The sequence below is a fragment of the Oncorhynchus tshawytscha genome, linkage group LG13 (genome assembly GCF_018296145.1).
Source record: "Oncorhynchus tshawytscha isolate Ot180627B linkage group LG13, Otsh_v2.0, whole genome shotgun sequence".
NCBI classification, from domain to species: domain Eukaryota; kingdom Metazoa; phylum Chordata; class Actinopteri; order Salmoniformes; family Salmonidae; genus Oncorhynchus; species Oncorhynchus tshawytscha.
In genome coordinates this window covers 86113385-86185473 of record NC_056441.1, presented here as the reverse complement: position 1 = coordinate 86185473, position 72089 = coordinate 86113385, and the positions used below count along the sequence as shown (strand labels likewise).

Below are 72089 nucleotides of genomic sequence, written 5' to 3'. Positions count from 1 at the left end.
GTGTTTGTGTGTGTGTGTGTGTGTGTGTGTGTGTGTGTGTGTGTGTGTGTGTGTGTGTGTGTGTGTGTTTTTGCACAAGTTCTTTGCCAGACATTTTCCTCTGTTTCTGCACATCAACAACAATCCCTTAAGAAAACTTGTTCCGAAATTGTTCCCATTTTATGGATGGTTAATGAAAGCAATGTGATTTGGAAAACACTTGATAAACTCCGGGATTTTCACAGAATGAATCATAGACAACCCTAAGCCAGTGTACTCACACACACACACACACACACACACACACACACACACACACACAAACACACAGGCCAGTGTATTGATTTTTACAGAGAGGAGAAAGATGGCCTTTGTCTGGAAAAAACTTGTCTGAGAAGGCTTTTGTCATGTGCAGTACACAATTATGCAGACAGTGCATTTTAATCACAGATAAAGACAGTAGGTTACTGAAGACAAACAATAGGGGTGAGGTTGGTCGGGGTGGTCACATGAAGTAACCGTCTAGCAGCCCAAACATTGTGTTGTTCGAATCACGTCATGGACAACTTTTGCATTTGAACAACTTAGCATCAACTTATTATGTTTGAACTACATTGCTATAATCCTAACCTTAAAACCCTTTATCAACTTACTTATTAGTATGTTAGATATTATGTTAAATCAAATCAAAGTTTATTTGTCACGTGCACCAAATACAACAGGTGAACCTTACAGTGACCTAACAGGCTCTAACCAATAGTGCGGAGAAAAAAAAGCATGTGTGTGTAGGTAAGTAAATAAATAAAACAACCTTAAAAAGACATTTGAAAAAAAGAGTAGCGAGGCTCTATACAGACACCTGTTAGTCCGGCTTATTGAGGTAGTATGTACATGTAGGTATCGTTAAAGTGACTATGCATATATGATGAGCAGAGAGTAGCAGCAGCGTAAAAAGAGGGATTGGTGGGTGGTGGGACACAATGCAGATAGCACGGTTAGCCAATGTGCGGGAGCACTGGTTGGTCGGGCCAATTGAAGTAGTATGTACATGAATGTATAGTTTAAAGTGACTATGCATATATGATAAACAGAGAGTATCAGCAGTGTAAAAGAGGGGATGGGGGGCCACACAATGCAAATAGTCCAGGTAACCATTTGGTTACCTGTTCAGGAGTCTTATGGCTTGGGGGTAAAAACTGTTGAGAAGCCTTTTTGTCCTATACTTGGCACTCTGGTACCGCTTGCCATGCGGTAGTAGAGAGAACGGTCTTTGACTGGGGTGGCTGGGGTCTTTGACAATTTTCAGGGCCTTCCTCTGACACCGCCTGGTGTAGAGGTCCTGGATGGCAGGCAGCTTTGCCCCAGTGATGTACTGGGCCGTATGCACTACCCTCTGAAGTGCCTTGCGGTCGGAGGCCGAGCAATTGCCGCACCAGGCAGTGATGCAAACGGTCAGGATGCTCTCGATGTTGCAGCTGTAGAACCTTTTGAGGATCTCAGGACCCATGACAAATCTTTTTAGAATCCTGAGGGGGAATAGGCTTTGTTCGTGCCCTCTTCATGACTGTCTTGGTGTGTTTGGACCATTCTAGTTTGTTGTTGATGTGGACACCAAGGAATTTGAAGCTCTCAACCTGCTCCACTACAGCCCCGTCGATGAGAATGGGGACGTGCTCGGTGCTCCTTTTCCTGTGGTCCACAATCATCTCCTTGATCTTAGTTACGTTGAGGGATAGGTTGTTATTCTGGCACCACCCGGCCAGGTCTCTGACCTCCTTCCTATAGGCTGTCTCGTCGTTGTTGGTGATCAGGCCTACCACTGTTGTGTCATCAGCAAATTTAATGATGGTGTTGGAGTCGTGCCTGGCCATGCAGTCGTGGGTGCACAGGGAGTAATGGAGGGGACTGAGCACGCACCCCTGGGGAGCTCCAGTGTTGAGGATCAGCGTGGCAGATGTGTTGTTGCCTACCCTCACCACCTGGGCCCGGCCCATCAGGAAGTCCAGGATCCAGTTTGAGAGGGAGGTCTTTAGTCCCAGGTTCCTTACCTAACCTTAGATATAACCTTAACCTCTAACCCCGAACCTAACAATAACCTTAACCCATAAGCCTAACCTTAACCTTTAGCCTAGCTATCTTTAGCCACCTAGCTCACCTAGCTAACTTTAGCCACCTAGCTCACCTAGCTAACTTTAGCCACCTAGCTCACCTAGCTAACTTTAGCCACCTAGCTCACCTAGCTAACTTTAGCCACCTAGCTCACCTAGCTAACATTAGCCACCTAGCTCACCTAGCTAACATTAGCCAAATTGGAATTTGTGTAATCTAGGTTCTGAAGAAAGAAAACCATGTAATACACACAAAATGAGAGAGCTTCAAGTTCCTGTGTGTCCACATCACTAAGGACCTACCATGGTCCAAACACACCAACACAGTCATGAAGAGGGAAGGACAATGCCTCTTGGAGGCTGAAAGAATTTGGACTGGGTCCTCAGATCCTCAAAAGGATTTATACAGCTGCACCATCGAGAGTATCTTGACTGGCTACATCATCGCTTGCTATGGCAAATGCTTGGCAGACTGTAAGGCGCTACAGAGGGTGGTGCGTTCAGCCCAGTACATCACTGGGGTTGAGCTACCTGCCATCCGGGTCCTCTATACCTGGCGGTGTCATTGACTGCCCATTTCTTCTTTCTTTTAAACTCTGCATTGTTGGAAAAGGGCTCACAAGTAAGAATTTCACTGTAAAGTCTACGCCTGTTGTATTCGGCGCATGTGACAAATTACATTTGATTTGATTGATTTGATTTGAAATGCATAATGAATACATTTATCTTTCGTGTGCCTGTCACTATTTTCAAATATATAGTTTGTTTCTACTGTATTTCATAATGAGCTGTGATAGTGTGTTGAGACGGGAACAGCTGAATAGGGAAACAGCTTGAGTCGTATAAAATAGAACATACAGGTTCATGAATTAAACGTTTTGAGCTTATGCCGCAAGTTATTGGTAGACGGTAACAGATGGTGGTAAATTGCGTCATTCTGTCATTGTGCCACATTATCCCAAGAGGGAGTTATAACGTTGATCTATCGGTAGTCTAAACTGTGGCACAAATTGGGGGATTTTTCACACCTAGCCCAGCTATTAGACTATCCATTTGTAAATTAATGGAGGTGTGAATGTTTCAGTCCCAGAGTCTCTTTCCTCTTGCACTAGAGTCCTACATCAGGCAACAACAACAAAAAATCAGCTGGCAGATTTTGAGAGAGAACTTGGTTAAATTCAATGGAGCAATGACACTTGACATGTGGACTGACCATTTTCAAAAAATAGGATACTTGTGCCTTGCAGTCCATTACATAAAGGAAGAGTGGGTGTTATCCACCACTGAGTGGGACAGTGCAGCTCAAAACTGCAGATAACATCAGGCCAGCTACTGTCTGTGATTTATTTAGAATTCAAGGCACACTAACCAGCATGGGTACCACAGCGATCTGCAGCAATACTCCATCCCGTCAGTTTTTTTCCTTAGTGCGACATTACATTGTTTTTCAACAGGACAATGACCCAACACACCTCCAGGCTGTGTAAGGGCTATTTGACCAAGCAGGAGAGTGATGGAGTTCTGCATCAGATGAACTGGCCTCCACAATCACCCGACTTCAACCTAATTGAGATGGTTTGGGATGAGTTGGACCGCAGAGTGAAGGAAAAGCAGCCAACATGTACTCAGCATATGTGGGAACTCCTTCAAGACTGTTGGAAAAGCATTACAGGTGAAGCTGGATGAGAGAATGCCAAGAGTGTGCAAATCTGTCATCAAGGCAAAGGGTGGCTACTTTGAAGAATCTCAAATGTAAAACATATTTTTTACTTGTTTAACAATTTTTGGGTTAATACATGAATCCCTATGTGTTATTTCATAGTTCAAACCCTCAAATTAGTAGGTGTGTCCAAAATGTTGACTTGTACTGTATATCACTGAATGACCAAAAATATTGGAATAAAGTAGGCTACTGAAATTGAAGGTATCCAAGTGTTGCTTACTGAAACACCCAAAGTCATCCAACTGTTATAATAGGATTTGAGACAAGCATTGGGACTGGTCTTTGCATTGGGACTGGTCTTTGCATTGGGACTGGTCTTTGCATTGGGACTGGTCTTTGTAAGTCAATGGGATTTTTATTTTCACTGGATCTCGTTTGGATATTGGTTAGACTACAATTAGGCTGTGGAACTGTTATGATTATTTTGCTCTTCACTTGCAGTCGCTTAGTAGCCTAGGTCTACTACCGACCGGTCACGTTGTACAGCGCCATATTTTCCTAATGGAAATCCTGAGGCCTAAATAGGATACTGTAAAATGCATTTGAGTTTTTCGTGGAATAGAAACACCATAATATTAATCAATTGAATTAAGCTCCATTTCTAACAGTACAAACAGCCCAACAAATACAATAATAATTTACAGACAAATTACTATAAATCCCATATAGTCTCTAGTACAGCTAATGTTAAAAACCATCAAATGCATTTGTGAATTCAATAGATTAGACTTACAGCTCCATGTCATTTCAATAACTTAATAACAAATAAACTTAATAAAAACCTTGAACCCACCTGTCCCTGACTTTTCCTAAATATATGTATTTTACACTCTAGCAGTAGGCCTACATGAAGATACATATCATAAAAGACACATATTTTCTTAGCATTTCATCCTCAAAGCACCATGTGCTATAATAGCTGAAGCTTTGGCTACACCATGAAAATAACTTGTTCATTAGCAGACATCACATGCTTATATTCCCCAGCCTTTTACAATATAAATATATGATGGAATATAACAGAATACAATGGAAAGGATATTTTTCCCCAGATGGCTATTTGTTTATTGTCGTTAGTAGACATGGAGTTGTGGTTATTCTAGGAAAACATATTTTGAAAGAGAGACCATATGTAAAATGTTTTCTGTCTGAAAGTATGTTAACTAAAAACCTTAGAATATGCTATTTTGGATAGGGTATAGCAATCAAAACGTCTGACCTGCATGGGCCTCTAGGATTATTTGGAAAAGTAAGCAAGCGCCAACATGCTTCATAAAGATGACCTCAAAGATGCCCTCTGGTGGTCAAAACTAGCATTAAATGCAACAATGGCTCACAGTAAAATACTATGACATCATGCACTCAAACATGCCATAACATTACACAGCATCTCGCAAGCTGTGCTGCAGTATGACTCTACTTTAAAATGACTCTACTTTAAAATGACTCTACTTTAAAATGACTCTACTTTAAATTACCCACTGTAATTTTGCCGATTAAGTTATAAATCACACAATTTCATGTGTATAACATCTTAAGGTCTGCATCACTATACTGAGAGCGTTTCTGTTTCTAAAAGGACGGGGTGTTTATGGAGCATTTTTTTTTTTTTTCAGAGCCCCCGTACTGTACAATGAGGATGAGGAAGTGAATAGAGATTTTGTTGAAAGAAAGCTAACTTTAAGATAGCTAGGTAAGACAACCATCACAGGCGGCCGGTGGCACCGTCACTGGGGAGGCCGGGCTCATAGTAATGGCTGGAACGGAATCAATGGAATTGTACCGAACACATCAAACGTATGTTTCCCATTAATTTCATACCATTCCATTTACTCCATTCCAGCCATTGTTATGAGCCATCCTCCCCTCAGCAGCCTCCTGTGACAGCCACATTTCAAAGTCAAAGTAAGTCCATTTTTTTCCTGACCCTGAGGAGGGGTTGAACAGGAAGATGGTGGATGGTCTGCTGAGATCACCATCAGGGCCAAGGAGACTGGTGACATACAGCAGACAGTGTAGGATAGTCCAATGGTTTTCAGAACTGTCTCTGGGGACCCTCAGATGTTTCAGACTTTTGAATTAGCTCACCTGATTCACCAATCACAGGCTTGATGATTAGTTGACAAGCTGAATCAGGTGTGCTATCTCAGGAAGAGTTCAAATACATGGAACGGCTAGGTGTCCCCGAGGAGATGGAATGGCCAGGTGTCCCCGAGGAGATGGAATGGCCAGGTGTCCCTGAGGAGATGGAACGGCCAGGTGTCCCTGAGGAGATGGAACGGCCAGGTGTCCCTGAGGAGATGGAACGGCTAGGTGTCCCCGAGGAGATGGAATGGCCAGGTGTCCCTGAGGAGATGGAACGGCCAGGTGTCCCTGAGGAGATGGAACGGCCAGGTGTCCCTGAGGAGATAGAACGGCCAGGTGTCCCTGAGGAGATGGAACGGCTAGGTGTCCCCGAGGAGATGGAATGGCCAGGTGTCCCTGAGGAGATGTAACGGCCAGGGGTCCCTGAGGAGATGGAACGGCCAGGTGTCCCTGAGGAGATGGAATGGCCAGGTGTCCCTGAGGAGATGGAATGGTCAGGTGTCCCTGAGGAGATGGAACGGCCAGGTGTCCCTGAGGAGATGGAACGGCCAGGTGTCCCTGAGGAGATGGAACGGCCAGGGGTCCCTGAGGAGATGGAACGGCTAGGTGTCCCCGAGGAGATGGAATGGCCAGGTGTCCCTGAGGAGATGGAACGGCCAGGTGTCCCTGAGGAGATGGAATGGCCAGGTGTCCCTGAGGAGATGGAATGGCCAGGTGTCCCTGAGGAGATGGAACGGCCAGGTGTCCCTGAGGAGATGGAACGGCCAGGGGTCCCTGAGGAGATGGAACGGCCAGGGGTCCCTGAGGAGATGGAACAGCCAGGTGTCCCTGAGGAGATGGAACGGCCAGGTGTCCCTGAGGAGATGGAACGGCCAGGGGTCCCTGAGGAGATGGAACGGCTAGGTGTCCCTGAGGAGATGGAATGGCCAGGTGTCCCTGAGGAGATGGAACGTCCCTGCCAGGTGTCCCTGAGGAGATGGAATGGCCAGGGGTCCCAGAGATGGAGATGGAATGGCCAGGGATCCCTGAGGTGATGGAACAGCCAGGGGTCCCTGAGGAGATGGAACGTCCAGGGGTCTCTGAGGAGATGGAACGGCCAGGGGTCCCTGAGGAGATGGAATGGCCAGGGTTCCCTGAGGAGAGGTTTTAAAGCCCTTGGGATAGGACAAGAATTCCACCTCAGGACCCATAGTTCTAACATGAGAGAGAGGATCCATGCTGGGTTCTGTCTCACTCTCCATCTCTCCCTCTGACTTTGATTATACCACCATAGCCAGAACCGACACAGTAACTGAACTCATCATGGGGTTTTGTCAACACAACACAGGAGTTCATCCTTCCACCTTGCTGGTGATGGAGGGCTGATCATTTGAAGCTAAATCATGATTAGACACGGTGTTGTTGTGAATGAAGATTGATTTGTCACGTCTGTGTGGGAGGATATTGGTACTGTTCTATAATCGACAGTTGTGTTGACAGTTGTTGGCAGGGCTGAGTGAATGTGTCAAGGGGGTCAGTATGCAATCAGAGAACATTATGATGCATTTATTTGGGCTAGGTAGTGAATTATAAAACCAGGGAGGGGTGACATTATGTCATGCACCTAGAATTGATTTGAAGTAAAAGATGAACTATAACAATGAACCCTACAGAATGTCTGTTTCTTAATCTTCTAAACCTTGTTTGCTTGCTTTGTTTGTTTGTTTGCTTTGTTTGTTTGTTAACGTTGTACTGCAGTGGGCTAAATCAGGGTCACACAGAGTGGTAGTATTAAACATATCTACTTTGAAACCAAAGTCTACACCTCACACACATGGTTATGGGCTTAAAAAAAGAAGACACCTGTAGCATTTCAGATATAGAGTTGAAATGTATGAGTATGAGTTTGCAATCCAATATTACACTTTATATACATCACAGAATACTGAAATATAACAAAATAATTTGACATAGAAACATTTTATTTGATTTTATTCAAATTACTAAAAATATGAATAACATTTAACTCATGAGGCCACTAGGGGGCGCTTTGGTCTTTCGTCTGCAGGAAAGCGGTATGAGCATTGCTTGCCAGCTACACTGTGAAGACATCATCCCAGTGATTGGTGTGTTTCACTGCACCATCATTTAGGACAACTGCATTTTCTCTCATGTGGAAATAGCCTGGAGAGGGCTGAAGTCAAGCAGGAATATTGGGCTGTGGGGGAATAGCCTGGAGAGGGCTGAAGCCAAGCAGGAATATTGGGCTGTGGGGGAATAGCCTGGAGAGGGCTGAAGCCAAGCAGGAATATTGGGCTGTGGGGAATAGCCTGGAGAGGGCTGAAGTCAAGCAGGAATATTGGGCTGTGGGGAATAGCCTGGAGAGGGCTGAAGTCAAGCAGGAATGCTGGGCTGTGGGGGAATAGCCTGGAGAGGGCTGAAGTCAAGCAGGAATATTGGGCTGTGGGGGAATAGCCTGGAGAGGGCTGAAGTCAAGCAGGAATGCTGGGCTGTGGGGAATAGCCTGGAGAGGGCTGAAGTCAAGCAGGAATATTGGGCTGTGGGGAATAGCCTGGAGAGGGCTGAAGTCAAGCAGGAATGCTGGGCTGTGGGGAATAGCCTGGAGAGGGCTGAAGCCAAGCAGGAATATTGGGCTGTGGGGAATAGCCTGGAGAGTGCTGAAGCCAAGCAGGAATATTGGGCTGTGGGGAATAGCCTGGAGAGGGCTGAAGTCAAGCAGGAATATTGGGCTGTGGGGAATAGCCTGGAGAGGGCTGAAGTCAAGCAGGAATATTGGGCTGTGGGGAATAGCCTGGAGAGGGCTGAAGCCAAGCAGGAATATTGGGCTGTGGGGAATAGCCTGGAGAGGGCTGAAGCCAAGCAGGAATATTGGGCTGTGGGGAATAGCCTGGAGAGGGCTGAAGTCAAGCAGGAATATTGGGCTGTGGGGAATAGCCTGGAGAGGGCTGAAGTCAAGCAGGAATATTGGGCTGTGGGGAATAGCCTGGAGAGGGCTGAAGCCAAGCAGGAATATTGGGCTGTGGGGAATAGCCTGGAGAGGGCTGAAGTCAAGCAGGAATATTGGGCTGTGGGGAATAGCCTGGAGAGGGCTGAAGTCAAGCAGGAATATTGGGCTGTGGGGAATAGCCTGGAGAGGGCTGAAGTCAAGCAGGAATATTGGGCTGTGGGGGAATAGCCTGGAGAGGGCTGAAGTCAAGCCTGGGCTGTGGGGAAATAGCCTGGAGGGGCTGAAGTCAAGCAGGAATATTGGGCTGTGGGGAATAGCCTGGAGAGGGCTGAAGCCAAGCAGGAATGCTGGGCTGTGGGGAATAGCCTGGAGAGGGCTGAAGTCAAGCAGGAATATTGGGCTGTGGGGAATAGCCTGGAGAGGGCTGAAGTCAAGCAGGAATATTGGGCTGTGGGGGAATAGCCTGGAGAGGGCTGAAGTCAAGCAGGAATGCTGGGCTGTGGGGAATAGCCTGGAGAGGGCTGAAGTCAAGCAGGAATATTGGGCTGTGGGGAATAGCCTGGAGAGGGCTGAAGTCAAGCAGGAATGCTGGGCTGTGGGGGAATAGCCTGGAGAGGGCTGAAGTCAAGCAGGAATATTGGGCTGTGGGGAATAGCCTGGAGAGGGCTGAAGTCAAGCAGGAATGCTGGGCTGTGGGGAATAGCCTGGAGAGGGCTGAAGTCAAGCAGGAATATTGGGCTGTGGGGAATAGCCTGGAGAGGGCTGAAGCCAAGCAGGAATATTGGGCTGTGGGGGAATAGCCTGGAGAGGGCTGAAGTCAAGCAGGAATGCTGGGCTGTGGGGAATAGCCTGGAGAGGGCTGAAGTCAAGCAGGAATATTGGGCTGTGGGGGAATAGCCTGGAGAGGGCTGAAGTCAAGCAGGAATATTGGGCTGTGGGGAATAGCCTGGAGAGGGCTGAAGTCAAGCAGGAATGCTGGGCTGTGGGGGAATAGCCTGGAGAGGGCTGAAGTCAAGCAGGAATATTGGGCTGTGGGGAATAGCCTGGAGAGGGCTGAAGTCAAGCAGGAATGCTGGGCTGTGGGGAATAGCCTGGAGAGGGCTGAAGTCAAGCAGGAATATTGGGCTGTGGGGAATAGCCTGGAGAGGGCTGAAGTCAAGCAGGAATGCTGGGCTGTGGGGAATAGCCTGGAGAGGGCTGAAGTCAAGCAGGAATATTGGGCTGTGGGGAATAGCCTGGAGAGGGCTGAAGCCAAGCAGGAATATTGGGCTGTGGGGAATAGCCTGGAGAGGGCTGAAGTCAAGCAGGAATGCTGGGCTGTGGGGGAATAGCCTGGAGAGGGCTGAAGTCAAGCAGGAATATTGGGCTGTGGGGAATAGCCTGGAGAGGGCTGAAGCCAAGCAGGAATATTGGGCTGTGGGGGAATAGCCTGGAGAGGGCTGAAGTCAAGCAGGAATATTGGGCTGTGGGGGAATAGCCTGGAGAGGGCTGAAGTCAAGCAGGAATATTGGGCTGTGGGGAATAGCCTGGAGGGCTGAGGCTGAATAGCCTGGAGAGGGCTGAAGCAAGCAGGAATATTGGGCTGTGGGGAATAGCCTGGAGAGGGCTGAAGTCAAGCAGGAATATTGGGCTGTGGGGAATAGCCTGGAGAGGGCTGAAGTCAAGCAGGAATATTGGGCTGTGGGGAATAGCCTGGAGAGGGCTGAAGTCAAGCAGGAATATTGGGCTGTGGGGAATAGCCTGGAGAGGGCTGAAGTCAAGCAGGAATATTGGGCTGTGGGGGAATAGCCTGGAGAGGGCTGAAGCCAAGCAGGAATATTGGGCTGTGGGGAATAGCCTGGAGAGGGCTGAAGTCAAGCAGGAATATTGGGCTGTGGGGAATAGCCTGGAGAGGGCTGAAGTCAAGCAGGAATATTGGGCTGTGGGGAATAGCCTGGAGAGGGCTGAAGTCAAGCAGGAATATTGGGCTGTGGGGAATAGCCTGGAGAGGGCTGAAGTATTGGGCAATAGCCTGGAGTGTGGGGGAATAGCCTGGAGAGGGCTGAAGCCAAGCAGGAATATTGGGCTGTGGGGAATAGCCTGGAGAGGGCTGAAGTCAAGCAGGAATATTGGGCTGTGGGGAAATAGCCTGGAGAGGGCTGAAGTCAAGCAGGAATATTGGGCTGTGGGGAATAGCCTGGAAGGGCTGAAGCCAAGCAGGAATGCTGGGCTGTGGGGAATAGCCTGGAGAGGGCTGAAGTCAAGCAGGAATATTGGGCTGTGGGGAATAGCCTGGAGAGGGCTGAAGTCAAGCAGGAATATTGGGCTGTGGGGAATAGCCTGGAGAGGGCTGAAGTCAAGCAGGAATGCTGGGCTGTGGGGAATAGCCTGGAGAGGGCTGAAGTCAAGCAGGAATATTGGGCTGTGGGGAATAGCCTGGAGAGGGCTGAAGTCAAGCAGGAATGCTGGGCTGTGGGGAATAGCCTGGAGAGGGCTGAAGTCAAGCAGGAATATTGGGCTGTGGGGAATAGCCTGGAGAGGGCTGAAGTCAAGCAGGAATGCTGGGCTGTGGGGAATAGCCTGGAGAGGGCTGAAGTCAAGCAGGAATATTGGGCTGTGGGGGAATAGCCTGGAGAGGGCTGAAGTCAAGCAGGAATATTGGGCTGTGGGGAATAGCCTGGAGAGGGCTGAAGTCAAGCAGGAATGCTGGGCTGTGGGGAATAGCCTGGAGAGGCTGAAGTCAAGCAGGAATATTGGGCTGTGGGGAATAGCCTGGAGAGGGCTGAAGTCAAGCAGGAATATTGGGCTGTGGGGAATAGCCTGGAGAGGGCTGAAGTCAAGCAGGAATGCTGGGCTGTGGGGAATAGCCTGGAGAGGGCTGAAGTCAAGCAGGAATATTGGGCTGTGGGGAATAGCCTGGAGAGGGCTGAAGTCAAGCAGGAATGCTGGGCTGTGGGGAATAGCCTGGAGAGGGCTGAAGTCAAGCAGGAATATTGGGCTGTGGGGAATAGCCTGGAGAGGGCTGAAGTCAAGCAGGAATGCTGGGCTGTGGGGAATAGCCTGGAGAGGGCTGAAGTCAAGCAGGAATATTGGGCTGTGGGGAATAGCCTGGAGAGGGCTGGGGGAATATTGGGCTGTGGGGAATAGCCTGGAGAGGGCTGAAGTCAAGCAGGAATGCTGGGCTGTGGGGGAATAGCCTGGAGAGGGCTGAAGCCAAGCAGGAATATTGGGCTGTGGGGGAATAGCCTGGAGAGGGCTGAAGTCAAGCAGGAATATTGGGCTGTGGGGAATAGCCTGGAGATGGCTGAAGTCAAGCAGGAATATTGGGCTGTGGGGAATAGCCTGGAGAGGGCTGAAGCCAAGCAGGAATATTGGGCTGTGGGGGAATAGCCTGGAGAGGGCTGAAGTCAAGCAGGAATGCTGGGCTGTGGGGGAATAGCCTGGAGAGGGCTGAAGTCAAGCAGGAATATTGGGCTGTGGGGAATAGCCTGGAGAGGGCTGGGGGAATATTGGGCTGTGGGGGAATAGCCTGGAGAGGGCTGAAGTCAAGCAGGAATATTGGGCTGTGGGGAATAGCCTGGAGAGGGCTGGCCAAGCAGGAATATTGGGCTGTGGGGAATAGCCTGGAGAGGGCTGAAGCCAAGCAGGAATATTGGGCTGTGGGGAATAGCCTGGAGAGGGCTGAAGTCAAGCAGGAATATTGGGCTGTGGGGAATAGCCTGGAGAGGGCTGAAGTCAAGCAGGAATATTGGGCTGTGGGGAATAGCCTAGCCTGGAGAGGGCTGAAGTCAAGCAGGAATATTGGGCTGTGGGGAATAGCCTGGAGAGGGCTGAAGCCAAGCAGGAATATTGGGCTGTGGGGAATAGCCTGGAGAGGGCTGAAGCCAAGCAGGAATATTGGGCTGTGGGGGAATAGCCTGGAGAGGGCTGAAGTCAAGCAGGAATATTGGGCTGTGGGGGAATAGCCTGGAGAGGGCTGAAGCCAAGCAGGAATATTGGGCTGTGGGGAATAGCCTGGAGAGGGCTGAAGCCAAGCAGGAATATTGGGCTGTGGGGAATAGCCTGGAGAGGGCTGAAGTCAAGCAGGAATATTGGGCTGTGGGGAATAGCCTGGAGAGGGCTGAAGCCAAGCAGGAATATTGGGCTGTGGGGAATAGCCTGGAGAGGGCTGAAGTCAAGCAGGAATATTGGGCTGTGGGGAAATAGCCTGGAGAGGGCTGAAGTCAAGCAGGAATATTGGGCTGTGGGGAATAGCCTGGAGAGGGCTGAAGCCAAGCAGGAATGCTGGGCTGTGGGGGAATAGCCTGGAGAGGGCTGAAGTCAAGCAGGAATATTGGGCTGTGGGGAATAGCCTGGAGAGGGCTGAAGTCAAGCAGGAATATTGGGCTGTGGGGAATAGCCTGGAGAGGGCTGAAGTCAAGCAGGAATGCTGGGCTGTGGGGAATAGCCTGGAGAGGGCTGAAGTCAAGCAGGAATATTGGGCTGTGGGGGAATAGCCTGGAGAGGGCTGAAGTCAAGCAGGAATGCTGGGCTGTGGGGAATAGCCTGGAGAGGGCTGAAGTCAAGCAGGAATATTGGGCTGTGGGGAATAGCCTGGAGAGGGCTGAAGTCAAGCAGGAATGCTGGGCTGTGGGGGAATAGCCTGGAGAGGGCTGAAGTCAAGCAGGAATATTGGGCTGTGGGGAATAGCCTGGAGAGGGCTGAAGTCAAGCAGGAATATTGGGCTGTGGGGGAATAGCCTGGAGAGGGCTGAAGTCAAGCAGGAATGCTGGGCTGTGGGGAATAGCCTGGAGAGGGCTGAAGTCAAGCAGGAATATTGGGCTGTGGGGAATAGCCTGGAGAGGGCTGAAGTCAAGCAGGAATATTGGGCTGTGGGGAATAGCCTGGAGAGGGCTGAAGTCAAGCAGGAATGCTGGGCTGTGGGGGAATAGCCTGGAGAGGGCTGAAGTCAAGCAGGAATATTGGGCTGTGGGGAATAGCCTGGAGAGGGCTGAAGTCAAGCAGGAATGCTGGGCTGTGGGGAATAGCCTGGAGAGGGCTGAAGTAAAGCAGGAATATTGGGCTGTGGGGAATAGCCTGGAGAGGGCTGAAGTCAAGCAGGAATGCTGGGCTGTGGGGAATAGCCTGGAGAGGGCTGAAGTCAAGCAGGAATGCTGGGCTGTGGGGAATAGCCTGGAGAGGGCTGAAGTCAAGCAGGAATGCTGGGCTGTGGGGAGAGAGGAAATTAATATTAATGCTATTAGCTGTCAGGATGGGCTTATGTTTCAATACCTTTCAAAACAGAAAACAGCGGAAAACAGAGCGATGAAGGACGCAATAAGTGTGTGTGTGTGTGTGTGTGTGTGTGTGTGTGTGTGTGTGTGTGTGTGTGTGTTGGAGTGTATGTGTGTGTGTGTGTGTGTTTGTGTCGATGTGTTTGTGTGGGTTTGTGTGAGTTTGTGTGTGTGAGTGTGCATGTTTGTGTGAGTGAGTGTGTGTGTGTGTGTGTGTTTATGTGAGTGTGTGTTTGTGTTTGTGTGTGAGTGTGCATGTTTGTGTGAGAAAATAACATGAGGGTTGCAATATGAGCCCTCTACTCTGCAATATTTACATCAACAAATTGGCCACTATTAGAGAAAAATCCTCAACCTCAAACCCTGGTGTTAGTCTCCACAATTCAGAGGTTAAATGCCTGCTCTTCGCAAATGCCCTATGCCTGCTGTCACCCACAGCACATTGCCTACAGCAGAGGATTTCGCCAAATGGGACAAACACCCTGTTATGTTTGTTCCTTATATAATGACAAAACGGGGCGCAAGTTTAACTACTTTTAATGAACATATACTTCAGCTAGAAAACTCCATGTTTAGCCATGCATGGCCTTCTTCAACTATCCGCATAGCCTGCTGGGTAACGTAGTCTAAATGTTATTAACACATAACAACAACAACACAACAACACAAAAGAAAACTACTTTTCTATGTAACTATACATCACATCACATTTGTTTACTCAACCTGCATAACATGCAATTTTCAATAACACATTTCTTTCCCCAATTTTTTTTTCCCTTAAAAATAAAATATTTTTTTCACCTAAATATAGTCTGTCCAACAATACTCTATTGTGGCTCTATTTCTTTTCACAATAACAAAACATTCAGTCCAGGTGCCCCTTTTTTGATATTTTCTTTTTTAGCAATTCTCTATAAGCATTTCAGGGGCTCTGACAGTTCTTTTTGGTAGTTCTGCTGAAGTGCTTCCTGAAACAGTTGGATAGCGTTTGTTGTCAGTCAGGGTGTTCTGACTGAATTGTCCATTTCTAAAGGCATTTGAGGCTTCAGCAGTATCCTCCTGATGATCCTCAGTCCCCTGAGTGAATGGCTGAAGCTTTAGATCCACTCTGTTTAGTCTCAGTTGTGATCCATGCTCCGTTTGGATCTCATAGGATCGCAGTGCAACTTCTCTCTGCACACACCCTTGCTCCATCCAGGTTCCTGTAGTGATGTCCCGGAGTCGTACATGATCTCCAGGTTTCAGTTCAGGTAAGTTTCTTGCACTTTAGTCGGGTCGCTGTTTTTGTTTGGCTTTCTGTTTTTCCTTTGCGAGTTTGACTTTGTGATCACCTCTGGGTGTTAGCATGTCCTCATGGATGGGTGGGTTGGTTCTGATGCGACGTCCCATCAACATTTCTGCAGGTGAAAGTCCGTTCTGCAGCGGTGAGCCGCGGTAGATCATCAGATTCTTTAGGAAATCCTCCTTTCCATAGTAGGGTCTGTTGGGTACTGGATGAGGCATTAGCGGCTCTGCTTGCTGCTTTGGCCTGTAGGTCAAACACAGTTCACATGAAGCAGTGGTCTGGCTGATTTCCTGGTTCACTCTTGGCCAGTACATTACTTCACGTACTTGTCGTTTGCATTTTTCCTCATCCAAGTGGCCCTCGTGTATTTTCTGTAGCATTTCTTTGCGTAGTGTCATGGGAATGACAATCTTGTTGCCTTTGAACACTATGTCATCCACAACGGTGAGCTCTGCTCTGCACATCCAGTAATCCTGTATTCTCATTGGACAGTTGTTTTTCTGTGCGGGCCATCCTATCAGTGTTGTTTCTTTCAACTCTGTCATTGTTTGGTCAGCTGCGGTCTCTCTTTTGATCTGCTCCATTCTCTCAGAAGACACAGGAAGTGATGCTACGATCATGTCGACGTAGGCCTGAATCTCAGTATTTTTCTGTGTTTCGAAGCTCTCCTTGTCGACTGCTCCAGAAAGAGTGTCGGCAGCGAACATGAACTTTCCTGGGGTATAGATTATCTTCACATCATACTTTTGCAGTATGATCAACATTCTCTGGATTCTCATTGGACAATCATTCAGTGGCTTAGACATGAGTGACACCAATGGTTACCTGCTGGGTAACATAGTATAAATGTTATTAACACATAACAAAACACACACCATTGAAACCCTGCATGCAGAGTTCTGTAAGATTCTCCTACATGTCAAGAGAAAACCTACAAACAATTTTTAAATTATTTTTTTATTTATTTCACCTTTATTTAACTTCTTAATGTATAGGGGGCAGCATTTTCACTTTTGGAGAAATTGCGTGCCCACTTTTGACTTCCTGCTACTCATGCCAGGAATATAAGATATGCATATTATTAGTAGATTTGGAAAGAAAACACTGAAGTTTCTAAAACTGTTTGAATCATGTCTGTGAGTATAACAGAACTTATGTAGCAGGCAAAACCCAGAGGACTAACCGTTTTTTTTGGTCTCTGTCTGTTCACTGAGTTGTCATTGGCAAATTATATTTCTTAGCAACCTGTTTTCAGTTCCTACCGCTTCCACTGGATGTCACCAGTCTTTGGAATTTGGTTGAGGTTATTCATTGGTGCAATGAAGAAGTAGGCCTGCCCCTGTGAAGAGACATGGGTTATAAACTATGAAACACACCCTTCTCTCCCTCCACTATGTAAGCCCTTGACGAAAATGTAACCTTCTGTTCTGAGGACGATAGGACAATGGTCCATACGTTATAAAGGACTAACATGTCAACTACAGAACTAAGCAAACCTCAGCGTGAGCTTTGGTTGTGAATGGTATGAACTTTGAACTCTTATTCACTACAGAAGTGAGACATCCTAGCCGTTAGCAACAGCAGCTGTAAACGTGGGCTAGGAAAGGATGGACGTATCCAGTCTAACACACAACGAAGATACTACAACGTATCCAATTTACCACCAGAGACATTCTTCCGAGGACATGAAGATCTCTGTTGGGCAACATAACCAGCATCTACGACCAACCGACCGATCCGAAGCTCAGAGTAAATATTTATTGCATTTTCCTTTTCCAAATGGGTGGTATTTTAGAATGCATAAAATACTGTATTTACGATAGCACAGCTTCTCCCTTTGTTCCTCAGTCTTCCTGCTCTTTCACTCAAACCCAACCCCCTCCCTTTGTGTAACCAGCCATCATGTCGGCTCCGTCCTCCAGGGACGTTTCCTGTATGACATAATTTGCATTCTGTGTATATGTAATTATGTGTGATTAGTTAGGTATTTAGTAAATAAATAATTAAACCCAATTTTGTATTGCTGATTCAACTTGTTAGCCAGGGTACGTGAAGATAACCAAGAATTTACAACTTTCAGATGAGACTGAAATAAGGTGATGATTAATATTGACTGCTAATGATGTAAAATATGACTAGGTCTTTAAGAGTTTATTCGGAAGATAACAGCTCTTTAAAAACTATTTTGTGGTGCCCCGACTTTCTAGTTAATTACATTTACATGATTAGCTCAATCAGGTAATATTAATTACAAGGAAAGGATTTTATAGAATAGCATGTCATATGCCATATGTCAATCCGGCATAGCCAAATACACGACAATAGAAGGAATGAAAGTCTATATACAGTGTGTGCAAATGGCATGAGGAGGTATAGCAATAAATAGGTCATAGTAGCAAATTAATTACATTTTAGCAGATTAAAACTGGAGTGATAGATGAGCAGATGATGATGAGCAGATGATGGTGTGCAAGTAGTGGTACTGGTGTGCAAAAGAGCAGCAAAGTCAATAAAAACAATACGGGGATGAGGTAGGTAGATTGGGTTGGCTATTTACAGATGGACTATGTACAGCTGCAGTGATCGGTGAGCTGCTCAGATAGCTGATGTTTAAAGTTAATGAGGGAAATGTAAGTCTGCAGCTTCAGCAATTTTTGCAATTCGTTCCTGTCACTGGCAGCAGAGAACTGGAAGGAAAGGCGGCCAAAGGAGGTGTTGGCTTTGGGGATAACCAGTGAGATATACCTGCTGAAGCGCATTCTACGGGTGGGTGTTGTTATCGTGATCAGTGAGCTGAGATAAGTCGGAGCTTTACCTAGCATAGACTTGTAGATGACCTGGAGCCTGCATGCAGGGCAGAATTGGGCCAATATCCATTATTTATAAAAACAAAAAAAAGAGCAACTCAGTTTTGGAAACATCTAAAAAAACTCTGACCCCCTCTCATATCATTACGAAGCCCTGCAATGCCAAGAGCTGAGCAAAGAAAAGAGCCCTCATCCAGCTGGTCCTGGGGCTGAATTCACAAACCTGTTCTATGAACACACTGAAGCCTCAGGACTAGAACATCCAATCAATCAGAATAAAACAAATTACAACAAAGTCAAAACAAAACTACATTGTTGTGAAACACAAGCACAAGCAAAATGCAGTGCTATCTGGCCCTAAATCAACAGTACACCGTGGCTAACTATTTGACCATGGTTACAGATCAAAACCTTAGAAGAGCCTTGATAAAGTACAGGCTCAGTGAAAACAGCCATGCCATTGAGAAAGGTAGACACAGGAAACCCTGGCTCCCTGTAGAGGAAAGGCTGTGCAGCCACTGCACCACAGCAGAACATGAGACAGAGCTGCATTTCCTAAAAAAAATCTGAAATATAAAACAATTAGAGAGTGTCATTTCCTCAAATTTGAAACCCTTATTCAAGGGTCAAAGATCTCTCTGATGAGAATAGGCTACCTGTCCTGTTGGGGGAGGACGCAGATAGCTGTGGGCTGGCTACTTTGTTGCCTGCCATAAGATGAAGGGCAGTGAATGACAGACCAACCAACCTGCACATGTCATCTATATTGTTATTGTTCAATGTTATTGTTGTTACTGTTGATTATTATTAGTTTAATATTGCAAGTATCCGAAGTAAGCTTTGGAAAAATGTACATTGTTAGGTCATGCCAATAGAGCAAATTGAATTGAGAGAGAGAGAAAGAGAGAGAGAGAGAAAGAGAGAGAGAGAGAGGGAGAGAGATAGAGAGAGAGAGAGAGAGAGAGAGAAGAGAGAAAGAGAGGGAGAGAGAAAGAAAGAGAGAGAGAGAGAGAGAGAAAGAGAGAGAGAGAGAGAGAGACAGAGAGAGGGAGACAGAGACAGAGAGACAGACAGAGAGAGAGAGAGAGAGAGAGACAGAGAGAGAGAGGGAGAGGGAGACAGAGACAGAGAGACAGACAGAGAGAGAGAGAGAGAGAGAGAGAGAGAGGGAGAGAGAGAGAGAGAGAAAGAGAGAGATAGAGAGAGAGAGAGAGAGAGACAGAGAGAGAGGGAGAGGGAGACAGAGACAGAGAGACAGACAGAGAGAGAGAGAGAGAGAGAACAGGAGAGATACATATATATAGACAGAGAGATTGAGAGAGATATATAAACTCAGCAAAAAATAAACGTCCTCTCACTGTCTACTGTGTTTATTTTCAGCAAACTTTAACGTGTAAATATTTGTATGAACATAACAAGATTCAAGAACTGAGACATAAACTGAACAAGTTCCACAGACATGTAACTAACAGGAATTGAATAATGTGTCCCTGAACAAAGGGGGGTCAAAATCAAAAGTAACAGTCAGTATCAGGTGTGGCCATCAGCTGCATTAAGTACTGCAGTACATCTCCTCCTCAAGGACTGTATCAGATTTGCCCAATCTTGATGTGAGATGTTACCCCACTCTTCCACCAAGGCACCTGCAAGTTCCCGGACATTTCTGGGGGGAATGGTCCTAGCCCTCACCCACCGATCCAACAGGTCCCAGAAGTGCTCAATGGGATTGAGATCCGGGCTCTGTGCTGGCCACAGCAGAACACTGACATTCCTGTCTTGCAGGAAATCACTCACAGGAAGAACAGTATGGCTGGTAGCATTGTCATGCTAGACGGTCATGTCAGGATGATCCTGCAGGAAGGGTACCAGATGAGGGAGTCTTCCCTGTAACGCTCACCATTGAGATTGCCTGCAATGACAACAAGCTCAGTCCGATGATGCTGTGACACACCGCCCCAGACCATGACGGACCCTCCACCTCCAAATCAATCCCTCTCCAGTGTGCAGGCCTCCTTGTAATGCTCATTCCTTTCAACGATAAACCCGAATCCGACCATCACCCTTGGTGAGACAAAACCGCGACTTGGCAGTGAAGAGCACTTTCTGCCAGTCCTGTCTGGGCCAGCGATGGTGGGTTTGTGCCCATAGGAGACGTTGTTGCCGGTGATGTCTGGTGAGGACCTGCCTTACAACAGGCCTATAAGCCCTCAGTCCAGCCTCTCTCAGCCTATTGCAGACAGTCTGAGCACTGATGGATGGATTGTACGTTCCTAGTGCAACCCGGGCAGTTGTTATTGCCATCCTGTACCTGTCCCACAGGTGTGATCTGATGTACCGATCCTGTGCAGGTGTTGCTACATGTGGCTTGCCACTACGAGGACGATAAGCTGCCCGTCCTGTCTCCCTGTAGCGCTGTCTTAGGCGTCTCACAGTACGGCAATCGCAATTTATTGCCCTGGCCCACTCTGCAGTCCTCATGCCTCCTTGCAGCATGCCTAAGGCACATTCACGCAGATGAGCAGGGACACTGGGCATCTTTCTTTTGGTGTTTTTCAGAGTCAGTAGAAAGGCCTCTTTAGATTCCTGAGTTTTCATAACTGTGACCTTAATTGCCTACTGTTTGTAAGCTGTTAGTGTCTTAAACCTCTCTGGGATAGGGGGCAGTATTTTCACGTCCTGATGAAAAGCGTGCCCAAAGTAAACTGCCTGCTACTCAAGCCCAGAGGGTAGGCTATGCATGTAATTAGTAGATCTGGATAGAAAACACTCTGAAGTTTCTAAAACTGTTAGAATAATGTCTGTGAGTATAACAGAACTGATCTGGCAGGCGAAAACCCGAGCACAATCCATCCAGGGAAAACATTTTTGGGGGTCACTGTGTTTTCCAATGGTGTCTATGGGAGACCTGATTTATAAGAGTCCAGATTGCAGTTCCTATTGCTTCCACTAGATGTCAACAGTCTTTAGAAATAGTTCTTTTGAGAAATGAAGAAGTAGGGCTGTTCTTTGTAGGTACTCTGAAGGGCTTGAGTCTTTTTGTTGCGCGTGAAGTGGAGCTCGCTCCACATTGTTTTTATCCGGTATTAGAAACAGTTTATTCCGTCTTAAATGTTATCATTTATTTACATTTTAGGATACCTGAGATTGGATTAGGAACGTTGATTGAAATGTTTGGACCAAGTTTACAGGTAACTTATTAGATACTCTGTAGTCATGTTGGGCGAGTTGGAACTGGTGTATTTCTGAATCAAACGCGCTAAATAAATTAACATTTTGGGGACATAAAGAAGGAATTTATCGAACAAAACAACCATTCATTGTGTCAATGAGACATTTGAGATTGAAAAAAGAAGAAGATCATCAAAAGTAAGGCATTTATTATATTTATATTTCTGGCTTTTGTGTCGCACTGGTTGAAAAATGATTTTCATGTGTTTGTATGCGGGGCGCTGTCCTCAGATAACCGCATGGTCTGCATGAAGCCTTTTTGAAATCTGACACAGCAGCTGGATTAACAAGAAGTTAAGCTTTATTTTAATGTATTACACTTATATTTTTGTGAGTGTTGAATATTGATATTCCTGTAGTTTGAATTTGGCGCCCTGCCATTTCACTGGATGTTGTCAAATCAATCCCGCTAAAGGGATTGGCGCGTGAAGGGATGCATAAGAGGTTTAAAATAGTGGATCCATATTAATATAAGGAATATAAAATTATTTATACTAGTACTTCTACTTATTTTAGCAATTACATTTACTTTTGATAATTTTGATAATATTTAAAACCAAAAACTTTTAGACTTTTACTCAAGTAGTATGTTACTGGGTGACTTTTACTTTTACTTGAGTCATTGTCTATTATTATCTTCTTTGGGATAGGGGGCGGTATTTTGACTTCCGGATGAAAAACGTGCCCAAAGTAAACTGCCTGCTACTCAGGCCCAGAAGCTAGGTAATGAAAAGTTTCTAAAACTGTTAAATGTTAATGTCTGTGAGTATAACAGAACTGAAATGGCAGGCGAAACCTCGAGGACAAACCACCCCCCCCCAAAAAAAATCATCCGACCACTGATTTCAATGGCTGGCACTTTTATAATAGGGCGAAATCGTGCCCGATTGCAGATCCTAGGGCTTCCACTAGATGTCAACAGTCTTTAGAAAGAGTTTCAGGCTGGTTTTAGGAAAAATTACCCAGAAATTGTAGTTCTTCTAGGTGGCTCCCATTTTGGCTGTAGTGTTTGGAATAGAACGCGTTCTTTGGTATTTTTTCCGGTAAAGACAATAACGATTCTCCGTCTTAAATTTTATGGTATATTTACATATTACGGTACCTAAGGTTTGATTATAAACGTTGTTTGACTTGTTTGGAAAAGTTTATTAGTAACGTTCGGGATTCATTTTGTATGCATTTTGATGGTGGATTATTGACTGAAGTGCGCCAGCTAAACTGAGTTTTTATGGATATAAAGAAGGACATTATCGAAAAATTATCGAAAAAAGGACCATTTGTGATGTAACTGGGACCTTTTGGAGTGCTATGAATAGCTATTTCTGACTTTCGTGTCGCACCTGCCTGGTTGAAATATGTTTTTCATGTGTTTGCATGCGGGGCGCTGTCCTCAGATAATCGCATGGTTTGCTTTCGTCTTACCTCTTGAAGCTAGGGGGCACTATTTTTATGCTTGGAAAAATAACGTACCCAAAGTAAACGACCTATTTCTCAGGACCAGGCACTAGAATGTGCATATAATTGACAGATTAGGATAGAAAACACTCTAAAGTTTCCAAAACTGTCAAAATATTGTCTATGGGTATAACAGAACTGATATTGCAGGCGAAACCCTGAGGAAAATTCAATCAGGAAGTGCCTATTATTTTGAAACCCTTCTGTTCCTATGCATGCCTATCCTCCATTTAAAGGGATATCAACCAGATTCCTTTTTCCCTGGCTTTCCTAAGGTGTCAACAGTGTTTAGACATAGTTTCAGGCTTTTATTTTGAAAAATTAGCGTGAAAGATCACATTGCGTAAGTGGATAGGTCGGGGCTTTCAGAGTGAGTTTTTACGCTACAGAGTAAAGCCGCCATTGTTCCTCCCACTGTTATTGAAAAACCTACACACTCGGTTGATTTATTATCGAATATATATTTTAAAAACTACCTGAGGAATGATTATAAAAAATGTTTGACATGTTTCTGTGGACATTATGAAGACTATTTGGAATTTCCATCTGCGTTGTCGTGACCGCTCTTTCCTGTGGATTTCTGAACATAACGCCACAAACAAACAGAGGTATTTTGGGTATAGAAATAATCTTTATGGAACAAAAGGAACATTTGTTGTGTAACTGGGAGTCTCGTGAGTGAAAACATCCGAAGATCATCAAAGGTAAACGGTTAATTTGATTGCTTTTCTGATTTTTATGACCTAGCTACTTAACAACAAGTTCATCTTTAAAATTGTGTAAAATACTTGTATGTTTGAGGAATTTTAATTATGAGATTTCTGTTGTTTGAATTTGGCGGCCTGCACTTTCACTGGCTGTTGTCATATCGACTCCGTTAACGGGATCTCAGCTGTAAGAAGTTAAACCCTCTTATGGCTGCATCCCTTTGTTCTCAATTTCCGCCTGAAGACATACCCTAATCTAACTGCCTGTAGCTCAGCCCCAGAGGCAAGGATATGCATATTCTTGGTATCATGTGAATGGAAACATTCTGAAGTTTGTGGAAATGTTAATTGAATGTAGGAGAATATAACACAGTAGATCTGATGGAAGAAAAGAGAAAGAAAGAGCATTTCTGTTTATTTATTGTTGTAGTATCATCTTTCACATGTACTAGAATAGCCACACAGTCAGATAGGATGCTGGCGATAATTTTGACGGATAACACAAGAGGGCAACTGTAGGTGTGCAAAGTTTCAGACTGATAACTTCAGGAATAGGTGAGCTACATGACATTTAGCATGAAGTCATATTAGAAAATAAATATTTAAAAAAAACAGTACACCCTTTGGAAGTCCTCTACACAATATTTTGCTGCCTGCCTGTGCCATGTCCCATAGCAGTCTCTTTCTGATGTAAAGCAGAGGCAAACTGAACAAGTGGTGCAGTTCATGCGACACAGAACACAACAACGCCTCCATGCTGTGCCCTTTTGGCCCTGAGGCACAGTCATGCCTGCAGTAATGAACTGTGGCATATGAACACCACTGGGGGCAGAGGTAGAGTGGGCAGCTTGGCACCGTCCAATGATGGTTTGCAGTTACACAAACCACTCCTTGGCCCCTACAATACAGAGAGGCTCATTTCTTTTCTGGAGGAACTGCATGATTGACTTGTGCCAGCGGACGAAAGGGGGAAAAGAAACTCCCCTAACTTCATTGTTGTGTGGGATAATGTGGCATTCCACCACTCTGCTGCAGTCACAGACTGGTTTGCTGCACATCCCAGGATGTCAGTACTATTCCTGCCTCCATACATCCCCTTCCTAAACCCCAAAGAGGAGTTTTTCTCTGCATGGAGGTGGAAGGTTAATGACCACCATCCATATGACCAGATGTCCTTACTGGATGCCATGAATGTGGGGTGTGGAGACACTTCTCCTGAAGTCTGACAGGGTTATTAGACATTCCAGAAGATACTTTGCAAGATGCATCGCCAGAGAACACATAGGTGTAATTTGAAGAGAACTTGTGGCCAAATGCAGAGGAGAGGGAGAACTAGAACCCTCGCACCACAGTATGAGTGATTATACTATACATGTGGTTCATGGTTTTTTGGTAATTATTTTTGCAACCCTGGAATGTCAGGAATTAGTTTTTGTTTCAACTGTTTATTATTCACAAGTAAATTACTACATGCAAAGATAGAGAAAATATAAAAGCTATTGTAGCAAATTGCTGCATTTCTGATTAATTCTTGTTACATATACTTCAGTACAGTCAAAGTGAAAAGATGTTATTCTAATTCTATAATGAAATACAGATTTATGTGAAATCATTCAAACTTCAAAGAAGAAAGTTCATAATTCATATAATGCTCCCTGTTAGTGTTTTTTTAGGTCAGTGTGTTATGAGTGACAATATATTCTTTCTGAGTGAGAATTGTTGCCAGTGTTATGTTCGAACAAGCTTAGTTTGAGACATGCATGAAGTGTTTTGGTGGTTTGACTGAGTTTGCGGTGAGATTAACTGTTTGGCCAAAATGCATGTTGGTAATGCAGAGTGTGTGAAGAGTTTTGAAAAAGTGGCTTCAGTATTGACCGATGCTTGTTAGCAATTGAAAAAAATATGAACAACTGCTCACACAGACTCTATTATTCTAAACAGAATATCAACCATTCACACAGATGGGGTTGAACCGCTCACACAGATTCTGACCCTGGCAACTCACACAGGCAACTGCCCTGTGTTAACACCTCTTTTTGTTTTAGGCCTTTCATATGCTTGCTATAAGAAATTCCAGTCTCACCTTTTTATTTCTCTATGTTCGGGATTCCTTGTCCATCCTCTGGATCCCATCCTCGTCAGCAGATTGTCATAAAAATAAAAAAAATTAAGTGAGAGAGACTTTGTTATTTTTTCAAACAATCAATATTTATTATCAATAATTGCAATAAAGGAGCTGGTCAAGGACCAATCGTAGGTGACTTGTTGTGAGCCCAATAATACAAGAAATGCTCAGGTCTTATATAGTAGACATAAAAATGCTTAGCGTGGCTGGTTCCACCCCTCCCCTGCAGATCGGGACATCACAACATTGGTTAAATATGCCTACTTGAATAATATTTCAAACATACCATGATATTTTCCCGGACACTGTGTGTGTTTGTTTGTGTGTGTGAGTGAGTGTTCAACAGGATCTCACATTGATGTCCCTGTCCTCTGTTCTAGCTGTCTCACCAGGACTCTGATCTTGGCCAATAGGAGCTCTCTGAACTTGTCTCCCATGAAGAAGTAGAACACAGGGTTAATAACACTATGGATGAATGCCACCGGCCTGGTCAGGATGTATGCACTCTGTATATATATCTTGTGGCAGTCAGACAGCCCTGCCCAGGGATGCCGCGACGCTATCCTCACATTCCTCATCAAATGATAGGGCAGATACAGTACCAGAAACATGGTCGCTACAGCAGAGACCACACGTACGGGCTTGCGGAACGATGTCCCCGTGCCCTGAATCACTTCCGCCTGGACACGGAGAAGCTGGTTGATGTGGAAGCTGAAGAAGCCAAGCCCCAGCAGAGGCAGCAGGTAGCCAGTCACCGTCAGGCCCAGGCTGTATCCCAGCAAGTTCTCCATAACCCCCAGGCTCCCAAAGTCCTTACATAAGCTCCAGTTCCCTTTCTGCATGTCCTGGATGATGTAGAATATTAGGGGGGCCACCTGCATGTTAACTGCCACCCAGGTCATGAGAGACAAGCAGAGGGCCGCCTTCTTGGTCAACAGGAAGTGAAGTCGTGACGGGTGTCGTACGAGCAGGAAGCGGTCCATGCTGACCCACACCATGAAAAGGATGGAGGAGTAGAGGTTGGTATGGAGGATATAGCGGTTGATGATGCAGCCGAAGCCGCTGTATTCTGAATTGGCTTTGGCGTACAGGTAGGAGAGGTGTGGCAGAGTGCACAGAAAGATGAGATCAGAGACAGCGAGGTTGAACAGGTAAACATTGGTGCTCTTCCACTCTGGCAGGCAGAACACGTAACCCAGGACCACCAGCAGGTTGCTGGGGAAACCCAGGGCAAACTCCAGGGCATAGGCGGGAGCCAGGTAGTACTGCAACAGGAAGTCATCTAGCATTGTACAGTTATACACCTGGAGAGGGGAGGAGAGGAGAGGAGAGGGGGGAGATGAGAGGAGAGGAGTGCTGGCACTAAAATTGCACTCAATGACCTGTATACCACCATAAGCAAACAGGTAAAAGCTCATCCAGAGGCGGCACTCCTAGTGGCAGGGGACTTTAATGCAGGGAAACTTAAATAGGTTTAACCTAATTTCTATCAGCATGTTAAATGTGCAACCAGAGGGTAAAAAAATTCAAGAACAACTTTACTCCACATACAAAGCTCTCCCTTGCCCACCATTTGGCAATCTGACCATAATTCTATCCTCCTGATTGCTGCTTACAAGCAAATATTTAAGCAGGAAGCAACAGTGACTCGGTCTATAAAAAAGTGGTCAGATGAAGCAGATGCTAAACTACAGGACTGTTAAGCTAGCACAAACTTGAATATGTTCCAGGATTCATCCAATGGCATTGAGGAGTACACCACCTCAGTCATCGGCTTCATCAATAATTTCATCGACGACGTCGTCCCCACAGTGACCGTACATACACTACAGTTCAAAAGTTTGGGGTCACATAGAAATGTAAAAAAGAAAAGCACCTTTTTCATCCATTAAAATAACATCAAATTGATCGGAAATACAGTGTAGATATTGCTAATGTTGTAAATGACTATTGTAGCTGGAAACAGCAGATTTTTTATGGAATATCTACATAGGCAACCAGAGGGCCATTATCAGCAACAGTCACTTCTGTGTTCCAATGGCACGTTATGTTAGCTAATCTCAGTTTATCATTTTAAAAGCTAATTGATCATTAGAAAACCATTTTGCAATTATGCTAGCACAGCTGAAAACTGTTGTTCTATAGGAGCTCTCTGAACTTGTCTCCCATGAAGAAGTAGAACACAGGGTTAATAACACTATGGACGAATGCCACCGGCCTGGTCAGGATGTATGCACTCTGTATATGTATCTTGTGGCAGTCAGACAGCCCTGCCCAGGGATGCCGGGATGCTATCCTCACATTCCTTATCAAATGATAGGGCAGATACAGTGCCAGAAACATGGTCGCTACAGCAGAGACCACACGTACAGGCTTGCGGAACAATGTCCCCGTGCCCTGAATCACTTCCGCCTGAAGCAGTAAAACTGTCTTTCTTTAGACTAGTTGAGTATCTGGAACATCAGCATTTGTGGGGTTGACAAGACCTTTCTTCTGAAACTCGTCCGTCTATTGTTGTTCTGAGAAATGGAGGCTATTCAATGTGAGAAAATGGCAAGAAACTGAAGATCTTGTATAACACTGTGTACTACTCCCTTCACAGAACAGCGCAAACAGGCTCTAACCAAAATAGAAAGAGGAGTGGTAGGTCCCGGTGCACAACTGAGCAAGAGGACAAGTACATTAGAGTATCTGGTTTGAGAAACAGACTTCTCTCAAGTCCTCAACTGGCAGGTTCATTAACTTCTTGGATATAGGGGGCGCTTATTTTAATTTTTGGATGAAAAACGTTCCTGTTTTAAACAAGATATTTTGTCACGAAAAGATGCTCGACTATGCATATAATTGACAGCTTTGGAAAGAAAGCACTCTGACGTTTCCAAAACTGCAAAGATATTGTCTGTGAGTGCCACAGAACTGATGTTACAGGCGAAACCCAGATAAGAATCCAATCAGGAAGTGGCGCATTTTTTGAAACCGCCTCATGCGAATGACTCCTTATATGGCTGTGAATGGGCCACAAATGAGCTTAGGCTTTCTGTCGCTTCCCCAAGGTGTCGACAGCATTGTGACGTATTTGTAGGCATATCATTGGAAGATTGACCATAAGAGACAACATCTACCAGGTGGTCGCTTGGTGTCCTCCGTTGTAATTATTGCGTAATCTCCAGCCGCAGTATTTTTCCGTTTGCTTCTGATGAGAAACCAACTGTCACGACTGATATATTATCGAATAGATATGTGAAAAACACCTTGAAGATTGATTCTAAACAACGTTTGCCATGTTTCTGTCGATATTATGGAGCTAATTTGGAAAAAGGTTTGGCGTTGTAGTGACTGCATTTTCCGGTCTTTTTCTTAGCCAAACGCGATGAACAAAACAGAGCTATTTCGCCAACACAAATAATCATAATAAAAAATGAACATTTGCTATCTAACTGAGAGTCTCGTCATTGAAATCATCCGAAGTTCTTCAAAGGTAAATTATTTTATTTGAATGCTTTTCTTGTTTTTGTGAAAATGTTGCCTGCTGAATGCTAGGCTTAATGCTATGCTAGGCTATCAATACTGTTACACAAATGCTTGTGTAGCTTTGGTTGAAAAGCATATTTTGAAAATCTGAGATGACAGTGTTGGCTAAGCTTGTGTTTCAATATATTTATTTCATTTCATTTGCGATTTTCATGAATAGAAAAAGTTACGTTATGCTAATGCGTTATAGTTGAAGTATTTTTCTGTCGATTTCTCAGCCATGCAGGATGAACAAACGTGACGTTTTTTTCGCCTACAAAAATATTATTTTTGGAAAAAAGGAACCTTTGCTATCTAACTGGGAGTCTCCTGAGTGAAACCATCTGAAGTTCTTCAAAGGTAAATTATTTAATTTGGTTGCTTTTCTTATTTTTGTGAAAATGTTGCCTGCTGCCAGCACAGCCTAGCATAGCATTATGCCATGCAAATTTACACAAATGGTTGTCTAGCGTTGGCTATAACGCATATTTTGAAAATCTGAGATGACAGTGTTGTTAACAAAAGGCTAAGCTTGTGTTTGAATATATTTATTTCATTTCATTTGCGATGTTCATGAATAGGAAACGTTGCATTATGGTAATGCGCTTGAGGCTATGATTACGCTCCTGGATACGGGATTGCTCGCGCTAGAGGTTAAATAGTAAACGCAAAACACTAGTCTCAACGTCAACAGTGAAGAGGCGCCTCCGGGATGCTGGCATTCTAGGCAGTGTTCCTCTGTCCAGTGTCTGTGTTATTTTGCCGTCTAAATCTTTTCTTTTTATTGGCAAGTCTGAGATGTGGCTTTTTCTTTGCAACTTTGCCTAGATGGCCAGCATCTCGGAGTCACCTCTTCACTGTTGACTTTGAGACTGGTGTTTTGCAGAAGTTTTTTCCATCTACGTAACATTGCAAAAATCAGAAACTGTCTGTTCCATATCTAGGAGACATAAGAAAGCTCAGGAAATATATATATACAGTATATACATTTTTTTACACATATTATTTAACCCCTAATTTTTGGCGGGACAAAGCTAGCTCCATACTTCAATTCATTTGTATGGGTTACCTTCAGATGGGGGTTTAATAATATCTATATACATCTCCATACTTACGATCATTTGTATGGGTTACTTTCAGATGAAGGTTTAATATCTATATATATATCTCCATACTTCCATTACTTTGTATGGGTTACCTTCAGATGGAGTTTCAATATCGATATATATCTCCATACTTCCTTTAATTTGTATGGGTTACCTTCAATTGAAGGTTTAATATCTATATATATCTCCATACTTCCTTTAATTTGTATGGGTTACCTTCAATTGAAGGTTTAATATCGATATACAGTGCCTTGCGAAAGTATTTGGCCCCCTTGAACTTTGCGACCTTTTGCCACATTTCAGGCTTCAAACATAAAGATATAAAACTGTATTTTTTTGTGAAGAATCAACAGCAAGTGGGACACAATCATGAAGTGGAACGACATTTATTGGATATTTCAAACTTTTTTAACAAATCAAAAATGTCACGCTCTGGTCTTAGTATTTTGTGTTTTCTTTATTTATTTGGTCAGGCCAGGGTGTGACATGGGTTTATTTTGTGTTGTGTTTATGTATGGGGTTTTTTCTTAGGTTTTGGGATTGTAGCTTAGTGGGGTGTTCTAGCAAAGTCTATGGTTGCCTGAGGCGGTTCTCAATCAGAGGCAGGTGATTCTCGTTGTCTCTGATTGGGAACCATATTTAGGCAGCCATATTCTTTGAGTGTTTCGTGGGTGATTGTTCCTGTCTCTGTGTTAGTGTTCACCAGATAGGCTGTATAGGTTTTCACGTTCCGTTTGTTGTTTTTGTATTGTCGTGTTTATTCATTTATTAAACATGTCTCGAATTAACCACGCTGCATTTTGGTCCGACTCTCCTTCGACGGAAGAAAACCGTAACAAAAAACTGAAAAATTGGGCGTGCAAAATTATTCAGCCCCCTTAAGTTAATACTTTGTAGCGCCACCTTTTGCTGCGATTACAGCTGTAAGTCGCTTGGGGTATGTCTATATCAGTTTTGCACATCGAGAGACTGAATTTTTTTTCCATTCCTCCTTGCAAAACAGCTCGAGCTCAGTGAGGTTGGATGGAGAGCATTTGTGAACAGCCGTTTTCAGTTCTTTCCACAGATTCTCGATTGGATTCAGGTCTGGACTTTGACTTGGCCATTCTAACACCTGGATATGTTTATTTTTGAACCATTCCATTGTAGATTTTGCTTTATGTTTTGGATCATTGTGTTGTTGGAAGACAAATCTCCGTCCCAGTCTCAGGTCTTTTGCAGACTCCATCAGGTTTTCTTCCAGAATGGTCCTGTATTTGGCTCCATCCATCTTCCCATCAATTTTAACCATCTTCCCTGTCCCTGCTGAAGAAAAGCAGGCCCAAACCATGATGCTGCCACCACCATGTTTGACAGTGGGGATGGTGTGTTCAGGGTGATGAGCTGTGTTGCTTTTACGCCAAACATAACGTTTTGCATTGTTGCCAAAAAGTTCAATTTTGATTTCATCTGACCAGAGCACCTTCTTCCACATGTTTGGTGTGTCTCCCAGGTGGCTTGTGGCAAACTTTAAACAACACTTTTTATGGATATCTTTAAGAAATGGCTTTCTTCTTGCCACTCTTCCATAAAGGCCAGATTTGTGCAATATACGACTGATTGTTGTCCTATGGACAGAGTCTCCCACCTCAGCTGTAAATCTCTGCAGTTCATCCAGAGTGATCATGGGCCTCTTGGCTGCATCTCTGATCAGTCTTCTCCTTGTATGAGCTGAAAGTTTAGAGGGACGGCCAGGTCTTGGTAGATTTGCAGTGGTCTGATACTCCTTCCATTTCAATATTATCGCTTGCACAGTGCTCCTTGGGATGTTTAAAGCTTGGGAAATCTTTTTGTATCCAAATTCGGCTTTAAACTTCTTCACAACATTATCTCGGACCTGCCTGGTGTGTTCCTTGTTCTTCATGATGCTCTCTGCGCTTTTAACGGACCTCTGAGACTATCACAGTGCAGGTGCATTTATACGGAGACTTGATTACACACAGGTGGATTGTATTTATCATCATTAGTCATTTAGGTCAACATTGGATTATTCAGGGATCCTCACTGAACTTCTGGAGAGAGTTTGCTGTACTGAAAGTAAAGGGGCTGAATAATTTTGCACACCCAATTTTTCAGTATTTGATATGTTAAAAAGGTTTGAAATATCCAATAAATGTCGTTCCACTTCATGATTGTGTCCCACTTGCTGTTGATTCTTCACAAAAAAATACAGTTTTATATCTTTATGTTTGAAGCCTGAAATGTGGCAAAAGGTCGCAAAGTTCAAGGGGGCTGAATACTTTCGCAAGGCACTGTATATCTCCATACTTCCTTTAATATGTATGGGTTACCTTCAGTCCCGTGAGACTTGTGGGGGTTGTAGAGCAAAAGGTTTCCCCTTAAAGGTTTCCCCCTACCAAAAGGTGGTTATTTAATGTTGTGTGCTACAGAAGTTCTCATGAGAAGACCTATTTTCGGGATGTCTCATGGTCTTGCAAACACCATTGTGGCTCGGCCACCTTCCACCACAGATGCAGAAGGCTGACATAAGGGGTCTACACAGTATACGTAAACAAGGCTGACGGATCGTAGCACAGCGTTGCAATGTTGTTTTACGTCACAAAAGGGGCAGTTTCTTGTAATACGCATTCTACGCATTTTTTTCTTACATGCAAATTGAGACCCGACTGGCAGCGTCAGTGATTTATAGGAGGGGACGGAGTCAAGCGTAGGAAACAGAACTGGGTAAAATAACGTACTTTACTCAGTAGAATAAATCCACGTAGGGATAACAAATCCTAACACGCAAGACTAAACATAACAGGAACAATCACACACCACACATACTGAGAACCAGAGGGAAATAAATAGGGAAATAAGAATAACTTAATGGGAACCAGGTGTGTTCACTCAAGACATAACAAATGGAAAACAGAAACATGGATCGGTGGAAGCTAGAAAGCCGGTGACAACGAGCGTCAAACGCCACCCGAAAACGAGCGCCAAACGCCACCCGAACAAGGAGAGGCACCAACTTCGGCGGAAGTTGTGACAGTACCGATAGTACCACCCCGTAGTGCCGGAAGACGTGTGTAAACAGGGCCTCCGCAGTCTGTAGGGCCATAGGGAGACCGGGCAAAGGAACTTAGAAAACCGATCCACAACAATCAGAATCGTGGTGTTCCCGTGTGGTGGAGGAAGATCTGTCACAATATCCACCGATAGGTGCGACCACGGCCGTTGTGGAACGGGTAGGGGTTGTATTTTCCCTCAGGGTAGGTGTCTAGGTGCCTTGCACTGAGCTCATACTGAGCAGGAGGAGACATACACCCTCAATTCCTTAGCTAAAGTGAGCCACCAGTACTTCACACTAAGACAGCGCAGTGTCCGATCGATGCCAGGATGACCAGAGGAAGGTGACATATGAGCCCAACAAATCAATCGATCACGAACATCAGACGGAAAGTACTTACGTCCAACTGGACACTGGGTAGATGTGGGCTCCGCACGTAACACCCGTTCAATGTCCGCGTCAACCTCCCATACCACCGGTGCCACTAGGCAAGAAGCCGGAAGTATGGGAGTAGGATCCGTGGACCGCTCCTCTGTGTCATACATCCGAGACAGTGCGTCTGCCTTAGCGTTCTGGGAACCTGGTCTGTATGATAGAGTGAACACAAAACAGGTGAAAAACATGGCCCACCTTGCCTAGCAAGGATTCAATCTCCTAGCTGCCCGGATGTACTCCAGATTGCTGTGGTGAGTCAAAATGAGAAAAGGGTGTTCAGCCCCCTCAAGCCAATGCCTCCACGCTTTCAGAGCCCCGACAATATCCAACAGCTCCCGATCCCCCACATCATAGTTTTGCTCCGCCGGGCTGAGCTTCTTCGAAAAGAAAGCACAGGGGCGGAGTTTAAGTGGTGTACCGGAGCGCTGAGACAGCACAGCCCCTATCCCAGCCTTGGACGCGTCCGCCTCAACTATGAACGCTAAGGAGGGATCAAGATGAGCCAACACAGGAGCCGAGGTAAACAGAGCCTTCAGTTGACAAAAAGCTCTGTTCGCCCATGACACCGATGATCCATGACACCGACGGATCATTCCTTGCGAAGACTGAGGAGCAGCAGTTAGTGAGTTTTGTAACGGAAGTCCCGCCCCTTTGTCTAAATCACATTTTTTCCAGTATCTCTTCTGGTATAAACACGGAAGAGAGGGACGTTCTGCAACTTCGATTCTACTACTTGCAAGCAATTCCCCCCCAAAAAAAATGTAGGCACTGAGCAAATTTCAGGTCTGCTGAGCACAAACTTGAAAATTGTGAATATTCTGTGCAACTTCACACACACATTTGCTGTGAAAACTGAGGATGTACCTGCTTTAGTTACAGTTTTAACAGTGGCCATATAGGCTAATGTGTCTATTGGATCATAATAAGGCCTACTGCATCAGAGTGGCCTACCACCAAAAACAATGGAGAAAATGCATCCCATAACATTTTAACATAGAAATAGCTGTTCTATCATTCAGCTTACAGTAGCAGCTAATGTGTGGTGTTCAATGTAAGCCTACATTCCATGAGACTTTTGAAAAAAAAAACATAGAAGGCTTGACATTACCCTGTTTATCGACATCAGACAAGGAGGTGACTGAACATGTAGTTGTGTTGTTTGATGCAAGACTAAATAATAAATATATTATTAATCCCATTCCATCATTACAGAGAATCAGACAAATGAAGCCACCCTCTGCCTATTGGCTACTTAATTTATTCAAGCCTGTGTCACGTCCTGACCTTAGTTCCTTTTTTATGTCTCAGTTTTAGTTTGGTCAGGGCGTGAGTTGGGGTGGGCATTCTATGTTGTGTATTCTAGGTTTTGTATTTCTGTGTTTGGCCTGGTATGGTTCCCAATCAGAGGCAGCTGTCGATCGTTGTCTCTGATTGATAACCATACTTAGGCAGCCTGTTTTCCCACTATGGGTGGTGGGTAGTTATTTTCTGTTTAGTGTTTTTGTTGCACCTTACAGAACTGTTTTGTTTTTGTCGTGTTTTCCCCTTTGTTATTTTTGTGTTCGGTTTAATAAATATAACATGAACACTTACCATGATGCGCATTGGTCTGATCCATCCTATTCCTCATCAGAAGAGGAAGACAATCGTTACAGAACTACCCACCACAAACGGACCAAGCAGCGTGGTAACCAGGAGCAGAGGGTTCTGGACTCCTGGACATGGGAGGAGATACTGGAAGGCAAGGGACCCTGGGCACAGGCAGGGAAATATCGCCGCCCCAAGGAAGAGCTGCAGGCAGTGAAAGCTGAGCGGCGGCGATATGAGGTAAGGCAGCGCAACAGGCAAGAGAGGCAGCCCCCAAAAAATGTTTTGGGGTGGCACACGGGAATATTGGCGGAGTCAGGCGATAGACCCGAGCCAATTCCCCGTGCTTACCGGAAGAAGTGCAGTACTGGTCAGGCACTGTGTTATGTGGTCAAGCGCATGGTGTCGCCAGTACGCGCTCATAGCCCGGTGCGCTATCGGCCAGCCCCCCGCAATTGCCATGCGAGAGTGGGCATCCAGCCAGGGCGTATTGTGCCGGCCCAGCGTGTTTGGTCTCCGGTACGCCGTTTCAGTCCAGTGTATCCTGCGCTGGCTCTGCGTGCTGTGTCTCCGGGGTGATGGGAGGGTGCAGTGCGTCCTGTGCCTGCGCTCCGCCCGTGCCGGGCGAATGTGGGTATTGAGCCTAAGGGAGAGGTGCGAGTGATATGCACCAGATCTCCAGTGCTCACCCACAGCCCAGTTCAACCTGTGCCTGCAATCTGGAGGGTCCGGGCTAACGGGATCATCCAGCCTGGAGGAGTGGTGCCAAGGCTGCGCACCAGAGCTCCAGTGCTCCTCCACAGCCCGGTCCATCCGTTGCTGTGCCTCTCTCCATCTCCACCCTCCAGGTTCTCCCGTCTGTCCGGAGCTGCCAGAGCCACCCGTCTGTCCGGAGCTGCCAGAGCTGCCCGTCTGTCAGGAGCTGCCAGAGCCGCCCGTCAGTCAGGAGCTGCCAGAGCCGCCTGTCAGTCAGGAGCTGCCAGAGCCGCCCGTCAGTCAGGAGATGCCAGAGTCGCCCTTCACTCCGACGCTGCCAGAGTCGCCATTCACTCCGGCGCTGCCAGAGCCGCCCTTCACTCAGGCGCTGCCAGAGCCGCCCGTCAGTCAGGAGCTGCCAGAGTCGCCCTTCACTCCAGCGCTGCCAGAGTCGCCCTTCACTCCGGCGCTGCCAGAGCCGCCCATCTGTCCGGAGCTGCCAGAGCCGCCCGTATGTCCGGAGCTGCCAGAGCCGCCCGTCTGTCCGGAGCTGCCAGAGCCGCCCATCAGTCAGGAGCTGCCAGAGCCGCCAGTCAGTCAGGAGCTGGCAGAGCCGCCCGTCAGTCAGGAGCTGCCAGAGCCGCCCGTCAGTCAGGAACTGCCAGAGCCGCCCTTCTCTCCGACGCTGCCAGAGTCGCCCTTCACTCCGCCGCTGCCAGAGTCGCCCTTCACTCCGGAGCTGCCAGAGTCGCCCTTCACTCCGGAGCTGCCAGAGTCGCGCTTCACTCCGGAGCTGCCAGAGACGCCCGTCTGTCAGGAGCTGCCAGAGCCGCCTGTCAGTCAGGAGCTGCCAGAGTCGCCCGTCAGTCAGGAGCTGCCAGAGCCGCCCGTCTGTCCGGAGCTGCCAGAGCCGCCCGTCTGTCAGGAGCTGCCAGAGCCGCCCGTCAGTCAGAAGCTGCCAGACCCGCTCTTCACTCCGGCGCTGCCAGAGTCGCCCTTCACTCTGCCGCTCCCAGAGTCGCCCTTCACTCCGGCGCTGCCATAGTCGCCCTTCACTCCGCCGCTGCCAGAGGTCTGTTTAATGCTGGTCCGACCAATCGGATTCCGGATAGCTTCAAGATTGCTTCGATCACGTGGACTGGGATATGTTCCGCGTGGCGTCAGACACTAACATTGATGAATACACTGATTCGGTGAGCAAGTTTACTAGCAAGTGCATTGGTGATGTTGTATCCACAGCGACTATTAAAACCTTCCCCAACCAGAAATCGTGGATTGATGGCAGCATTCGCACAAAACTGAAAGTGCGAACCACTGCTTTTATTTAGGGCAAGGTGACTGGAAACATGACCGAATACAAACAGTGTAGTTATTCCCTCCGCAAGGCAATCAAACAAGCTAAGCATCAGTATAGAGACAAAGTCTAGTCACAATTCAACGGCTCAGACACAAGAGGTATGTGGCAGGGTCTACAGTCAATCACAAACTACAAAAAGAAAACCAGCCCCGTTGCGGACCACGATGTCTTGCTCCCAGACAAACTAAACAACTTCTTTGCTTGCTTTGATACATTCACATGCAACAACATGGGCTAGAAAACAACATGCAACAACATGGGCTAGAAAAGGTTGTATACATTGGCCATTCTGTCAAGCCAGCACTTCTGCCGCGTTCAAAACAACTGGAAACTCGGATTTTGAACAGTCATCCAACTCAGAATTCCAAGTTGGGAACTAAGGCCTCTGTCACGCCTGCTCCCGCTCGCCTTCTCTGGCGCTTACACACTCCTGCCACCATCAGTACGCACACCTGCCTTTCCCCATCACACGCATCAGCGTATTCTTGTACTGACCTGGACTCAATCACCTGTTTATTACCTCCACTATATTTGTTAGTTCCACATCTCTGTTCCCAGCTACTGCAATGATCGTCAAATCTTGTTGTTTTGCCCCATGTGCTGACGCTGTGCCGGTCTTGTTTCATGGTTGTTCCTTATTAAATGTTGACTTCTCATACCTGCTTCTCATCTCCGGTGTCGGTTCTTACAGCCTCTTTATAGAGCTCTGACATCAAGATAACTGAAGTCATGATTCAACCTTGTTTATTTCCGAGTTCCCAGTTGTCTTGAAAGCACCATAAGTCCCGAGAATGCCAGACTTTGATGAGAAAATTTGATGTCCAAATTTTGCACCCCACCTTCCTGTTCAATTGTCATTAGAAACCACATTTGTTCAAGCAAGTCAGCCACATCAGCTATGTTTTTTTAAAAGGGCAGTAAATGAGGCTGAATGAACTGTTTTGCTGTCAGACAAGGCTCCGCTGATAGCCAGGTTTAGCGGTGGTACGGATTCATTACATGGTGCTGAAAAGCAACAGCTCTGCTGTTGGGACAGCTTTCTGTAGGAACTAATGTGGGCACCGTTTGTAATCGTTATAGTGCAATTAATGTATTGTTAATGTATTGTTTAGTGTTGTGTTGTGTAGTGCCTTTGCTGGCATGCATCAACAACAAAAATGTAGTTTCCACCACCAAGATTTACATGCTAAAATAACCAGTGAATATTACCTGGACTAGCCTGTACCCCCGCACATTGACTCGGTACCGGTACCCCCTGTATACAGCCTCGTTATTGTTACTTTATTATGTTTCATGTCATTTGGAGACTTACATTTCCCTCACTAACTTTAAACATCAGCTATCTGAGCAGCTAACCGATGGCTGCAGCTGTACATAGTCCATCTGTAAATAGCCCACCCAATCTACCTACCTCATCCCCATATTGTTTTTATTTACTTTGCTGCTCTTTTGCACACCAGTATCACTACTTACACACCAGTACCACTACTTACACACCATCATCTGCTCATCATCATCTGCTCATCTATCACTCCACTTTTAATCTGCTAAATTGTAATTACTTTGCTACTATGGTCTATTTATTTCCTTACCTCCTCATGCCATTTGCACACATTGTATATAGACTTTATTTTTATTTTTTTTTATTTTTTATATTGTGTTATTGACTGTACCCTTGTTTTACTCCATGTGTAACTGTGTTGTTGTCTGTGTCGCACTGCTTTGCTTTATCTTGGCCAGGTCGCAGTTGTAAATGATAGCTTGTTCTCAACTAGCCTACCTGGTTAAATACATGTGAAAAAAAACATGTTGTTTATTTGGGTAAATATTTGATTAACTCTATTTCTTGAACTGCATTGTTGGTTAAGGGCTTGTAAGTAAGCATTTCACGGTAAAGTCTACACCTGTTGTATTTGTGATGGTGGTGGATCACTTACTGGACTTTTTACATTGACTCATTTCCATGTTACTGCTGTTGACTTTGTGTCTCTTCTCTTCACCACTTGACCTGCGTATTACATTGTTTTACATTGACTCATTTCCTCATTTCCATGTTACTGGTGTTTACTTAGTCTTCTCTTCACCACTTGACCTGTGTATTACATTGTTTTACACTGCACTATTTTTTTGTATTAAAAAAAACAAAACAGTACCAGTCAAAAGTTTGGACACACCAACTCATTCAAGGGTTTTTCTTTATTTTTTACTTTTTTTTACATAAGAGAATGCCAAGAGTGTGCAAAGCTGTCATCATTGGCAAAGGGTGGCTACTTTGAAGAATCTTAATCTTAAATATATAACATATTTTGATTTGTTTAACACTTTTTTGGTTACATGACTCCATGTGTTATTTCATGTTTTTGATGTCTTCACTATAAGGAAAAATATGAGGGAAAACCCTTGAATGAGTAGGTGTGTCCAAACGTTTGACTGGTACTTGTGTATCTAAAAGGTCTGCAAATGTATTTGTCTGGTTATTCATAAAATATTGCTGTTTTGAATCAGTCACTCAGTAAACTTGTACTGCTTTGTGCATGAGCTATGTATACTGACCAAAACATAAACAAAACATACAACAATTTCTAAAATTTTACTGAGTTACAGTTCACATAACACTTCATATATTTTAACTGTCCCCAGCACAAGGTGCACCTCTGTAATGATCAGTCTGTTTAAGGACTGAATGTTATTTATTACTGAACAAAAATATAAACGACCAAGTGTTGGTCCCATGTTTCATGAGCTGAAATAATGCACAACAAGCTTATTTCTCTCAAATGTGTTTACGTCCCTGTTTGTGAGCATTTCTCCTTTGCCAAGATAATCCATCCACCTGACAGGTGTGGCATATCACGAAGCTGATTCACCTCAAGACTGTAGCTATTTCATTCGCTAACCTTGACTCACTCTTGCGTCTAGTACATCAATAATACAAGTACTGCATTCTATTTTGTGTTAGTAGATACATTAGTTGTTGGATACCATAGGCAGTGTACAAACATCAATAAATACAGCCAATCCAACCTTCAACTTTCACAAACTACTCTACCAATCAGTACAGCGGGTCTCATAGAGATGTTCTTTTTTTATATAAACGTGTGATTTCACAGTGAAACATGACATAACATATTGGCATACATTTGATAAATAATTTAAGATATCTCAATCATCTCTTCTTTATGACATATTACTTCATTAACAGGTGTGTCTTACCATTGTTCTGTCTTGTGTGGTAGGAGTCTTTTTTTAGGCAGTGAATGAAGCTACTGTTTTGACTGCAAACAGGCTGCAAACTAACCAATACTGGCTGGCTGAGGAAAGTGCTGACTGGTTCAACAGAGGACACCTTTACAAGCAGACATGGTTGAACATGCAAACCAGTTAGGCTCACATAAAACTTATTATAGATTAATATAGTAAATATGTTTCATATGTTGTGGTTTTGGCTTGCTAATGAATCAGGTTACATAAATATTTGCATTTGTCCTTGTGCCATTCATTCTGTATGAGGAGTTACCAAGATGGCCTCATTGGTTTTGTATTAAACCATAAAACTTGATATATGCTAGCACGCATCGAAGGATATGACACACATGGAAGTTGGTGTTAATTTGCAACCTACAGTGTTGCACTTGGAAGGCAAAGATTCCAAATCAATGACCCAACAGCCATCAATGACCCAACAGCCATCAATGACCCAGCAGTGTATGGTTTATTTTGGCAACAGAGATGTAGTACGGTGCACTAACCACATGGTCTACTTGGAAACAGAGAGAGAGCATGAAACATTTACGGATGCAGTCAAATATATTGATACAGTAGGTAGTGACTGATGCTGGAGAAGCAGGTACAGGGGGTCAACTTTTATTTGGGAACAGACAGGTAGAAGCTGAGTCAGCACACGGGTAGGCAACGACAAACGACAATTAACACTGGGGGGGCAGGTGTGCGTAATGATGGTGGTAATGTGCGTAATGATGGTGGTAAGAGTGAGTAATGCTGGGGAGCCTGGCACCTTGGAGCACCAAGGAGGGGGAGCGGGAGCAGGTATGCCAATATATGTATTTAGCTTTTTCTGCAGAGAGAGAGGGAGAGGACTGAAAATATGTGTCCTTAAAACAACCTGTTGTGGGAGTGGCAGTTGTTTATGTCAGAGTCTAAGCCTCTAGATGGTGATATCTACTAAGTTTACAGATGCATTTTTATTATTATAATAATGTACAACTGAGTGTACAAAACATTAAGAATACCTACTCTTTCCATGACATACTGACCAGGTGATTCCAGGTGAAATCTATCATTTCTGATTGATGACACTGGTCACTTGGATTGTGTGTGTGTGCCATTCAGAGGATGAATGGGCAGGACAAAATGTTTAAGTACCTTTGAACGGGGTATGGTAGTAGGTGCCAGGCACACCGGTTTGTGTAAAGGACTGCAATACTGCTGTTTTTTTTAATGCTCAACAGTTTCCTGTGTGTATCAAGAATGGTCTACCAAGCAAAGGACATCTAGCCAACTTGACACAACTGTGTGAAGCATTGGAGTCAACATGGGCCAGCATACCTGTGGAACGCCTTCGACACCTTGTAGAGTCCATGCACCCGACTAATTGAGGCTGTTCTAAAGGAAAAAGGAGAGGGTGCAACTGAATGTTAAGATGTTCTTAATGTTTTGTACACTCAGTGTATTCATGTACAAATGCTTGCCACGTAGGAACACACACACACACACAAGGGGCATCCACATGAAACCACCCTCCCAAAACCACTCTGGTTTAGCTTCAGTCAAGGCTGTTGCATTTCCTAAAGGCCAAGCTAAAAAACTAAGCCAAATGAGGAAGTTCAGTACCCCTTGAAGCCGTCTTCATAAATCTCTCACCGGCATTTGTTTACTTTACCAGTACACCTTGTTCAGTCATGTTACATCATTAGCTAGCTAGCTAACAACCTGGTTACTTTACCAGTACACCTTGTTCAGTCATGTTACATCATTAGCTAGCTAACCACCTGGTTACTTTACCAGTACACCTTGTTCAGTCATGTTACCTCATTAGCTAGCTAACAACCTGGTTACTTTACCAGTACACCTTGTTCAGTCATGTTACATCATTAGCTAGCTAGCTAACAACCTGGTTACTTTACCAGTACACCTTGTTCAGTCATGTTACATCATTAGCTAGCTAGCTAACAACCTGGTTACTTTACCAGTACACCTTGTTCAGTCATGTTACATCATTAGCTAGCTAGCTAACAACCTGGTTACTTTACCAGTACATTTAAATATTTGGGTTGCACAGAAAGAAATGAAAAAGGGAAAGCTTCTTTCGAAGAATAATGATCATATCAATGAATGACATACTGATCTCTTGCATGACATAGCTCACAAACTTGATGCTCTTAAAGAGACAGTGTAGATATTTTCAATGTAATACATCTCAATAGGGCTCGTGAGAGAAAGGTCACTGGTTCAAATCCTTGAGCTGACTAGGTGAAAAATCGGTGGATGTGCCCTTAACCCTAATTGCTCCTGTAAGTCACTCTGGATAACAGTGTCTGATAAATGACTAAAATGGAGCCCTTTTACACAATATAGAAACCTAATATCACACAAATGACTTTTGTATTTTCAATGACAGGTGTTTGTATCAACACTTAAGTTGGGAACACCGGTGCTACCAATGCCCTGGTCATAAGATGGACCATTAAGCTCTTTCATTTGAAGAATTTTTAAAACAATTATCTGATGAAACGTTGAATGTGGATTTTACTGCTATAATCCCATAAAAACACATTGACTAATACATTCATATACGGCAACAAAATAAATAAATTATAAGGAGATATGGTTTGAGGTGTCTGAAATGCATCTGACAGATATAGGAAAGTTGCATGTGTAAAATAAGTGTAGCCCTGGTGCGTTGAGCTAATAACTGAAATGTCACTGGTTCAAATCCCAGAGCCGATTAGTTGGAAAATCCATTCATGCACACTTGAACAAGGCACTTAATCCCAATTGAATGTGTAAAATGCACTGGATAAGAGTGTCTGCTAAATGGTTCCCAAAAAGTATATTCATTTTCATAAATGTTTTACTGCACAGTCAATGGTAAGCCTTCACACGAGTCCTGTGAAGCTTGTGGGCCTTGTAGAGCAAAACACGTTCCTGTTCATGAGGGTCTAAAGCTTTCCATATTAGTTTGTAGCTCAAACCGGTCAGACTTTACTGATTTTTGGGGGGATTTCTATTGGTCAGACAAACAGCGCTATTCCTCAGCCACCTTCCAACACAGATGCAAAATGCTGCCATTGATGGACGCGGTTGATTGAGACTCAGCTCATACAAAAACCAGGAAGTCTAACTTAATCAGATGGATTTTTATTAATAAACAGTGATTAAAATATGAAAAAAATGGTGATTGTGCCCGTGCGAGGACATTGACTCTAGGGGGGAATACATGAGGGGGTTGGCTATAAAAACCAATAACAAATAACTTTTCTAGGAAACTTGTTCTGTTATCACTTTCTGTCTGGGAACCTTGGTCTGTTATCACTTGCTATCTAGGATCCTTGGTCTGTTATCACTTTCTCTCTAGGAACCTTGGTCTGTTATCACTTTCTGTCTATGAACCTTGGTCTGTTATCACTTTCTGTCGAGGAACCTTGGTCTGTTATCACTTTCTATCTAGGAACCTTGGTCTGTTATCACTTTCTATCTAGGATCCATGCTCTGTTATCACTTCCTGTCTAGGATCCTTGGTCTGTTGTCACTTCCTGTCCAGTGTTGTATTGGGTTGACTCGGGTGGCTTTCCCTTATCATCCTTAATCAACTTTTTCTTGAAACAAACCAATCGAGCTTCCCAGGAATTGAGCTTGAGCTTAATTTGAGCTTCCTGGGAAAATGTTGACCTTGGTAGAAACAATAACCGATGGGGTGGGGCTTAGCAAAGGTTGAATTACAGAACATGCATTTATTAGCTTGTCTGGTGCAACCACGTCCAATCACATTTAACTATTGTAGGCCGATACAGAGAGATGAGCACCAACGTGTAGTAGCTGTGAGTATGTAGACTATCCTTGTATTGTACCACAGTGCTCTCTGGTGGCAGGACACAGCAGATACCATGAGGATATAATGCACTAGGAGCTGTTATAAGTGCTTATAGAACATGTTATAATGCACTATAAGGTAGCCTGCTATGAATGCAGTCATACTGCAATATATATGTTTACCTCATAGGAAGCTGGAGAACAATGAGGTCCTGTAAGCAAATCAGACACTAGTAAACAGTAAGTGGTGAAACATTAAGACAGAGAGATAATATAAGGAACTAAGACAGAGAGATAGTATAGGGAACTAAGACAGAGAGATACTATAGGGAACTAAGACAGAGAGATAATATAGGGAACTAAGACAGAGAGATAATATAGGGAACTAAGACAGAGAGATAATATAAGGAACTAAGACAGATAGATAATATAGGGAACTAAGACAGATAGATAATATAGGGAACTAAGACAGAGAGATAATATAGGGAACTAAGACAGAGAGATACTATAGGGAACTAAGACAGAGAGATAATATAGGGAACTAAGACAGAGAGATAATATAAGGAACTAAGACAGATAGATAATATAGGGAACTAAGACAGAGAGATAATATAGGGAACTAAGACAGAGAGATACTATAGGGAACTAAGACAAAGAGATACTATGGGGAATTAAGACAGAGAGATAATATAGGGAACTAAGACAGATAGATACTATAGGGAACTAAGACAAAGAGATACTATAGGGAATGAAAACAGATATATAATATAGGGAACTAAGACAGATAGATACTATAGGGAACTAAGACAAAGAGATACTATAGGGAATGAAAACAGATATATAATATAGGGAACTAAGACAGATAGATAATTTACGGAACTAAAACAGATAGATACTATAGGGAACTAAGACAGCCAGGGCGTATTGTGCCGGCCCAGCGTGTTTCGTCTCCGGTACGCCGTTTCAGTCCAGTGTATCCTGCGCCGGCTCTGCGTGCTGTGTCTCCGGGGTGCTGGGAGGGTGCAGTGCATCCTGTGCCTGCGCTCCGCCCGTGCCGGGCGAATGTGGGTATTGAGCCTAAGGGAGAGGTGCGAGTGAGTGATATGCACCAGATCTCCAGTGCTCACCCACAGCCCAGTTCAACCTGTGCCTGCAATCTGGAGGGTCCGGGCTAACGGGGTCATCCAGCCTGGAGGAGTGGTGCCACGGCTGCGCAACCAGAGCTCCAGTGCTCCTCCACAGCCCGGTCCATCCGGTGCTGTGCCTCTCTCCATCTCCACCCTCCAGGTTCTCCCGTCTGTCGGGAGCTGCCAGAGCCACCCATCTGTCCGGAGCTGCCAGAGCCGCCCGCCAGTCAGGAGCTGCCAGAGCCGCCCGTCAGTCAGGAGCTGCCAGAGTCGCCCTTCACTCGGGCGCTGCCAGAGCCGCCCTTCACTCCGGCGCTGCCAGAGCCGCCCTTCACTCCGGCGCTGCCAGAGCCGCCCGTCAGTCAGGAGCTGCCAGAGCCGCCCTTCACTCCGGCGCTGCCAGAGCCGCCCTTCACTCCGGCGCTGCCAGAGCCGCCCGTCTGTCCGGAGCTGCCAGAGCCGCCCGTCTGTCCGGAGCTGCCAGAGCCGCCCGTCTGTCCGGAGCTGCCAGAGCCGCCCGTCTGTCCGGAGCTGCCAGAGCCGCCCGTCTGTCCGGAGCTGCCAGAGCCGCCCGTCTGTCAGGAGCTGCCAGAGCCGCCCGTATGTCAGGAGCTGCCAGAGCCGCCCGTCAGTCAGGAGCTGCCAGAGCCACCCGTCAGTCAGGAGCTGCCAGAGGCGCCCGTCAGTCAGGAACTGCCAGAGCCGCCCGTCTGTCAGGAGCTGCCAGAGCCGCCCGTCTGTCCGGCGCTGCCTGAGCCGCCCGTCAGTCAGGAGCTGCCAGAGGTCTGTTTAATGCTGGTCCGACCAATCGGATTCCACGCTTCAAGATTGCTTCGATCACGTGGACTGGGATATGTTCCGCGTGGCGTCAGACACTAACATTGATGAATACACTGATTCGGTGAGCAAGTTTACTAGCAAGTGCATTGGTGATGTTGTACCCACAGCGACTATTAAAACCTTCCCCAACCAGAAATCGTGGATTGATGGCAGCATTCGCACAAAACTGAAAGTGCGAACCACTGCTTTTAATTAGGGCAAGGTGACCGGAAACATGACCGAATACAAACAGTGTAGTTATTCCCCCCGCAAGGCAATCAAACAAGCTAAGCATCAGTATAGAGACAAAGTCTAGTCACAATTCAACAGCTCAGACACAAGAGGTATGTGGCAGGGTCTACAGTCAATCACAAACTACAAAAAGAAAACCAGCTCCATCGCGGACCACGATGTCTTGCTCCCAGACAAACTAAACAACTTCTTTGCTTGCTTTGAAACATTCACATGCAACAACATGGGCTAGAAAAGGTTGTATACATTGGCCATGCTGTCAAGCCAGCATGACTTCTGCTGCGTTCAAAACAACTGGAAACTCGGATCTCATAAATCTCAGACTTCAGTGAGTTCAAGACAACCCGGAACTCTGAAAAAAAACATTTCCGACTGGGAAAATACCTTTTGAACAGTCATCCAACTCAGAATTCCAAGTTGGGAACTCAGGCCTCTGTCACGCCTGCTCCCGCTCGCCTTCTCTGGTGCTTACACACTCCTGCCACCATCTGTACGCACACCTGCCTTTCCCCATCACACACATCAGCGTATTATTGGACTGACCTGGACTCAATCACCTGTTTATTACCTCCACTATATTTGTTAGTTCCACATCTCTGTTCCCCGCTACTGCAATGATTGTCGAATCTTGTTGTTTTGCCCCATGTGCTGACGCTGTGCCGGTCTTGTTTCATGGTTGTTCCTTATTAAATGTTGACTTCTCGTACCTGCTTCTCATCTCCGGTGTCTGTTCTTACAGCCTCTTTATAGATAACTGAAGTCATGATTCAACGTTGTTTATTTCCGAGTTCCCAGTTGTCTTGAAAGCACCATAAGTCCCGAGAATGCCAGACTTTGATGAGTAAGTTTGATGTCCAAATTTTGCACACCACCTTCCTGTTGAATTTTCATTAGAAACCACATTTGTTCAAGCAAGTCAGCCATATAAGCTATGTTTTTTTTAAAGGGCAGTAAATGAGGCTGAATGAACTGTTTTGCTGTCAGACAAGGCTCCGCCGATAGCCAGGTTTAGCGGTGGTACGGATTCATTACATGGTGCTGAAAAGAAACAGCTCTGCTGTTGGGACAGCTTTCTGTAGGCCCTAATGTGGGCACCGTTTATAACCGTTATAGTGCAATTAATGTATTGTTTAGTGTTGTGTAGTGCCTTTGCTGGCATGCATCAACAACAAAAATGTAGTTTCCACCACCAAGATTTACATGCTAAAATAGCCAGTGAATATTACCTGGACTAGCCTGTACCCCGCACATTGACTCGGTACCGGTACCCCTGTATACAGCCTCGTTATTGTTACTTTATTATGTTTCATGTCATTTGGAGACTTACATTTCCCTCACTAACTTTAAACATCAGCTATCTGAGCAGCTAACCGATGGCTGCAGCTGTACATAGTCCATCTGTAAATAGCCCACCCAATCTACCTACCTCATCCCCATATTGTTTTTATTTACTTTGCTGCTCTTTTGCACAACAGTATCACTACTTACACACCATCATCTGCTCATCATCATCTGCTCATCTATCACTCCACTTTTAATCTGCTAAATTGTAATTACTTTGCTACTATGGTCTATTTATTTCCTTACCTCCTCATGCCATTTGCACACATTGTATATAGACTTTATTTTTTATATTGTGTTATTGACTGTACCCTTGTTTTACTCCATGTGTAACTGTGTTGTTGTCTGTGTCGCACTGCTTTGCTTTATCTTGGCCAGGTCGCAGTTGTAAATGATAGCTTGTTCTCAACTAGCCTACCTGGTTAAATACATGTGAAAAAAAACATGTTGTTTATTTGGGTAAATATTTGATTAACTCTATTTCTTGAACTGCATTGTTGGTTAAGGGCTTGTAAGTAAGCATTTCACGGTAAAGTCTACACCTGTTGTATTTGTGACGGTGGTGGATCACTTACTGGACTTTTTACATTGACTCATTTCCTCATTTCCATGTTACTGGTGTTTACTTAGTCTCAAATCAAATCAAATCAAATCAAATTTTATTTGTCACATACACATGGTTAGCAGATGTTAATGCGAGTGTAGCGAAATGCTTGTGCTTCTAGTTCCGACAATGCAGTAATAACGAGCAAGTAATCTAACTAACAATTCCAAAAAAAACTACTGTCATACACAATGTAAGGGGATAAAGAATATGTACATAAGGATATATGAATGAGTGATGGTACAGAGCAGCATAGGCAAGATACAGTAGATGATATCGAGTACAGTATATACATATGAGATAAGTATGTAAACCAAGTGGCATAGTTAAGGTGGCTAGTGATACATGTATTACATAAGGATGCAGTCGATGATATAGAGTACAGTATCAACGTATGCATATGAGATGAACAATGTAGGGTAAGTAACATTATATAAGGTAGCATTGTTTAAAGTGGCTAGTGATATATTTACATCATTTCCCATCAATTCCCATGATTAAAGTGGCTGGAGTAGAGTCAGTGTCATTGACAGTGTGTTGGCAGTAGCCACTCAATGTTAGTGGTGGCTGTTTAACAGTCTGATGGCCTTGAGATAGAAGCTGTTTTTCAGTCTCTCGGTCCCAGCTTTGATGCACCTGTACTGACCTCGCCTTCTGGATGGCAGCGGGGTGAACAGGCAGTGGCTCGGGTGGTTGATGTCCTTGATGATCTTTATGGCCTTCCTGTAGCATCGGGTGGTGTAGGTGTCCTGGAGGGCAGGTAGTTTGCCCCCGGTGATGCGTTGTGCAGACCTCACTACCCTCTGGAGAGCCTTACGGTTGAGGGCGGTGCAGTTGCCATACCAGGCGGTGATACAGCCCGCCAGGATGCTCTCGATTGTGCATCTGTAGAAGTTTGTGAGTGCTTTTGGTGACAAGCCGAATTTCTTCAGCCTCCTGAGGTTGAAGAGGCGCTGCTGCGCCTTCCTCACGATGCTGTCTGTGTGAGTGGACCAATTCAGTTTGTCTGTGATGTGTATGCCGAGGAACTTAAAACTTGCTACCCTCTCCACTACTGTTCCATCGATGTGGATGGGGGTGTTCCCTCTGCTGTTTCCTGAAGTCCACAATCATCTCCTTAGTTTTGTTGACGTTGAGTGTGAGGTTATTTTCCTGACACCACACTCCGAGGGCCCTCACCTCCTCCCTGTAGGCCGTCTCGTCGTTGTTGGTAATCAAGCCTACCACTGTTGTGTCGTCCGCAAACTTGATGATTGAGTTGGAGGCGTGCATGGCCACGCAGTCGTGGGTGAACAGGGAGTACAGGAGAGGGCTCAGAACGCACCCTTGTGGGGCCCCAGTGTTGAGGATCAGCGGGGAGGAGATGTTGTTGCCTACCCTCACCACCTGGGGGCGGCCCGTCAGGAAGTCCAGTACCCAGTTGCACAGGGCGGGGTCGAGACCCAGGGTCTCGAGCTTGATGACGAGCTTGGAGGGTACTATGGTGTTGAATGCCGAGCTGTAGTCGATGAACAGCATTCTCACATAGGTATTCCTCTTGTCCAGATGGGTTAGGGCAGTGTGCAGTGTGGTTGAGATTGCATCGTCTGTGGACCTATTTGGGCGGTAAGCAAATTGGAGTGGGTCAAGGGTGTCAGGTAGGGTGGAGGTGATATGGTCCTTGACTAGTCTCTCAAAGCACTTCATGATGACGGATGTGAGTGCTACAGGGCGGTAGTCGTTTAGCTCAGTTACCTTAGCTTTCTTGGGAACAGGAACAATGGTGGCCCTCTTGAAGCATGTGGGAACAGCAGACTGGTATAGGGATTGATTGAATATGTCCGTAAACACACCGGCCAGCTGGTCTGCGCATGCTCTGAGGGCGCGGCTGGGGATGCCGTCTGGGCCTGCAGCCTTGCGAGGGTTAACACGTTTAAATGTCTTACTCACTTCGGCTGCAGTGAAGGAGAGACCGCATGTTTCCGTTGCAGGCCGTGTCAGTGGCACTGTATTGTCCTCAAAGCGGGCAAAAAGTTATTTAGTCTGCCTGGGAGCAAGACATCCTGGTCCGTGACTGGGCTGGGTTTCTTCCTGTAGTCCGTGATTGACTGTAGACCCTGCCACATACCTCTTGTGTCTGAGCCGTTGAATTGAGATTCTACTTTGTCTCTGTACTGGCGCTTAGCTTGTTTGATAGCCTTGCGGAGGGAATAGCTGCACTGTTTGTATTCAGTCATGTTACCAGACACCTTGCCCTGATTAAAAGCAGTGGTTCGTGCCTTCAGTTTCACACGAATGCTGCCATCAATCCACGGTTTCTGGTTAGGGAATGTTTTAATCGTTGCTATGGGAACGACATCTTCAACGCACGTTCTAATGAACTCGCACACCGTATCAGCGTATTCGTCAATGTTGTTGTCTGACGCAATACGAAACATCTCCCAGTCCACGTGATGGAAGCAGTCTTGGAGTGTGGAGTCAGCTTGGTCGGACCAGCGTTGGACAGACCTCAGCGTGGGAGCTTCTTGTTTTAGTTTCTGTCTGTAGGCAGGGATCAACAAAATGGAGTCGTGGTCAGCTTTTCCGAAAGGGGGCGGGGCAGGGCCTTATATGCGTCGCGGAAGTTAGAGTAACAATGATCCAGGGTCTTTCCACCCCTGGTTGCGCAATCGATATGCTGATAAAATTTAGGGAGTCTTGTTTTCAGATTAGCCTTGTTAAAATCCCCAGCTACAATGAATGCAGCCTCCGGATAAATCGTTTCCAGTTTGCAGAGAGTTAAATAAAGTTAGTTCAGAGCCATCGATGTGTCTACTTGGGGGGATATATACGGCTGTGATTATAATCGAAGAGAATTCTCTTGGTAGATAATGCGGTCTACATTTGATTGTGAGGAATTCTAAATCAGGTGAACAGAAGGATTTGAGTTCCTGTATGTTTCTTTCATCACACCATGTCACGTTAGTCATAAGGCATACGCCCCCGCCCCTCTTCTTACCAGAAAGATGTTTGTTTCTGTCGGCGCGATGCGTGGAGAAACCCGTTGGCTGCACCGCTTCGGATTGCGTCTCTCCAGTTAGCCATGTTTCCGTGAAGCAAAGAACGTTACAGTCTCTGATGTCCCTCTGGAATGCTACCCTTGCTCGGATTTCATCAACCTTGTTGTCAAGAGACTGGACATTGGCAAGAAGAATGCTAGGGAGTGGTGCACGATGTGCCCGTCTCCGGAGTCTGACCAGAAGACCGCTTCGTTTCCCTCTTTTTCCCTTTTTTTTTTTTTTTTTGGTCGCTGCCTGTGATCCACTCGGTTACACTGGTTGTAAGGCAGAACACAGGATCCGCATCGCGAAAAACATATTCTTGGTCGTACTGATGGTGAGTTGACGCTGATCTTATATTCAGTAGTTCTTCTCGGCTGTATGTAAAGAAACCTAAGATGACCTGGGGTACTAGTGTAAGAAATAACACGTAAAAAAACAAAAAACTGCATAGTTTCCTAGGAACGCGAAGCGAGGCGGCCATCTCTGTCGGCGCCGGAAGTACTAGGTGCTAGTCTTAGTACTAGTACTAGTCTTCTCTTCACCACTTGACCTGTGTAGTACATTGTTTTACACTGCACTATTTTTTTGTATTTAAAAAAAAAAAAAACAGTACCAGTCAAAAGTTTGGACACACCAACTCATTCAAGGGTTTTTCTTTTTTACATAAGAGAATGCCAAGAGTGTGCAAAGCTGTCATCATTGGCAAAGGGTGGCTACTTTGAAGAATCTTAATCTTAAATATATAACATATTTTGATTTGTTTAACACTTTTTTGGTTACATGACTCCATGTGTTATTTCATGTTTTTGATGTCTTCACTATAAGGAAAAATATGAGGGAAAACCCTTGAATGAGTAGGTGTGTCCAAACGTTTGACTGGTACTTGTGTATCTAAAAGGTCTGCAAATGTATTTGTCTGGTTATTCATAAAATATTGCTGTTTTGAATCAGTCACTCAGTAAACTTGTAAACTTGCACAACAAGCTTATTTCTCTCAAATGTGTTTACGTCCCTGTTTGTGAGCATTTCTCCTTTGCCAAGATAATCCATCCACCTGACAGGTGTGGCATATCACGAAGCTGATTCACCTCAAGACTGTAGCTATTTCATTCGCTAACCTTGACTCACTCTTGCGTCTAGTACATCAATAATACAAGTACTGCATTCTATTATGTGTTAGTAGATACATTAGTTGTTGGATACCATAGGCAGTGTACAAACATCAATAAATACAGCCAATCCAACCTTCAACTTTCACAAACTACTCTACCAATCAGTACAGCGGGTCTCATAGAGATGTTCTTTTTTTATATAAACGTGTGATTTCACAGTGAAACATGACATAACATATTGGCATACATTTGATAAATAATTTAAGATATCTCAATCATCTCTTCTTTATGACATATTACTGAATTAACAGGTGTGTCTTACCATTGTTCTGTCTTGTGTGGTAGGAGTCTTTTTTTAGGCAGTGAATGAAGCTACTGTTTTGACTGCAAACAGGCTGCAAACTAACCAATACTGGCTGGCTGAGGAAAGTGCTGACTGGTTCAACAGAGGACACCTTTACAAGCAGACATGGTTGAACATGCAAACCAGTTAGGCTCACATAAAACGTATTATAGATTAATATAGTAAATATGTTTCATATGTTGTGGTTTTGGCTTGCTAATGAATCAGGTTACATAAATATTTGCATTTGTCCTTGTGCCATTCATTCTGTATGAGGAGTTATCAAGATGGCCTCATTGGTTTTGTATTAAACCATAAAACTTGATATATGCTAGCACGCATCGAAGGATATGACACACATGGAAGTTGGTGTTATCTTGCAGCCTACAGTGTTGCACTTGGAAGGCAAAGATTCCAAATCAATGACCCAACAGCCATCAATGACCCAACAGCCATCAATGACCCAGCAGTGTATGGTTTATTTTGGCAACAGAGATGTAGTACGGTGCACTAACCACATGGTCTACTTGGAAACAGAGAGAGAGCATGAAACATTTACGGATGCAGTCAAATATATTGATACAGTAGGTAGTGACTGATGCTGGAGAAGCAGGTACAGGGGGGTCAACTTTTATTTGGGAACAGACAGGTAGAAGCTGAGTCAGCACACGGGTAGGCAACGACAAACGACAATTAACACTGGGGGGCAGGTGTGCGTAATGATGGTGGTAATGTGCGTAATGATGGTGGTAAGAGTGAGTAATGCTGGGGAGCCTGGCACCTTGGAGCACCAAGGAGGGGGAGCGGGAGCAGGTATGCCAATATATGTATTTAGCTTTTTCTGCAGAGAGAGAGGGAGAGGACTGAAAATATGTGTCCTTAAAACAACCTGTTGTGGGAGTGGCAGTTGTTTATGTCAGAGTCTAAGCCTCTAGATGGTGATATCTACTAAGTTTACAGATGCATTTTTATTATTATAATAATGTACAACTGAGTGTACAAAACATTAAGAATACCTACTCTTTCCATGACATACTGACCAGGTGATTCCAGGTGAAATCTATCATTTCTGATTGATGACACTGGTCACTTGGATTGTGTGTGTGTGCCATTCAGAGGATGAATGGGCAGGACAAAATGTTTAAGTACCTTTGAACGGGGTATGGTAGTAGGTGCCAGGCACACCAGGTTTGTGTAAAGGACTGCAATACTGCTGTTTTTTTTAAAGCTCAACAGTATCCTGTGTGTATCAAGAATGGTCTACCAAGCAAAGGACATCTAGCCAACTTGACACAACTGTGGGAAGCATTGGAGTCAACATGGGCCAGCATACCTGTGGAACGCCTTCGACACCTTGTAGAGTCCATGCACCCGACTAATTGAGGCTGTTCTAAAGGAAAAAGGAGAGGGTGCAACTGAATGTTAAGATGTTCTTAATGTTTTGTACACTCAGTGTATTCATGTACAAATGCTTGCCACGTAGGAACACACACACACACACACACACACACAAGGGGCATCCACATGAAACCACCCTCCCAAAACCACTCTGGTTTAGCTTCAGTCAAGGCTGTTGCATTTCCTAAAGGCCAAGCTAAAAAACTAAGCCAAATGAGGAAGTTCAGTACCCCTTGAAGCCGTCTTCATAAATCTCTCACCGGCATTTGTTTACTTTCCCAGTATACCTTGTTCAGTCATGTCACCTCATCAGCTAACCACCTGGTTACTTTCCCAGTACACCTTGTTCAGTCATGTTACCTCATTAGCTAGCTAACAACCTGTTTACTTTACCAGTACACCTTGTTCAGTCATGTCACCTCATCAGCTAACCACCTGGTTACTTTACCAGTACACCTTGTTCAGTCATGTTACCTCATTAGCTAACCACCTGGTTACTTTACCAGTACACCTTGTTCAGTCATATCACCTCATCAGCTCGCTAGCTAACCACCTGGTTACTTTACCAGTGCACCTTGTTCAGTCCTGTCCTGACCCCTCCTGTCTCAGCCTCCAGTATTGTGTCGGGGGCTAGGGTCAGTTTGTTATATCTGGAGTACTTCTCCTGTCCTATTCGGTGTACTGTGTGAATTTATGTGGGCTCTCTCTAATTCTCTCTTTCTCTCTTTCTTTCTCTCTCTCGGGGACCTGAGCCCTAGGACCATGCCTCAGGACTACCTGACATGATGACTCCTTGCTGTCCCCAGTCCACCTGGCCGTGCTGCTGCTCCAGTTTCAACTGTTCTGCCTTATTATTATTGGACCATGCTGGTCATTTATGAACATTTGAACATCTTGGCCATGTTCTGTTATAATCTCCACCCGGCACATCCAGAAGAGGACTGGCCACCCCTCATAGCCTGGTTCCTCTCTAGGTTTCTTCCTAGGTTTTGGCCTTTCTAGGGAATTTTTCCTAGCCACCGTGCTTCTACAGCTGCATTGCTTGCTGTTTGGGGTTTTAGGCTGGGTTTCTGTACAGCACTTTGAGATATCAGGTGATGTACGAAGGGCTATATAAATACATTTTATTTTATTTGATATTACCTCATTAGCTAGCTAGCTAACCACCTGGTTACTTTACCAGTACACCTTGTTCAGTCATGTTACATCATTAGCTAGCTAGCTAAACACCTGGTTACTTTACCAGTACACCTTGTTCAGTCATGTTACATCATTAGCTAGCTAGCTAACAACCTGGTTACTTTACCAGTACACCTTGTTCAGTCATGTTACATCATTAGCTAGCTAGCTAACAACCTGGTTACTTTACCAGTACATTTAAATATTTGGGTTGCACAGAAAGAAATGAAAAAGGGAAAGCTTCTTTCGAAGAATAATGATCATATCAATGAATGACAGACTGATCTCTTGCATGACATAGCTCACAAACTTGATGCTCTTAAAGAGACAGTGTAGATATTTTCAATGTAATACATCTCAATAGGGCTCGTGAGAGAAAGGTCACTGGTTCAAATCCTTGAGCTGACTAGGTGAAAAATCGGTGGATGCGCCCTTAACCCTAATTGCTCCTGTAAGTCACTCTGGATAACAGTGTCTGATAAATGACTAAAATGGAGCCCTTTTACACAATATAGAAACCTAATGTCACACAAATGACTTTTGTATTTTCAATGACAGGTGTTTGTATCAACACTTAAGTTGGGAACACCGGTGCTACCAATGCCCTGGTCATAAGATGGACCATTAAGCTCTTTCATTTGAAGAATTTTTAAAACAATTATCTGATGAAACGTTGAATGTGGATTTTACTGCTATAATCCCATAAAAACACATTGACTAATACATTCATATACGGCAACAAAATAAATAAATTATAAGGAGATATGGTTTGAGGTGTCTGAAATGCATCTGACAGATATAGGAAAGTTGCATGTGTAAAATAAGTGTAGCCCTGGTGCGTTGAGCTAATAACTGAAATGTCACTGGTTCAAATCCCAGAGCCGATTAGTTGGAAAATCCATTCATGCTCAAACCGGTCAGACTTTACTGATTTTTGGGGGGATTTCTATTGGTCAGACAAACAGCGCTATTCCTCAGCCACCTTCCAACACAGATGCAGAATGCTGCCATTGATGGACGCGGTGGATTGAGACTCAGCTCATACAAAAACCAGGAAGTCTAACTTAATCAGATGGATTTTTATTAATAAACAGTGATTAAAATATGAAAAAAATGGTGATTGTGCCCGTGCGAGGACATTGACTCTAGGGGGGAATACATGAGGGGGTTGGCTATAAAAACCAATAACAAATAACTTTTCTAGGAAACTTGTTCTGTTATCACTTTCTGTCTAGGAACCTTGTTCTGTTATCACTTTCTGTCTAGGAACCTTGTTCTGTTATCACTTTCTGTCTAGGAACCTTGTTCTGTTATCACTTCCTGTCTAGGAACCTTGGTCTGTTATCACTTTCTGTCTGGGAACCTTGGTCTGTTATCACTTCCTGTCTAGGATCCATGCTCTGTTATCACTTCCTGTCTAGGATCCTTGGTCTGTTGTCACTTCCTGTCCAGTGTTGTATTGGGTTGACTCGGGTGGCTTTCCCTTGTCATCCTTAATCAAACTTTTTCTTGAAACAAACCAATCAAGCTTCCCAGGAATTGAGCTTGAGCTTAATTTGAGCTTCCTGCGAAAATGTTGACCTTGGTAGAAACAATAACCGATGGAGTGGGGCTTAGCAAAGGTTGAATTACAGAACATGCATTTATTAGCTTGTCTGGTGCAACAACGTCCAATCACATTTAACTATTGTAGGCCGATACAGAGAGATGGGCACCAACGTGTAGTAGCTGTGAGTATGTAGACTATCCTTGTATTGTACCACAGTGCTCTCTGGTGGCAGGACACAGCAGATACCATGAGGATATAATGCACTAGGAGCTGTTATAAGTGCTTATAGAACATGTTATAATGCACCATAAGGTAGCCTGCTATCAATGCAGTCATACTGCAATATATATGTTTACCTCATAGGAAGCTGGAGAACAATGAGGTCCTGTAAGCAAATCAGACACTAGTAAACAGTAAGTGGTGAAACATTACTGGTAAAACAAACACATTCTATCATTCACAGTGTTTGTTAAAGCTGGAGGTTAATGGTGTTTTTTTCCCACGAGGTCTAGTTTCTAATGCATTATGATTGACTACAACATTATTCATGTAGATGATTCTATCCTCAGATCAACTCTCCAATTATGTGTCGTGGTGAGTAGGCAGAAGCTTTAGCGCTCACATCAACAAAACATCTCTCTTTCTATTAGATAGTCACAACACGTTACTTTACCCCTCTCCAACCCTCCCGACCCCCTGCCCTCCCCCTCTACGTCTCCCGTGGGCCAGGTTCAACACACGCACACACGCAAACACACACACAGACGCACGCGCAAAGACGCACGCGCAAACACACACACACACACGCGCAAACACACACACACGCACGCGCAAAGACACACGCGCAAACACACACACACACACACACGCGCAAATACACACACACACACACACACACACACACACACACTCTGTGAGTTGGTGTCATTCCTAGATGGGTGCAAATCTCACACCCGACTTGTAACATTGTAAGTGCTCCCTTAATCCAGAAGAGGGAGGCATAAGCCTCCTGCTGCAGGTTGATATTGTGAACTAAGACAGAGGAATGATATAGGAAATTAAAACAGATAGATACCATAGAGAACTAAGACAGAGAGATAATATAGGGAACTAAGACAGAGAGATAATATAGGGAACTAAGACAGAGAGATACTATAGGGAACTAAGACAGAGAGATAATATAGGGAACTAAGACAGAGAGATAATATAGGGAACTAAGACAGAGAGATACTATAGGGAACTAAGACAGAGAGATAATATAGGGAACTAAGACAGATAGATGATATAGGGAACTAAGACAGAGAGATAATATAGGGAACTAAGACAGAGAGATACTATAGGGAACTAAGACAAAGAGATACTATGGGGAATTAAGACAGAGAGATAATATAGGGAACTAAGACAGATAGATACTATAGGGAACTAAGACAAAGAGATACTATAGGGAATGAAAACAGATAGATAATATAGGGAACTAAGACAGATAGATAATATAGGGAACTAAGACAGAGAGATAATATAGGGAACTAAAACAGATAGATACTATAGGGAACTAAGACAGATAGATACTATAGGAACTAAGACAGAGAGATAATATAGGGAACTAAGACAGATAGATACTATAGGAACTAAGACAAAGAGATAATATAGGGAACTAAGACAGATAGATAATATAGGGAACTAAGACAGAGAGATAATATAGGGAACTAAGACAGAGAGATAATATAGGGAACTAAGACAGATAGATGAAATAGTTAACTAAGACAGATAGATACTATAGGGAACTAAGACAGATAGATAATATAGGGAACTAAGACAGATAGATAATATAGGGAACTAAGACAGATAGATAATATAGGGAACTAAGACAGATAGATACTATAGGGAACTAAGACAGATAGATGAAATAGTTAACTAAGACAGATAGATACTATAGGGAACTAAGACAGATAGATAATATAGGGAACTAAGACAGATAGATACTATAGGGAACTAAGACAGATAGATACTATAGGGAACTAAGACAGATAGATGAAATAGTTAACTAAGACAGATAGATACTATAGGGAACTAAGACAGATAGATAATATAGGGAACTAAGACAAAGAGATACTATAGGGAATGAAAACAGATAGATAATATAGGGAACTAAGACAGATAGATAATATAGGGAACTAAGACAGAGAGATAATATAGGGAACTAAGACAGAGAGATAATATTGGGAACTAAGACAGAGAGATAATATGGGGAACTAAGACAGAGAGATAAAATGAGATAATATAGGGAACTAAGACAGAGATAGAATATAGTGAACTAAACCAGAGAGAAAATCCATCCCCTTTGTGTGAGTCTGTATGTGTGCTGTTCCATGTTCAATAGCATACCTGCCAATAAAGGTGAAATGTGAGACTTTCATCCTTCCTTTACATGACTAAGCATGACTACTCCTTTTGGCCTTGTCCAGCTGATACGAGGGGAGATGTGAGACTACTCCTTTTGGCCTTGTCCAGCTGATACGAGGGGAGATGTGAGACTACTCCCTTTGGCCTTGTCCAGCTGATAAGAGTGGAGATGTGAGACTACTCATTGTGGCCTTGTCCAGCTGATAAGAGGAGAGATGTGAGACTACTCCTTTTGGCCTTGTCCAGCTGATAAGAGGGGAGATGTGAGACTACTCCTTTTGGCCTTGTCCAGCTGATAAGAGTGGAGATGTGAGACTACTCATTTTGGCCTTGTCCAGCTGATAAGAGGGGAGATGTGAGACTACTCCTTTTGGCCTTGTCCAGCTGATAAGAGGGGAGATGTGAGACTACTCCTTTTGGCCTTGTCCAGCTGATAAGAGGGGAGATGTGAGGCCCTGACAACTGAAGCATCACACCTTGTGTTGGGCTCCAGGAGATGAGGCCAGGGCGTATTACTACATACAGCCTGTTTCGAATCTAGGCTGCATCACTAATGGCCGTGATTGGGAGTCCCATAGGGCGCTGCACAATTGGCCCAGTGTCGTCCGGGTTTGACCGGTGTAGGCCGTCATTGTAAATAAGAATTTGCCAAGTTAAATAAAGGATATAATAAAGAAGTTCTTACGGCTGTCTCGACAACATTCCGCTGTGTCAGATTTCAAAAAAGCTTTACGGAAAAAGCAAACCATCATGTGTCTGAGTACGGCGCTCAGACACAAAAACAAGCCATGCAGATACCCACCATGTTGTGGAGTCAGTAAAAGTCAGAAATAGAGTTATAAGTATTCACTTACCTTTGATGATCTTCATCAGAATGCACTCCCAGGAATCCCAGTTCCACAATAAATGTTGTTTTGTTCGATAAAGTCCATAATTTATGTCCAAATACCTCCTTTTGTTAGCACGTTTGGTAAACAAATCAAAACTCACAAGGCGCGGGCAAGTCCAGGCAAAAGTTCAGGCGGAAAGTTCCAAAAAGTTATATTACAGTTTGTAGAAACATGTCAAACGATGTATATAATCAATCTTTAGCATGTTTTTAAAATAAATCTTCAATAATGTTCCAACCGGAGAATTCATTTGTCTTTAGAATTGCAATGGAACGCAGGTCGCTCTTACGTGTGCACGCGTGATCAGCTCATGGCACCCTGGCAGGCCTCTGGTTGAATCAGCTCTCATTTGCCCCCACCTCACAGTAGAAGCCTCAAACAACATTATAAAGACTGTTGACACCTAGTGGAAGCCTTAGGAAGTGCAATATGACCCCATAGACACTGTATATTCGATAGGCAATGAGTTGAAAAACTACAATCCTCAGATTTCCCACTTCCTGGTTGGATTTTTGTTAAAGGAATTTGATCCCTATATGTTTATTAACCAGTTCAATTAAAAACACTCTGCCCATTTCTAAGAATTTGTAAGATACTTTATGTGCATAAAATAGACAGAGACCAGTCTCAAAATCAATCAATAGCGTTTATTCTCTAGAGTACTGATCATGGTTCAATTTACAACAGGTTATAAACTAAAAATGACGTCAAGAGGTTAAAAACTGTCCTTCCTCCACTCCGATACAATGGCAGTATAGTTCACAAGCCTTCCCACATTGTCCACCACCTGTTAAATAATCTACTACTAGCCCAAGGTCTCTCCTCTCCCTGTGTAGAGACAGGATGACTTGTAAGGAACACATCATTCCAGCCAGTCTGACGATAGCTCCATTAGTTTCTAACAAGGAACAGACAGTCCTTGTACTAATTCTTGATTATAATTACACTCATTATATTCAGTACTATGATTATAATAAGATTCATACATCCATACAGTAACATAGTAGTATTCTGTTTAGTTGTAGTTTTAAGCTAAATAATGTATACCTAATTTAGTCATTATTCATCAAAATCTCGTAACAATTTTTCTCAGGTTTTCGCCTGCCATATGAGTTATGTTATACTCACAGACATCATTCAAACAGTTTTAGAAACTTTAGTGTTTTCTATCCAATACTACTAATCATGTGCATATATTAGCTTCTGGGCCTGAGTAGCTGGAAGTTTACTCTGGGCACTCTTTTCATCCGAACGTGAAAATGCTGCCCCCTATCCCAAACAGGTTAAATAAAAATAAATAGTCTAGTGCCTTGTTGTAAACAGGATGCATGTTTTTGGAATATTTTTTAATCTGTACAGGCTTCCTTCTTTTTTCTCTGTCAATTAGGTTATTATTGTGGAGTAACTAAAATGTTTTCTCCCATCACAGCCATTCAACTCCAACTGTTTTAAAGTCACCATTGGCATCATGGTGAAATCCCTGAGCAGTTTCCTTCCTCTCTGGCAACTGAGTTACACGATCTAAAGTGAATTAATAACATCACCATCCTCAAAGGGATATTTGTCACACCCTGACCGTAGAGAGCTTTATATGTCTCTATTTTGGTTTGGTCAGGGTGTGATTTGGGTGGGTATTCTATGTCCCTTTTTCTATGATTTGTATTTCTATGTCTTGGCCTGGTGTGGTTCTCAATCAGAGGCAGCTGTCTATCATTGTCTCTGATTGAGAACCATACTTAGGTAGCCTTTTTCCCCACCTGTATTTGTGTGTAGTTGTTCATGTATAGTTGCCTGTGAGCACTACGTTGGCTTCATGGTTTCGGTTTGATGTTTATTGTTTTGTTGGCGACATCTTATAATAAAGAATTATGTACGCTCACCTTGCTGCGCTATGGTCTGCTGTTTGCACCTTAGATGAGCGTGACAATATTCAAAGTCTGTTTTTGTTTTGTTTTACCCATCTACCAATAGGTCAAATCAAACCAAATGCATTTATATAGCCCATCTTACATCAGCTGATATCTCAAAGTGCTGTACAGAAACCCAGCCTAAAACCCCAAACAGCAAGCAATGCAGGTGTAGAAGCACGGTGGATAGGAAAAACTCCCTAGAAAGGCCAAAACCTAGGAAGAAACCTAGAGAGGAACCAGGCTATGAGGGGTGGCCAGTCCTCTTCTGGCTGTGCCGGGTGGAGATTATAACAGAACATGGCCAAGATGTTCAAATGTTCAGAAATGACCAGCATGGTCAAATAATAATAATCACAGTAGTTGTCGAGGGTGCAACAAGTCAGCACCTCAGGAGTAAATGTCAGTTGGCTTTTCATAGCCGATCATTAAGAGTATCTCTACCGCTCCTGCTGTCTCTAGAGAGTTGAAAATAGCAGGTCTGGGACAAGTAGGTTGTCCGTTGAACAGGTCAAGGTTCCATAGCCACAGGCAGAACAGCTGAAACGAGCAGCAGCACGGCCAGGTGGACTGGGGACAGCAAGGAGTCATCATGCCAGGTAGTCCTATGGCATGGTCCTAGTGGTCTGGTCCTCCGAGAGAGAGAAAGAAAGAGAGAGAATTAGAGAGAGCATACTTAAATTCACACAGGACACCGGATAAGACAGGAGAAGTACTCCAGATATAACAGACTTACCCTATCCCCCGACACATAAACTACTGCAGCATAAATACTGGAGGCTGAGACAGGAGGGGTCAGGAGACACTGTGGCCCCATCCGATGATACACCCGGACAGGGCCAAAGGCAGGATATAACCCCACCCACTTTGCCAAAGCAAAGCCCGCACACCACTAGAGGGATATCTTCAACCATCAATTTACCATCCTGAGATAAGGCCGAGTATAGCCCACAAAGATCTCCGCCACGACACAACCCAAGGGGGGGCGCCAACCCAGACAGGAAGATCACGTCAGTGACTCAACCCACTCAAGTGACGCACCCCTCCTTGGGACGGCATGGAAGAGCACCAGTAAGCCAGTGACTCAGCCCCTATAATAGGGTTAGAGGCAGAGAATCCCAGTGGAGAGAGGGTAACCGGCCAGGCAGAGACAGCAAGGGCGTTTCGTTGCTCCAGAGCCTTTCCGTTCACTGAGTCTTCCGTAAAGATTGAAAGGTTGAGACCGAGTCTGCGTCTCTCACATGGGTAGGCAGACCATTCCATAGAAATTGAGCTCTATATGAGAAAGCCCTGCCTCCAGCTGTTTGCTTAGAAATTCTATGGACAATTAGGAGGCCTACATCTTGTGACCATAGCGTATGTGTAGGTATGTACGGCAGGACCAAATCGGAAAGATAGGTAGGAGCAAGCCCATGTAATGCTATGTAGGTTAGCAGTAAGACCTTGAAATCAGCCCTTGCCTTAACAGGAAGCCAGTGTAGGGAGGCTAGCACTGGAGTAATATGATCAAGTTTTTTGGTTCTAGTCAGGATTCTAGCAGCCGTATTTAGCAGTGACTGAAGGTTTTTTTGTGCTTTATCCGGGTAGCCGGAAAGTAGAGCATTACAGTAGTCTAACCTAGATGTAACAAAAGCATGGATTCATTTTTCTGCATCATTTTTGGACAGAAAGTTTCTGATTTTTGCAATGTTACGTAGATGAAAAAAAGCTGTCCTTGAAACAGTCTTGATATGTTCGTCAAAAGAGAGATCAGGGTCCAGAGTAACGCCGAGGTCCTTCAGTTTTATTTGAGACGACTGTACAACCATTAAGATTAATTGTCAGATTCAACAGAATATCTCTTTGTTTCTTGCGACCTAGAACAAGCATTTTTGTGTTGTCCGAGTTAAAGTAGAAAGTTTGCAGCCATTATGTCTGAAACACAGGCTTCTAGCGAGGGCAATTTTGGGGCTTCATCATGTTTCATTTAAACATACAGCTGTGTGTCATCCGCATAGCAGTGAAAGTTAACATTATGTTTTCGAATGACATCACCAAAAGGTAAAATATATAGTGAAAACAATAGTGGTCCTTAAACAGAACCTTGAGGAACACCGCAATTTACAGTTGATTTGTCAGAGGACAAACCATCCACAGAGACAAACTGATATCTTTCTGACAGATAAGATCTAAACCAGGCCAGAACTTGTTCGTGTAGACCAATTTGGGTTTCCAATCTCTCCAAAAGAATGTGGTGATCGATGGTATCAAAAGCAGCACTAAGGTCTAGGAGCACGAGGACAGATGCAGAGCCTCAGTCTGACGCCATTAAAAGGTCATTTACCACCTTCACAAGTGCAGTCTCAGTGCTATAATGGGGTCTAAAACCAGACTGAAGCTTTCGGTATACATTGTTTGTCTTCAGGAAGGCAGTGCGTTGCCGTGCAACAGCTTTTTCTAAGAATTTTGAGAGGAATTGAAGATTCGATAAAGGCCTATAGTTTTTAAAATATTTTCTGGGTCAAGGTTTGGCTTTTTTCAAGAGAGGCTTTGTTACTGCCACTTTTAGTGAGTTTGGTACACATCCGGTGGATAGAGAGCCGTTTATTATGTTCAACATAGGAGGGCCAAGCACAGGAAGCAGCTCTTTCAGTAGTTTAGTTGGAATAGTGTCCAGTATGCAGCTTGAAGGTTTAGAGGTCATGATTATTTTCATCATTGTGTCAAGAGATACAGTACTAAAACACTTGAGTGTCTCCCTTGATCCTAGGTCCTGGCAGAGTTGCGCAGACTCAGGACAACTGAGCTTTGGAGGAATACGCAGATTTAAAGAGGAGTCCGTAATTTGCTTTCTAATGATCATGATCTTTTCCTCAACGAAGTTCATGAATTTATTACTGCTGAAGTGAAAGCCATCCTCTCTTATGGAATGCTGCTTTTTAGTTAGCTTTGCGACAGTATCAAAAATAAATGTTGCATTGTTCTTACTTTCCTCAATTAAGTTGGAAAAATAGGACGATCGAGCAGCAGTGAGGGCTCTTCGACACTGCACTGTCTTTCCAAGACTTCCAGTTTGGTGGGGCGCCATTCCCGTTCCAATTTTCTGGAAGCTTGCTTCAGAGCTCGGGTATTTTCTGTATACCAGGGAGCTAGTTTCTTATGACAAATATCTGTAGTTTTTAGGGGTGCAACTGCATATAGGGTATTGCGCAAGGTTAAATTGAGTTCCTCAGTTAGGTGGGGAACTGATTTTTGTCCTCTGACATCTTTGTGTAGGCAGAGGGAGTCTGGAAGGGCATCAAGGAATCTTTGGGTTGTCTGAGAATTTATAGCACGACTTTTGATGATCCTTGGTTGGGGTCTGAGCAGATTATTTGTTGCGATTGCAAACGTAATAAAATGGTGTTCCGAAAGTCCAGGGTTATGAGGAAAAACATTAAGATCCAAAACATTTATTCCATGGGACAAAACTAGGTCCAGAGAATGACTGTGGCAGTAAGTAGGTCCAGAGACATGTTGGACAAAACCCACTGAGTCGATGATGGCTCCGAAAGCCTTTTGGAGTGGGTCTGTGGACTTTTCCATGTGCATATTAAAATCACCAAAAACTTGAATATTATCTGCTATGACTACACGGTGCGATAGGAATTCAGGGAACTCATTGAGGAATGCTGTACATGGAACAGGAGGCCTGTTAACAGTAGCTATAAAAAGTGATTGAGTAGCCTGCATAGATTTCATGACTAGAAGCTCAAAAGATGAAAACGTCATTCTTTTTGTTGTAAATTGTAATTTGCTAACGTAAAGGTTATCAACACCTCCGCCTTTGCCGGGTTGCACGGGGGATATGTCACTAGTGTAACCAGGAGGTGAGGCCTTAACACAGTAAATTCATCACGATTAAGCCATGTTTCAGTAAGGCCAATCACATCAAGATTATGATCAGTGATTAGTTCATTGGCAATAACTGCCTTTGAAGTGAGTGATCTAACATTAGGTAGCCCTATTTTGTGATGTGAGGTATCACAATCTCTTTCAATAATGACAGGAATGGAGGAGGTCTTTATTCTAGTGAGATTGCTAAGGCGAACCTTGCCATATTTAGTTTGCCTCACCTAGGTCGAGGCACAGACACGGTCTCAATGGGGATGGCTGAGCTGACTACACCGACTGTGCTAGTGGGAGACTCCACTAAGCTGGCAGGCTGGCTAACAGCCTGGCTAACAGCCTGCTGCCTGGCCTGCACCCTATTTCATTGTGGAGCTAGAGGAGTTAGAGCCCTGTCTATGTTGCTAGATAAGATGAGTGCACCCCTCCAGCTAGGATGGAGTCTGTCACTCCTCAACAGGCCAGGCTTGGTCCTGTTTGTGGGTGAGTCCCAGAAAGAGGGCCAATTATCTACAAATTCTATCTTTTGGGAGGGGCAGAAAACAGTTTTCAACCAGCGATTGAGTTGTAAGACTCTGCTGTAGAGCTCATCACTCCCCCTAACTGGGAGGGGGCCAGAGACAATTACTCGATGCCGACACATCTTTCTAGCTGATTTACAGGCTGAAGCTATGTTGCGCTTGGTGACCTCTGACTGTTTCATCCTAACATCGTTGGTGCCGACGGGGATAGCAATATCTCTATACTCTCTACACTCGCCAGTTTTAGCTTTAGCCAGCACCATCTTCAGATTAGCCTTAACGTCGGTAGCCCTGCTCCCTGGTAAACAGTGTATGATCGCTGGATGATTCGTTTTAAGTCTAATACTGCGGGTAATGGAGTTGCCAATGACTAGGGTTTTCAATTTGTCAGAGCTAATGGTGGGAAGCTTCGGAGTCTCAGACCCTGTAACGGGAGGTGTAGAGACCAGAGAAGGCTGGGCCTCAGACTAGGATTCGCTGCTTAATGGGGAAACCAGTTGAACATTTCTGTCGGCTGATTGAGCAACACCGGTTGAGCATTCCTACAGCATTTCCCTCCAGAAGATTTGAGAAAGTTGTCCGGCTGCGGGGACCATGCGAGGGGATTTGTACTATTTATTTTTATTTGACCTTTATTTAAAAAAACAAATCACTATCTGTACTTACTGATACTCCCCAGCCTGTGCCCAGGGTCCCTTGCCTTCCAGTATCTCCTCCCATGTCCATTTCTCCAGATAGCACTGCTCCTCCTTACCACCAAAGTCAGTTAAGAATAAATTCTTATTTTCAATGACAGCCTAGGAACAGTGGGTTAACTGCCTGTTCAGGGGCAGAATGACAGGTTTGTACCTTGTCAGCTCAGGTGTTTGAACTTGCAACCTTCCATTTATTAGCCCAACGCTCTAACCACTAGGCTACTAATGTCACTATCTGTATTTACTGGTGGCACTGACGCTGTTTCATCCTTTTCTACACTGAAACTACCCTTGCCTAACGATTGCATCTTGCAGCACAGCTATCCATAAGGCAATTGTTCTCATGTAAATGAGTACAGCGACTGCAATTAGAAGGCATCATGTTAATGTTACTTCTTAGCTTCGGCTGTTGGAAGTCCTGATGAACCATGTACAGATAAAGCGTCCGGAGTGACAAAGTTGAATGAAAAAATAGTCGAGCCACTGCCTGTTCACCCCGCTATCATCCAGAAGGCGAGGTCAGTACAGGTGCATCAAAGCAGGGACCGAGAGACTGAAAAACAGCTTCTATCTCAAGGCCATCAGACTGTTAACTTGTTGTTAATCCACCTGGCGTGTCAGATTTTAATGAAGCTTTTTGCCGAAAGCACACTATGCGTTTATGTAAGGACATCTCTCTCAGTAGACAAAATATTACAAACAGCTGGCAGCCAAGTAGATTGGTCACGAAATTCAGAAAAGCAATAAATTAAATATCTTACCTTTGATGATCTTCGGATGTTTGCACTCACGAGACTCCCAGTTACACAATAAATGTTCCTTTTGTTCCATAAAGATTATTTTTTTATCCAAAATACCTCCATTTGGTTGGTGCGTTATGTTCAGAAATCCACAGGCTCGAGCGGTCATGACATCGCAAATGAAAATTCCAAATAGTATCCGTAATATTCATAGAAACATGTCAAACGTTTTTTATAATCAATCCTCAGGTTGTTTTTACAATATATCATCGATAATATATCAACCAGGACTGTAAGTTCTTCAATAGGAGAGAGAGAGAGAAAATGGCTTCTCCAAGCTGTTGCGCATAAAAATGCTGCTGGCACCCAGCCTGTCACGCCCTGGTAAAAGAGAGGCTTTTTATTCTCTATTTTGGTTAGGCCAGTGTGTGACTAGGGTGGGCATTCTATGTCCTTTTTTCTATATTTTGTATTTCTATGTCTTGGCCTGGTATGGTTCTCAATCAGGGACAGCTGTCTATCGTTGTCTCTGATTGAGAACCATACTTAGGTACCCTTTTACCCCACCCGTTTTGTGTGAACTTAACTGTGTAGTTGTTCAGGGCGCATAGCCCAAAGCTTTACGGTTGTTTTTTTGTTCTTTGTTTTGTCGGCGTCATTTTTAAATTGAGTTAAAATGTACGCTTACCATGCTGCACCTTGGTCCAGTCCTTCAGCCAGCCGTGACACAGCCATACAATGATGCGATGTGATCTTTGTCTAAAGACATGGTGTGAACATAACTAAAGACTGTAGGAAAAGGAATCTGGTTGATATCCCTTTAAATGGAGCGAAGGCAGGCTATGGAACATGGAGCTTTCAAAATAGAAGCCACTTCCGGGTTGGATTTTCCTCAGGTTTTCACCTGCAATATCAGTTTTGTTATACTCACAGACAATATTTTGACAGTTTTGGAAACTTTAGAGTGTTTTCTATCCTAATCTGACAATTATATGTATATTCTAGATTCTGGGCCTGAGAAATAGGCAGCTCAATTTGGGTACGTTTTTCCTCCAAACATGAAAATACTGCCCCCTACACGCAACAGGTTAACCACATGGGATGGTTAAAAGATTCAGCAATCTACTTAAACCTTATTTCCCTCTGTGATACAGGTCTGGTCTCTTTATCAAGGTAAGCTGGTCTCAACCCTTAGCCCTCTAGTAATTAAGGTAAGCTCGGTCTGAAGTGGGAACACCCAGGTGGTGTTTTTATTCGTAACATAGAAAAGGGCTGTCCCATGACGCCAGGTCCTGTCTGTGCCACTGGGGGCGTGCCAATGACTTTGTGAATCTTTAAAACAGAAATACAATTCTCTCACATTAACATCATTACATAGCATCACATCATTTCACAAATAGTTTAATCTTTACTCAGTCATTTTATACAACAATTAGATGTAAGCCTCATAACTGAGGCTATTGTATAAACAGCGTTATGGTAATGTGGCCGTATTGTCTCTCATGAGTTTCACAAAATTGTACCAAACGGACCAGTTCGTAGCTGGATTCTTCACCGATCTTTTATACCTTCTCCGGAACATAAATGTTGTTCAGACCTCAAGTTCTGTGAGGTGGAAGAAATTCCTTTGTTCTCTCTATGAAAACTCACTCTCTCTCTATACTCTGGCCATGAGGAGAGGATCTCCTCTAGGAATTGTCGACCTCTCTGACCACAGCAGCCTGGGTGTAGGAGACAGAGAGAGGGGGATGGTGCAGAGGTAGGTGGATGGTGCTCACTGTGTCCAAAGAGGGCAACGTCATGACAGTACATTATGTTATGGGATAAGAGAGTGAAGAAAAGAGGGATGGAGAGAGGGATTGAGAGAAGGATGGAGAGAAGGGTGGATGAGAGAGAGAGAGAGAGAGAGAGAGAGAGAGAGAGAGAGAGAGAAGGTGTGTGTGTGGAATGGGGAGTTGATGGACTGAGGGCATGGTTCTTTCTGTCCCTAACTCACCTGTCTGAGTTGTCTGCCTGACAATGTGATGGACCGCTGTAATTTGATTTGTACACCATTGTCTACACACACACACACACACACACACACACACACACACACACACACACACACACACACACACACACACACACACACACACACACACACACACACACACACACACACACACACACACACAAACCTCTAAAAGTCTAAGCCGTTGTGATGGGGTAGGGGGTCAACAAATTGGAATTGTTTTAAGATGGTCATACCATTGACCGTTTAGCTATTTGATTTTTAATTTAAGCATCCCTTCAGGTATAAAACATTTAGATTATTTGATAAAATATAGAATTTGGCCTTTACTACTGTAGCCCAGAGAAATGCATTGAATAAGGTATTCATAAACGTCAAAAAAGACACCTAAAAAATAAATCATAAGGAATGAGGTTTTTGAAGTATTTTATCCAATATCTATAAGATATAAGAGAGGTCACCTACCCCCATACTTCCATTCATTTGTATGGGTTACCTTCAGACGGGTCACGTGACACATATAGGAGCCGTAGAGCAAATTGGAGAACACCATCGTGTTCGTGAGAGCCTCCCCTTTCCATAGAGGGGTCATAGGACAGTTCAGATGCTACAGACGTGTTTGTGAAAAGATCGATTTTTTTGGATGTCTCATGGTCTGACAAACACATCTGTAGCTCCGGCCACCTTCCAACGCAGATGCCGGAAGGCTGACATAGACAAATGTGTTGGATTGAGACGCAGCCCATGCAAACCAAACTGATATCTCTAGCTTAGTTACACTGACGGATTTAGATGGGGAATTTTTTATTAAGTTTCTTAGATTGACGCACAGGTGTGTCAATAGACTCTTCAGGAATTGACCTTTCATATCTCACAATACTATAATCAATACTTGTCAACTGTTATCACATCAATGCCCAAAACATAAAAAATATCATCATATTTAGACATGACATCAAATATTAACAAGTAAAGATAATTTTGATCACTCTTTTGTTGCTGAGAATTTTCCAGTGTGGATATGTGTCTTGTCTGTCTCATAAATGTAGGCATATTTATCAGGTTTAAGGTAATACCCAGGCGCAGACAGTGTCAAAGTAACAAAGTTTATTCCTCGAACAGGGGCAGACAAAAGGTACAGGACAGCAGGCAGGCTCAGGGTCAGGACAGGCAGAGGTCAGAATCCAGACAGGTGGGGGCAAAGGTACAGGACAGCAGGCAGTCTCAGGGTCAGGACAGGCAGAGGTCAGAATCCAGACAGGTGGGGGCAAAGGTACAGGACAGCAGGCAGATTCAGGGTCAGGTCAGGCAGAGGTCAGAATCCAGACAGGTGGGGGCAAAGGTACAGGACAGCAGGCAGGCTCAGGGTCAGGACAGGCAGAGGTCAGAATCCAGACAGGTGGGGGCAAAGGTACAGGACAGCAGGCAGGCTCAGGGTCAGGACAGGCAGAGGTCAGAATCCAGACAGGTGGGGCCAAAGGTACAGGACAGCAGGCAGGCTCAGGGTCAGGACAGGCAGAGGTCAGAATCCAGACAGATGGGGGCAAAGGTACAGGACAGCAGGCAGGCTCAGGGTCAGGACAGGCAGAGGTCAGAATCCAGACAGGTGGGGGCAAAGGTACAGGACAGCAGGCAGATTCAGGGTCAGGTCAGGCAGAGGTCAGAATCCAGACAGGTGGGGGCAAAGGTACAGGACAGCAGGCAGGCTCAGGGTCAGGACAGGCAGAGGTCAGAATCCAGACAGGTGAGGGCAAAGGTACAGGACAGCAGGCAGGCTCAGGGTCAGGGCAGGCAGAGGTCAGAATCCAGACAGG

At 44.4% G+C, this 72089-nt stretch overlaps 1 protein-coding gene across 2 annotated transcripts; it reads right to left on the bottom strand.

Annotated features, from left to right (window-relative positions):
- Positions 1–25701: 25701 nt before the first annotated feature.
- Positions 25702–42073, bottom strand: LOC112265746 (succinate receptor 1). 2 transcript variants are annotated; one of them, XM_042296466.1, is made up of 2 exons: positions 42011–42073; positions 25702–27005 (listed from the first exon to the last, which is right to left on the bottom strand). In XM_042296466.1, exon 2 carries the CDS (start codon positions 26988–26990, stop codon positions 26052–26054), a length of 939 nt encoding a protein of 312 aa, XP_042152400.1. In that variant the 5' UTR covers positions 26991–27005; positions 42011–42073; the 3' UTR covers positions 25702–26051. The 2 variants fall into 2 exon arrangements, with proteins under 2 accessions (XP_042152400.1, XP_024299074.1); XM_024443306.2 differs by lacking the exon at positions 42011–42073 and adding an exon at positions 40658–40785 and having other exon boundaries at positions 25703–27005.
- Between the last annotated feature and the right edge of the window lie 30016 nt (positions 42074–72089).